We start from the raw sequence: 66,988 nt of genomic DNA on the forward strand, positions 1-66,988 counted from the left end.
ATGACACACATTTCTCTGAGCTGAACCAGATTCAGATAAGTCGCGTAACTGAATGATAGCGAGCAAAACCCTATAAATATTTAAAAGATGAGCATCAGAAAAAGCCCGCCCAAAGGCTATGGCTATGTGGGGAGAAGGCAAGGCTGTGAGGACCACACTTGGCTCCCCGGCCAGGCTCTCATCTCCTGCCATAAGTAGAGAGCTTTGGGGCTGGCTCCTGAAAATGCATCCTCTCGCTTGGGTCAAAACGCCCCATTCCTTGCCCTGAAACGTGGGGACCCTGGGAAATCTGATGAATAAGATATAAAATCCCTAGTTATTCACAGGGCTGAGGCAAGGATGCTCTGGAGTCCACCCACAGAGGGTTTGCAAGAAGCTCCAGCTTAAAAAGAAGTGTGAATTACCACTTTGATTAAGTATTTAAAAGTCATGTATATTAATACGCAGCTGCCCTCCGAAGCATCTCTGCATGCTCGGCAACTCTCTCCTGGCTGCGGTGGCTCCGGCGGCTTGGGGATGGTGCAGCCGGCAGGGCACGGCTTTCCTGTCCCGTGGGAGCAGAGCCGGCATTGATTTTCATGGGTGTTTGGAGGGTGTAATCAGGGGAGAGGAATTCACTCGATACGGAGCGGGCAGAGCGCAGGCAGCGCGGCGGTGGGAAAGGGCAGGCTGCCGATGAGTAACCGTGCTCGGGCTGTGGCATTTTCCCCCGACGGTGCCAAGCGAGGGAGGCTGAATTCGGTGGGGATCGAAACGTGAGAGTCGGGTGGTGCTGGGTCCCTTGTGATGGGAATCATCCAGAAAGCTGGATCTGGAGAAATTCAGCTTTGGCCAGGGCAGGAGGAGTGGGGGGCAGCCTGGTTCCAGCCTCCCTAGGCTTTCCGAACTGGTCAAGTCGGTCCCAGGGCTGTGGTCCCTGCGGCTCTTGCCTTCTTTTCCAGTAAGAGGATCTGTTCAACAAGCTGACATTCATCCTTTAGTCTGTTGAGCTCTTATGTCTCACGAGCAGCCTTTCCTTGTCTGCTTTCCACATGGCAGCCCTCAGGTGTCTGGAGAATCAAAAGGCCAGGACGAGAAACGCTTGGTAATTAGAAAGATAAGCTCCTTGCCTTAAATATTTTAGTTCAAGTTGTCTACGCCTTCGAGAAAGAGAGAGAAAATGCATTTAAAAAAAGCGCAGAGATGGAGTGCTTCAATACAGTGACCAGTCCTGCCTGTCCTTGCGGAACAGGGGGGACTGCAGCCACCTCTGATCCCCCAGGAAGGGACCTGTCCCCTCCTCAGATGCGTAGGAAAGAGCTCGCCCTTTCTCTGATGCCACCGTGGCCAGCAGAGCAGGTTTTCTGGCACATCCTTATTCCTTTGGGCCATTCAGTCTGATCCCAGACAGCTCTTTAATTATTGCAAAAAGGCATCCATGAGATCGTTGGCTGGAAGGGGAAGGTACATAAATCCAGACTACATTTTTAACGCGGAGAATAATTAACTCCTGGAAGGAGATGCAGCGCGGAAGGGGGATGCTTGGGAGCAGCCACAGTCCTGGCTACCCCTGACTGCTCTGAGCCACAACTGAATAAACTATTTAGAAAAGAAGGAAAGGGTCCTGCCAGCATCCTGCCTGGCCCCCAGGGTCGAGCAGCCCTGGCTTAGCCCTCTATAGGGGATTCCAGACGTATGTACCTGCTTCTATAGGGGCCTAAGCCCACAAAAGTGACCAACAGCGCAAACCTGCCCTGACACCCCCACATCCCTGCGGCATCGTCCGAAGGAAGGGGTGGCTCCTCTGCCCAGGGAAGGGATGTTTGAGGACTCACCAGCCTCCCCTGGCACGTGGCTTCTCCCCCCCAAAAACTGCGCTCTGGGTGGATGCTGACAGCCGAGCTGCCACCGGCAGCTCCATTTTCTCCCAGGTTTTAGCACAGAGCCAGCCTGTCCTCCCTGCCACGAGTTCAGGACCTGAACTCTACAATTTATCTGCAATAAAACCAGCCCAAAGAGGAGAAAGGGCATTTCCCTGGCTAATTAAGCATCTGGTGCAAGAGTAGAGGATGCTCTCGCTTGCCTTTCCCCTGCCTGGCATCTCCTGCCTGCAACAAGGCGGCGGAGCTGGAGAAACCACAATTTAATTAAAGCTTTTGTTGTTCTTTGGGTTTAAAAGGCAGAGCTGTGGCTTGAAAGCTCTTGGGGATGGAGGGGTGGGTACAGTGGCGTTCAGGAGCAGCACTGCTGCCACTGAAACCAGCCCCTAACCCCCACATCCCAGCAGTGCTGACCGCCCGTCTCCCAGTACAGTCCAGCATTGCCAGGGGTCCCGCTGGGTATTGCTGAAGTTGCGGTGGGCGAGTTCAAAGCTCGGCCGTATGAAACATTTCGCTCTGCTGCTGTGCGCGAAGGACTGCCTTAAAACACCCAAAACGCCCCTGCAACAGGCTGCGGCAGGGCGAGGGGACAGGACGGGGGCCACCGGCTGGGCAGGGTACACCCGTGGGTGCCCTGGGACCGTGGGCACTTGGGAGTGTGACCGCATGGAGCAGATCCGTGCTCTTCACCTCCAATTATCTAAATACAGAGATGCCTTTCCCTGGACTGGGATGAGCCCCGCAGCCCCTCTGAGACAGCTCCTCCAGAGCAGCAAATCTCCGGGACCAGCTCAATAGCCTTAGAGCCAGCAGCTCGAGGGGAACCCCATCTCCAGCGGACCGCCCTCCACCGCCTCAAAACAAGCACAGGCTTAAGAGCACCATCCCTTTGAGTGACAAAGGCTCTGCCAGCTCTTTGGGGACCCCAGCCTCGGAGCTGCGTGCTGCCGTTCACCCCTGAGCTGTTGCATGAAGCCCGGGAGCGCTGGATCGCAGGCGCTCCCTGACATTGGGGTACCGGGAGAGATGGATTTGACCGGACCATGCTCCCCCTGAGAACCCAGGAATGGCCAGCCTGATCCCAAACCGATGTGCTGGAGGTTTGGGGAAGTGCCATCCAACGGCTGCGGGTGCAGAGCATGGCTCTGTGAGCCCTCCCCGGCGCCGAACCTCTCCGGCAGAGATGGAGTTCCCCCGGCAGGGGTTGCCTGCGGGATTGGGGGGAGCTGGAGGGGGGGGGCTGCACCAGCGCAGCCGGCCTCCAAAGGGCAACCTGAGACCTTCAGGGGTCTGGGGGCTTCTCTTCACCAGAAGCAGGAGGTTTAGGGCTCTCGCTCCTCAGGGTCCCACACAAGAGACAAAAGCTGCAGAGGACGGTCGCTGGGGGGGGGTGGGGGGTGCCCCCAGTTGCAGACCTACAGTTCCAGCATCCCCATGCCACCGGTCGGGGCTCAGAGCTCTCCCAGGGGCTCCACTGGCCCCAAGAGGGGTCTCGCTGCCTGTGCCATGGTTGGGCATCTCCAGGACCGTGGTGTTGGACACAGGACACTGCAGCTTATTCTGCCCTGACACGAGTCAAATTCCCTTTGTTTCAGGGTCTGGCTACCATTTACCTCCTTCAATGTGGAGCCCTCAGACTGCAAAGTTGGGCTGGGGGGACACAAATATCTCCTCGCAGCAGGTAAATGCCATGTTACCTCTGTCCCTGCCCAGCTGCTGGGCACCCTAGGGTGGCAGGAGCATGGGTGCCCCACTCCGGTCCCACAAGTTCTCCTGCCAGGACCAGTTTGCAGCAGCTCCAGTCCCATTCCCATCCCCATCCCCATCCCACTGCCACCCCTTTGCCCGGCAAACGTGCCTCTCCGGTGACAACAGCTTTAATTAAAGCACAAGAGGATGCGAGCTGCTGGAAAACGAGGGTGAAAGCTTGCAGCAGCCGTCACCACCACCATGCCATCTCCTCACCCCACCATGACCATGTAGCTCCGGTGGTCCTGGGTGAAGGGGGGGGGGGGGGGCAGCTGCCTCTACCCTGGCTCCCCCCTGCCTCTGGCCAGGTGGGTGAGGGGCCGGGTCCTGGGGAGACCACCCACCAACCGGGGTCTGAAGGGGACCCCATCCCTGCTCCCCGGCGAGTGCCCGGATGGAGCCGTGCCGATGTCCTTGTCCCCTGGGGAGAGACAGACAGACAGACGGAGAGGAGACGTGGAGCAGGGTGAGAACAAGAGCAGAGCCTGCGGGGACCCGTGCCACCGACCGGCAGCTTGTCACCGGGAACGGGGACCGCAGAGCATCAGTCGGGCTTGCGGTGGGACAGTGAAGGGACACGTGTGGGTGTCACCTCTGTGCCAGTCCCTGGGGACCTTCTCACTCCGGGGGGGGGTGTGTGTGTCATCCAGCCCGAGCTGCTGCATCCCCTCCCCACCAAGCCCTATTCCGTACCAGGATCCGGCCTCCCCGCAGCCTCAGCATCCTCACGGTCCTGCTGCAGGGGGCCGGGGGTGGGCAGTGAGGGTGCAGAGGCATCCACCGCCCGGCGTCGCCGCTGCAGGATGGACTCCAGCTGCCTGTCCTTGCCCTTCAGGCTGCTTTGCCGCCCGCTGGGCCTCCTGCTCGCCCTCCTCATGGCACCCTAGGAAACCCCCCACACTGCCGAGATGCTGAGGGGGCCACATCCAGGCGCTGGGACCCCCGGGGGCCGGCCAGGACAGCCCCGATGCAGCCCCACGCAGGACGGCTGCAGCTGGGGATGATGGCATCCGTGTCCCCGCGCGATGGCCTGGCGTCACCCCCCCCTCCTTGGGACAGGGCTGCTCACCAGGATGCCCTGCAGCTCCAGCACCGCGCTCCTCCGCTTGCCGGCCGCCTCCGCCAGACCCTGCAGGAGAGGAGAGAGGAGATGTGGCCGCATCTTGCCAGCCCTGCAGCTCCCCGGGGCTGCCGGCTCTCCCCAAACCCATCCCGAGTCCCGGGGCTCCCCAGGGACATTCCCCCATGGGATGGGGGTGTCCGGCAGTGGCTGAGCCCGGGTCCCTGCCTACCTGCCCCAGGGGGTCCCGCTCCTTGGCAGGCCTCAGGACCACCCCGTGCTTTATCCGCTCCATCATCTCCTGCACGGCTCGAGCTTTAGCATCATCAGCTTCTGGCTTGCCTGCGCAGGGAGCACCGCGCTGAGACCCCACGCACTCGTGACAGGGCTCACTCCCTGCTGGGGTGGGGAGCTGCCACCTCCCTGGGACCCCCCCCTGCCCCATGCCCGGGATCCCTCTCAAGAGGCCAAACCCGGCCATGATCCAGGGCTGGGTGCCACCCTGGCAGAAGCTCATCTCCCAGCCATGCCAGGCAGGACAGGGGTGCTGGGGGGCCTGAGCACCCTCCTCTGGGGAGCGGGGGGCTGGCAGGTGCCCGTCACCCCACCACGGGACCTGGGACCGACACTTTCGGATGGATGGGAGGTGCCTGAACCGGTGCAGCATTGGCAAACCTCTGTCTCGGAGAAACCCCATCCTCCCCGTGCCCAGGGACTCTCCCATCCCTGTGGCACTGCCAGGGGACCCCCCACCCCCACCCCATGGCTCCAGAAGCCCCCCCAGGGTGCACTTACTGCGCTGCAGGTTTGCCAGCCCCTTCCTCTGCCTGATTGCCAAGAGCGGGCTGGAAGAGAGTAGGGAGGTGAAAGCCCTGCCCAGCTGCACCCCTCGTCCCCAAAAAGCCAGACGTGATACCCGGCGCGCCCACCGTCCCTCCAGCGATAAGCTGCCTTGGACCCCCACCCTGGCTCGGAGCCAGGACGATGCCCGGGCACGGCTTGGGGACAGCCTGGCACGGTGGGCGAGAGCGATGGGGTTTGGGGGGGGGGGGTGTCACTTACTCCACGGGGACAGTGGGCGCAGGCGGTGGCAGCGGTGGTGGCGGCGGTGGGGGCACGGGTGCAGCCGGCTCGGGGGTCCGGCTCTGTGGCGGTGGGTCCTGGCCCAGCTTCTCCTGCAGCGACTCCACTGCAATGGGGTACAGCTGGGGCTGGGGGGGGGGGCTGGTGCCCCTCGGAGCCTGAGCCCTGAGCATCCCTCTGGCACCGCTGCCGGCTCCTGCCCGCGTCAGGAAGGGGTGAAACCACCCACCTTCCTCCTCCAGCCCTGCCAGCCGCTTCTCAGCCTCCTGCAGCCGCTTTCTCAGCTGCAGCTTCTCATCTTCTGCCGCGGCCAGAGCAGCTCGGGCCAGATCCAGCTCCTCCGGCTCCGGCCGCCTCCCCAGCTGCTCCTCCAGCTCCTTCACCTGCGGGAACGGGAGGATGGGGGTAGCTGGGTGCAGCCCAGGAGCTGGGGACCCCCAGTGCCATCCCTGCCAGGGACGGGGATGCTCCACAGCCCTGCAACTTGGCCGCTTGCAAGGAACTTCAAGCTATTTATTGTTGGGGCAATTCTCGGCTGGGTGACGGCAGCCCGGTGGGCTGGAGGGGTGCTAGCCCAGCACAGGGGGGCTCCCACCGCCTCGTAGCCCAGTTGTGGGACCCTGTCCCTGGCACCTGAAACATCATAGCGGAAATTCATGGAAAAACAGCCTCTCTGGGCTTGGCACACAGTGCGGGATGGGCATGGAGAAGGCGATGGAGGGGTCTGATCCTGATCGCAGCTGGTTCCTGCGCCCAGGGGAAGCCACCACCAGCCCTGGAGCCATGCTGTGCCCCAGCCCTGCTCCCCCCAGCGTGTCACCCACCCTTGGGGACGGCTCCTCACCCGCTGCTGCTGCTCCTGCCTGGCCTCCTCCAGCGCCCGGGTCAGGCGTCCCACCTCCTGCAGGGCTGCCAGCAGCTGGGCGCTGGGCTCCGAGTTCTGCAGCAGGATCATGCTCTGCCTGTTCGCCTCCTTCTTTTGCACCAGCATCTGCCCGTGGGGACAGGGGTCAGGGATGGACTGAGCCCCCAGGCTTGCCCCGGCGAGAGAAAAAAACCCTTTCCAGAGAGGCTGAGAGCAAAACCTATCCGACCTCATCCCGGGGGACCGCGATGGGTGCCCAGGAGCATCCCCATCCTCTCGGGATCCAGGGCTAAGGCAGCAGTGGGCTGAGTATTGGGGTGTCTGCATCGAGGGACACCGACAGCAAGCAGCCCCCCCCGCTCTCCCACCTCCCGTGGGTGCCTGTCCCCCCCCAGCACCCATGGGCAGGGTGACCCGGGGCCCGGCCGCACCTCATGGGCGAAGACTTCGGCTTGCAGGCGCAGGTCCTGCTCCAGCTCCAGCTGCTGCACCGCCTCGCAGTAATCCTGGGTGACGATCTGGGACACTGCCGGGGGGAGCGGGGGCTCGGGGGGGGGCCGGCGCTGGCACGGGGAGTGCGTGCCACCGCAGGGGCCTCGGCACAGCCACCTCCCATGGACGGGGACGCCCACGTCCCGGCGATCCGGCTGCAGCTCCCAGTGCTCCACCATTGCCTTTGGCTTCACTGGTTCACCAGACTGGGCGGCGCTGGTGGCACTGGGAAGCTGCCAGCTGCTCCTTCGCCAGCTCGCTGGGGCGCAGCGAGATGAGGAGGGGACGTGGCCATGGGGACCCAGCACCCAACTCACCTTTCTTGAAGGACTTCAGTGCCCGCTGGCTGGTGCCCAGGGCTGCCCGCAGGCGCTGCCGCTCCCCCTGCCCCATCTCCAGCTGCAGCCGGACAAGCCCCCGCTCAGCCCCAGGCTCAGCCGGGGGGTCCCGCTGTGCCCAGCCCGCCCACCCCCGGGACATCAGGGAGACGGCGAGGGGCTGCGGAGGGGGGGTCTTTCCTCCCCAAAACCTGTCCTGAGCTCGGCAAGGAGCTACAAGGATGAGCAGGGGCCAGGGAAGGAGGGGAAGAAGGCGGGTGATGAAGAAGGACTCTGCCCGGGGGGGGGTCCCAGTGGGGGTCCCGGGAGGTACCTGGTTCTGCAGGTCCTGGTTCTGCCTCTGCAGCTCCTGCACCTGGATGGTGAGGTCCTTCCGCTGCGCCAGCAGCCAGGAGATCTTCTCCTGCAGATCTGGGAGCAAAGGTGGGAGCGAGGGGTGGGAAAGGGTCCCTGAGGACCAGGCTGGTGGGGCTACGGCCAACCCCCCCCTCCAGCTCACCCCACTCCTGTCAATGTCACCGGTGACCTTGTCGGAAGCTTGTTCTGGGATGTGACCCAGAGGGACATCAGGGTGGCAGTGGGGTGCAATAGCATCCCACGGGACACCAGGGGCCGGACTCGGCACCCTTCTCCCTGCCCAAAGCTGCCCCCGAGCATCCCCCAAGTGTCAGCCCACGGGCAAACTCACAGCATCACCTGAACGTGGTGGGTTGGCTGGAGTGGGGCATCCCCCCCAAGGTGTGCATCCCCCCCAGGGTGTGCATCCCCCAGACCCCTGCCCCGGTACTGTCAGGCAGATGAAGCACCAGGCTGCAAACACGGCCAAAATTGCAGCTCCGGGAAAACAGGATGGGAAAGGAGGAAGCGTGAGCAGCAGCACTTTCATTTCATCTTTTTTCTGTTTGATTTTGGTATCGCTTTCTTGTTGTTTACCCAGAACAAGGCCCAGGCACAACCTAAAACCACGGGGCCGGGCTGAGCCGGGCTTGGGGATCACTGGGATGGGGCAGCCGGACAGGGACTGGGACTTCGGCTCTGGCTTCACTCTTTCTGGCTGGGATTACACCGGGACCCCCCAGTCCGACTCACCCTCAAGCTGCTGCCCGTAGTGCTGGGCAGGGTCGGGGTCCTCCTCGGGGGGCACCTCCATGGGCAAGGCTGGGGGGGCCGTTGGCGCCAGGCTGAGCCGCTTCAGTTGCTTGTTCTCCTGCTTCACCTGAGGTGGGATGGAGATACCACCCCCCCCCCCCCAGCATTGGGGTTTCTACTGCACCCACCGAGCTGGGTGTGCTGGGGTGGGGGGATGCACCGGCACCCTTGCACCCACAGCGAGGGGCTGCAGGCACCAGGGTGCTGGGGGGGGGATGGCGGTGGGGGCACGCTGCCCGCCCCTACCTGGGCTGCGTAGGATTCGGCTCGCTGCCGGCACGTCCTCTCGATCTCAAACTCGGTCTCCAGCGCCGTGAGCTCGGCCAGCAGCGCCTGCGACGCTGGCAGCGGTGGGGGCCACATTCAGGTGCCCGCCCGGCCCTGGGTGTCGGGTGGGGGTCCCGGCTGGCACCCTGCCCTCCTCCCTGCCCGCAGCCACCCCCACCGAGCGGCCGGCAAAGCCGTGCCAGGTCACCCAGGACCGGGGATGGCACCTAGCGCTGCACCATGATGGGGATTTTCCCACTTGACCATCCCACTGAGACCATCACCGCCAGCTCCAGTGAGGGGCTGAAGCCACCCCCCGCGGCCCTGTACAGCACCGTGCCAGGATGTGACACCAGGGTGGGACGGGGCTCACCTTGCTCGAGCTCAGCCAGGCGCTCCTCCGCTTCGCCCACCTCCTGGCCAAGGGGCTGATGCTGCTGGAGGAGAGATGTTGCGTTGGCACGGCGCTGCTGGGTCTCGGTGAGCCCCGAGCCACCCACATGCTGCCAGCTGTGCTGGGGACGTTGTGACTGTGACCCCCCGGTGATCAGTGCCATGGCACACAGCCGCGGCTGGAGGGGAGGGCACAGGGGAACCAGCACTTCACCACCTCAGACGTACGTGGGCAGGAGGAAGAAATAAAACAGAAAAAGAGCCTATGAGTAATACCTGCACCATAGCTGCCTCTTCCTCCTCCTCCTCCTCCTCCTCACTGCTTTCTGACTCCAGGATGGCTGCAGAGGAACCAAAAGCGTGACAGGTCACCAGTGCAGGTGGAAACCCAGGAGGTGTTTCAACCCCTTTGCTTTTCTCAGCCTCGTGTTGCTCTGGGAGGAGAGGGGCTGAGCACCCCCCACCCCACAGGCTGGGGGGCCGGGCAATGCCTCTGCTGCTGCTGGAATCACATATCCTAAGGAAAACGGGAAAGTCCGTACAGCAGGGCAGCCTGGAGCAGGAGGAACAGCCTGCAAAAATCTGACCTGATAGCAACCAGCTCTTTAACAGCCTCAGCAAGGGAGTGGGGGGCACTGGGGTAAAGGGACTGCTCAGAGAAGGTGGGAGGACAGCTGGGAAAAATCCCAGGGAGTGATTCTGGGTGAGGGAAAAACCATCCCAGAGCATCCTGCTGCCCCAGCAAGCCCTTGGCTGCAGCTCGCCCAAGAGGCGCCACCGCAGAGCTGTGCCCTTGCTGGGCTTGGCTGGTGCCCGCGGAGGTGGGGGACACTGGGGTGACACCGGGGTCTGGACAGTCCCCAGCACCGCCGAACTTCCCCCATCGATCCAGCCCCTTTCACTGGGGTGACTGGTCTGGGGGATGTGAGACCCCACTGAGCGCACATGGGCACGTGCTGGGGAGCACGTCCCTGGGGGACAGTCGCTGGGGGGGCTGGTGGTCCCCAGCGCTCGGGACTGGGAGCTCTTTGGGGGCTGCACCCCAGCTGGATGGGGGGTCCCTTGTCCCCAGGGGTCCTCCTGTCCTTCCAGGGTGGGGGGCTTGGGGGGGTGGCCGCTTGCCCAGGGGCAGCTCCCAGCAGGGCTGTGGTGCGTCATGGCTGGGATCCCGCACCTGCCTCCGACCCTTCCCATCACAGACCTAATCCGGTGGGGAATGCAGCTCTGGAATCTAAATCCCCCTTCATTTGTAATCTAGCCTCCGCTGCTGGGACTTCAACACTGCCTGCAAGGCCGGGGGGTCCCCACGGGACCCACATGACAGGCGTGCTGCTGAGCAAACGCCCCAGGACCCTTCTCCGGGACCCCCATACTGAGACCCCCGCGCCAGCTGTGGGGCTCGGGCTGTGCAAATGGCGCTGCTCCCTCGTGGCCTCAGCTCTTGCAAGGTGAGGATGTACAATCGTGCAAATGCCAGAAAAAGCCCTAAACTGCAGCTGAGGCGGGCACCTCCCGCAGCCCAGAGCGGCAGAGGGACAGACAGACGGACAGGCGGGCAGATGTACGTCATGCCTGGGAGCTGGCAGTCCATCTAAATACATCCCACTGGTCACTGGCCCCTCTGCGACACATGGCTGAGCAGAGAAAATCCCTCTCCAGGCCCGGTTTTGGGCTGGTTTCACCCCCTGCAAACTGTCTTGTCCAGCCAGTGGCACCCAGAGGCCACGGTGATGGTCGCAAGGGGACAAAGCAACCCACCCTGCCACGAGGCGTGCGGGGATGCCCGGCCACGTGCAAGCCCACCGAGTCCATCGCGTTCCTTGAACGCGCGCGGGGAGACCTTACCTGCGAGCTGTCCAGCGCCTTCCCCAGCCCAGGCCATGGCGGTGGGGCTGGTGGTACCCAGCACCCTGAGCTCGGCAGGATGCCTGCCCCCCGCCCCGGCGCTCGTCTCGCCCTCCCCGCCTGCGGCAGGGAAGTGAAACCACGCCGTCTTCACCACCGCCGGCTACGACGGGGGCCGAGCACCCCGATCCCAACAGGGCTGGTCCTGCCACGGCAGCAACCGGGGCCTCGAGGGGGAACCGAAACCCCCTCTGCCCCAGCTGCGAGTCGCTTTGACTCGGGGAGATGCTCAGGTCCTTCCCTTGTGCAGCTCCGTAGCAAACACTCCCCCTCTCACGGCCTTTACACCTCCCAGGTCATCTTAAAATAAAAAAAAACCACCACGGTTTGAGGAGATGCCAGCTCTGTTGGAGCTTGGGCAGCTTCCCGCACCGCTGCTCTGGCAGGCGAGGAGCTCTGCCTGCATCGGGCAGCCTGCCTGGGCTGGGAGCGCTGCTGCCGCAGGGTGCGGGCAGGAGGATGGGAACGGATCGGGGTGGGAGGGAAACAGCCACGGTGGGAAGCGCAAGAGCAGGAAGGGGTTTTGGTGACCACGCTGGTTTTATTGAGCAAGGAGAAGAGGTTTCTCGCTGTTTTGGGATGCCGGTGCCGAGGACCCGCAGCCCTCTGTGTCCTCCCAGCACCTAACCCCAGCCAGCCTCACTGGAGGGACCTTTGGGTGGTCCATAGAGGTTTGGGGGAGGCGAGGCTGCTCCCCAAAGCTGACCGTCTCAGCCCAGAGCTGGGGGGGGTTAGAGGGCCGTGCTGGCCGGCCCCTGGCCCGGCACCTTGGCCTCGCGCGGGTAGTACTCGGCCAGGATGCTCTCGGGGATGCGCTTGAGCAGCTGCTTGGGGAAGATGCGCAGAAGCTGCCAGCCGATGTCCAGGGACTCAAAGATGCTCCGGTTCTCATAGGGACCTAGGAAAAGGTACAGGCAAGGGAGGTGCAGGAGCGGGGAGATGCTGGGGGTCCGGCCCCATCCCCAAACCCCCTCTGGGGTCCAGTCACCCGCCTCACCCTGGGTGATGAACTGCTTCTCAAACTTCTGCAGGAACTCCAGGTAGAGCAGGTCATCAGGCGAGAGTGCCTCTTCCCCCACCACCGCCTTCATCGCCTGCACATCCTTCCCGATGGCGTAGCAGGCGTACTGCGGGACAGAAGGGCGGCCGTCAGGACAGACGGACGCTCCGTGCAACCCGCCGGGCAGGCAGAGGAGGGGGAGCAGCGCAGGTTCCCCCTGCCCAGCTTCGGGAACGGCTCGGGGAAACGCCAGCCTTTGCTGTTTGCTGCCTGGTTGTGTCACGCTGCACAGCGGGGACAGCCCGAGCAGGGTCTGCATGCTTGGGCTCAGCCAGTTTGCAGGCAAAGCCCTCTGGTGTCCGCAGCATCCACAGTTATACTTATAGATAATTATGTTATATACAATAATATACGCTGCATGGAAAAAGTCTGGCTTGCTGTCAGCCTGGGATTCTTGCAGCAGGACAAGCTACGGCTCCGCCCTCGCTTTGAGGCTTTGCATCCCCTGGACTTTCCACTTCCCAGGGTAAAGAAAGCATCCCACTCCCTTACCCCAACTCCCCCTCACGTCAAGGAGGTGCCAAAAAATAAGTGCTCGAGTCCATCATGGCCAAGAGTGCCACGATCTCAGCCCCAAGCAGGGGGAGGAGGGCTTTGAAGGGATAAATGATCCCACTCCCACCCCCCTCCATCATCATCCCCCTCCTGCCCAGCCCTTACCAGCTGGTTGGAGACATCCCCGTGGTCCTTCCTGGTCATGCCCTCCCCGATGGCCGACTTCATCAGGCGGGAGAGGGAGGGCAGCACGTTGATGGGGGGGTAGATCTGCAGGGCGAGAGGGACCACCCCCGCATTCACCTGCTTGCCAGCCCTGCTGGACACCCCCGTGCAGGCAAGGGGACCGCTGCCCTCAATTTAAGCACCCCCCCTGCCCTCGGCACCCCCCATCCTGGTGCTCTCGGGTGGTTTCCAGCCCCAAGTGATGCCGCCGGACACAGCGGTGCCAGATCCACCCCCGATTCAACGCGGCACGGAGCTGGGAAGGGGCACGGGAACCAACCTGCCTGTTGTGGAGCTGCCGGTCGACGTAGATCTGCCCCTCGGTGATGAAACCCGTCAGGTCGGGGATGGGGTGGGTGATGTCTGGGGGAAAAACAGGGCGGCGTGAACCCCCAGAGCGGGTCTGGCTGGTCGGCCGGGCACGGGACATGGCCGTGTCCCATGCCAGGGGGTGACCGGAGCAGCACGGCCCCAGGGAAGCTGCACTGGCCTGCAGTTGCGAGCAAGAGCCCGTTCCCCCCATCACCAGACAGAGAACTGCCTGTTTTAGACTTGCCTGTGTGTGCACGCACCCGTGGGCACCCCCACACCCGTGCCTGCACAAGCCCCCCAAGTCTAAGTCCCCCCAACCACATCCTTTGGCTGAAACCCAGCACTCTGCTCCAGCTGGGGGTTGGCCAGAGGGACAACTTGGTGGGAAAAAAAAAATCCCTAAAGCATCCCTGCAAGCTTTGCTACCCCACGGATCCCAGGAACTCCCCCAAAACTTGTTAAAACAAAACAATTTGGCATTTCCCAGCCCTACGGTTTCCCGGTGTGGGCACGGCGGTGGCACCGCACGCCCCACAGGGACCCCCCCGTGTCCCCCAGGGCTGCTGACCGTCGTTGGGCATGGTCAGGATGGGGATCTGGGTGATGGAGCCGTTCCTGCCCTCCACGCGCCCGGCCCGCTCGTAGATGGTGGCCAGGTCGGTGTACATGTAGCCGGGGAAGCCGCGGCGGCCGGGCACCTCCTCCCTGGCTGCCGATACCTGCGGGATGGGGGGGCTGGCATTAGTGTGGGAGCGGGCTCAAGCATCCCAAGCACTCTTAGAGCATCCCAGGCATCCCAAGTGCCCAAGTAACCTGGGCACCCCAAGCACCCCGGGAACCCCAGGCATCCTGGGCACCCCAACAGGGCCATCCTTATCCCCTGCCACATGGGGAGGACACGGGGGACCAGGGCAGATCCCGGGGGACAGGCACTGACCTCCCGCAGGGCCTCGGCATAGGAGCTCATGTCCGTCAGGATCACCAGCACGTGCTTCTCGCACTGGTAGGCGAGGAACTCGGCGGTGGTCAGGGCCAGGCGGGGGGTTACGATCCGCTCGATCCTACGAGGGGGACAGGGTGGGCACCCCCAGATCCTAATTCCATTCCCCCTCCCTGCCACTGCAGAACAGCCCTGGAACTCGGCCTGTGGCCTCCCTATACAGCAGGACCCTAATGACCCCAATGACTCCCAGCTGCACCCAGCACCAGCCCCTGCACCTTGATCCACCCAAGGCACATCGGGTCCTCATCAGGGGGAGAAGAGAAAGAAGGAGGAGAAGAAGAAGAAGGAGAAGAAGAAGGAGAAGAAGAAGGAGGAGGAGGTGGTGGTGGTGGTGGTGGTGGTGGTGGTGGTGGTGGAGGAGGAGGAGGTGGAGGAGGTGGAGAGCTGCATGCTGGAGCCAACTCACGTGGGGTCATTGGCCAGGTTGAGGAAGAGGCACACATTCTCCATGGAGCCGTTCTCCTCGAAGTCCGACTTGAAGAAGCGAGCTGTCTCCATGTTCACCTGCCCACGTGGGAGGAGAGGCCGGTCAGCAGGAGCAGGGCGGCTTCACGCATGGGGAAACTGAGGCAGGAGAGGGACGAGGCAGAGCAGGGAGGTGGCAGCAAGGCTGCCTGCACGTCCTGTGCTGTTTGGGCTCCCCACCGGCAGGCTTTGCCGAGGTCGGCTGGGCTGTCCTGTCCCAGCACCGACTCACCCCCATGGCAGCAAAGACGATGGCGAAGTTGTCCTCGTGATAGTCCACCACGTCCTTGGACTTCTTCACCAGACCGGCCTGCCGGCAGATCTGCGCGGCAATCTGCAGCGGGACAGGGACAGGCGGGCAGCACGGTTCCAGTGCTCGCGGTCAATTCCGCCCCCCCCCAGAGCGGCCACAACCCTCCTGGGACCAGGATACGGCCCCCACGGCAGCAAGGGGCAGGGGTTGCAGGGGATGGAGGTAGGACAAATAGGAATTGGCAACGGAGAGAGCATCCCAGGATGGGCCCCAGCACCCCCAGCTGCCCGCCCAGCCTGCAGGTGGGTACCCAGCCCCATGGGTTGAGGGGGGGGAGCGGGGTCTCCCCCCGCCACAGCCAGCCGTGCCCCCTTGCCGTAGCACAGCGCCCGTCGTGCCGGGCCCTGACTTGACCGTGGTCACCCTCCTCTGTCGCTCCCGATCTGTCAGGGCCGGTTTTCCGTCCCATCGCATCACCGTCTGTGCCGGGGTGGGGGGGGGACAGCGCTGCCCATCCACCATGCCAGTGTGCCCGTGGATCAGGCTGGTATTTCCAGCGCCTGCTGCTCTGCCCTCCTGGCATGGCCCCGCGCTCATGGCGCTCACAGGGTGGTCTGCGGCCACCCACCCCATGGGCTCAGGCACCCCACATCAGCCCAGATCACCTCTCCCTCCCCAGCGTTGCTCTTGGCATACCAGGGTTTGCTTTATCCCTCGCTGTGCAGATGGGGAAACTGAGGCACGAGGTAACACGAGCTTCCCTTCCCCTGCATGCACCAGCCCATCACCCTGTGTGGCTGGGGCAGGGGGGGGTGGTCGGAGAACACAACAGGCACCCCAAAAGGTGGATCTGGCCCATCACAGTGAGCAGAGCCAAGCAGGGAGAGGAGAGATGCAGGAGATGGGCTCCAGCCCTCGCAAATCCCCTCGTGCTGCCTCCTCCATCCTCCTCCGCCTGTTGCTGGGGCTGCAGAGGGGGCTCGGCCCCCCCGCAGGGACCCACCTCATTGTGGGGGAGACCGGCAGCGGAGAAGATGGGGATCTTCTGGCCCCGGGCGATGCTGTTCATCACGTCGATGGGCGAGATCCCAGTCTGGATCATCTCCTCGGGGTAGATGCGGCTGTGGGGGTTGATGGGCTGGCCTGGAGCAGGAAAGGGAAATGAGGCACCCCAAAATGGAGGAATCGCCTCGGCTAGTGCCAAGAATTAGACACAAGCTTCTGGAGCTAAGGAAGAAGTACATTCTTGGACCAGTGCAGCCACCCAGCACCAGCCCTGGGGTGGGATGGGGTCACCAGCCACCAGCCCTGCACCTGTACCCCCACCCGGGGCACCCCAGTGGGGACGGATGAACCCCCCCAGGGATCTGGGGTGGGGGCAGCACCGCGGGGCTGCTCCGGCCGTCAGGGCACAGCTTTATCCCCAGATGCCGAGCTGCCCCGGAGACCCTCCGGCATCACCCGCAGCTGGTGAAAGGAGCCGGCAAAGCAACGCCGTGCCCAGAGCCGTCACCGTTGATGTCCAGGAAATCCTCGGCCATCACCGGGGGACCGCTGTCGATGGGTTTGGCGGAGCCGTTGAAGACCCGACCTGCAAGGAAAGCGAGAGCCGCCGGTCCCTTGCTGAACGCACCAGCCGGGGAGGACGAACCAGCCTGGTGCAGAGCCCACGGAGCAGGCAGCTGCCTGCACCACGGCCACCGGGCAGGGTTTCCATCTGCTCCCGGTCCCCACGGCGTGTGGGGGCATTTGGGGGCTACCCTGCCCCTTGGGCAACGGCTTTCTCCTGAGTACAGCCCTGCTGTGGGGAAACCTGGGAAATGGAGAGCACCCATGGGTGCTGCAGGACATCCCAGCTGCCTGGGGTGCCCCAGAGGGGACGTGGGTACCAGTGCTTGGGTGTCTGTGGGTGAGGAGCAGAGGACTTTGCAAGCGGGGTGGCTCTTGGCACCCACAGACCCCTGTGCCGGGGGACAAGGTGTTCCCATGTCACTGCATGGGACGGGCAGGCAGCGTGTCACCCACGGGCTGGGTGACACCACGGCCCCCGGGGCAGGACGATGCCCCAGAGACCTCCCCATGCTGAAGATGCCAGCACACACGGGACCAGGTCCCCAGAGACCTCCCCATGCCATCCAAGCCATCCTCCATCACCTCCCCCTTGGGGTCCCCAGCTCCCGTGCAGGTGGGGGTGACACCGAGACCCCCCCCTCAATACCAGCCCCGAGGAGGGGGGTACAAGGATCCCAGAGAGCTGCCGCATCACCGTTCACACTCAGCCTCATCGACCGGCTCCGAGCCACGGGATCGATAGCGGCAAAGCCGGCATGCCAGCCACGCCATCCCCCCCCCCGGCACCCCCCGCATGCCGCTGCCGCCCCTATGGGACTTTCTTCTGGTCCCCGACGGGGCCGGGGAAGCATCACCGTTGTCAGAGCAGATCAAGCTGACGGCGGGGCCGGGGCTCGGGAGCACGGAGCATGAAAGGTCAGTAACCTTGGCGCTCGCTGGGCACCCACGTCTCGCTGGCGCGCAGCCGCTTTAATTCAGCGCCGTGGCACAAAGAGCGGCGGAGGGGAGGAAAGGGGCGATGGGGCTGAACACCTGGGGGACCCCAGCCCAATTTGAGGGGGGGAGGAAGGGGACCCCCCACCACCACCTCCCCGAGATGGGACAGGGAGGCTTGGGGAGAGCAGCGGGGACAGCCTGGGTTGGACTCTGCGCACCCCTGCTCGGCCCTTGTCCCTTCCCGGGGGATTCATGCCTGGACCCTGCACGGGGAGAGGGGGGACCCCGCCTGGGAAAGGAGCGGGGGGCTCCCTCCCCGCTGCCGGGGAGCCGGGATCTGTCCGGCCGTCACCGCACGCTGCCGTACCGCGCTCGACACTTGCCCCCTCCCAGCCAGGCTGCCCTTTACCGCTGCCCTTTGCAGGTAGGGCTCTGGCCGGGTTTCACGCTGCCGGCAGAGACGGGAAAGAGATTGCAGGAGACACTCGGCCCCCGACCGTGGAGCGATACCGTGCGTCAGCCGAGGTCCCTCCGCCGGGACCCCGAGCAACCTTCGTCCCCCTCGCTGTGACCCCTGCGAGCCCCCCGGGGCTGGTTCGGGGGCTGTAGGACCCTCAGGAGCTGGGATGGGGGCCAAGGGGCCGGGACTGAGCTTGAACGGCCTCAGGGGAAGCTGCTCGGGGCCATGGGGGTCTGCCAGCACCCAGTTCTGCCCGGGTGGGTGTCCCCTTTTCGTGCCCATGCCTGGCCATGTCTCAGGGCTTAGCGCAGATGATGAAGATGCTGGGCAGCCCCCAGCTCTCCGAAGGTCGAGGTAATGAGAGTGCTAACGGCACGACCACAGGCTGGAGTTTGCCTGTCCTGACGCGGGAAACCTTCTCCCAGTCCAGGCCAGGCTTCTTCTCCTGGGATAACTGGGCAGAGTGGGCCCAAGGGGACATATTAGCCCTGTACGAGGGTGACTGTCACCATCTCTCCGTGCTGGATGTGACTCTCCTGGCACTGGAGAGCATGCCCAGGGATGTGCTCAGTCCCTGGGCAGCAGCAGAGCTAAACCCCAAGACCCCAACACCCCCAAACTGCCTGTCCCCCAACTCCAGCTGCTTACACCTGGGTTAGCCCACCATACATGCACCGAGATGTGTCGGGGCTCAGCAGCGGGCTGGGCTTACCCAGCATGTCCTCAGAAACTGGGGTCCGGAGGATGTCCCCGGTAAACTCGCAGGAGGTCTTCTTGGCATCAATCCCAGATGTTCCTTCAAATACCTGCGGAGACCCCGGGGCAAGAGGCGGGTGGGCGGCAATTAGCAGGGATTAGCAGGTGCAGAGGGCCGGGGGGGCTTGGGGGGGCAGCCAGGCTCTCCGTGGGGAGGTGACGTGATCTGTGTTCACCCAAAAATCTTGTCAGGGAGAGGTGATAAAGGAGGGGGAGAGACCCCGGGGTTAAGAAAACTCCCTTCTGAGGGGCTTTGGCCTGGGGGAGGGGACAGCAGGGGAGGGGGGACCACGCTCTCGTTAATGCAACGAGCACGGCAGAAGGGCCTCGGGCAGGGCAGGGAAACCAAAGGCATTTTGATCGGTATAATATTTGACACCATTTGTATTAATTAACCTCCAGATCGCTGCTTTAACTAGAGCCGTGTGGCCCCTGGGAGAAGAACCGGCCTTGGGAAAGCCAGGAGCACCCGCTGGCGGGGATGCCGGCAGGCACGAGGGCAGGTGATGGCCGCAGCACCCGGGTGCGTGCAGGTGCAGGCAGGTCAGCCCCCGACAAAGCTGTTTGTGCAAAAGGCTCCTTTTTTTCCTTTTATTTCCCCCCCCTTTTTTTTTTTTTCTCCCGAGGCTGACTCCCTAATAGGATTAAAAGGGCGCTACAGAGGTCCGAGCAGCATTAGAGGAGCGAGGTTTGGCGGCTCGCCAGCCAAAACCCGGTCAGGTCGGCTGTGCGGCCACCCCGAGCCCTGGGCTGGCTGACTGGTGGGGGGGACCTGGGCAGAAGGGGACCCAGGCTAACTGGGCAGGACAGCCCCAAATGGCTCCGGTGCTCGTGGGTGAAACCCCACTCCTTGGCTGCCCTGGTTTGGGGGGGCAGGCAGCGGGTTCCCGGGGTGCCCAGAGTGGGCAGGCTGTCCCCCATCCCAGCCCCGCAGAGGGCTGGTGGCCGTCGGGTGATGGCATGAAGGTCCTAAGTTTTCCTGCCGGGATGGAGGGGGAGGCAGCCCAGGGAGATCAGGGGGGATGACGTGGGGATGAGGGGTCCCGAAGGGATGGGGGGTCCCGAGGAAGCTGTGGCATCATCCAGCTGGGCTCTCCCCAGCGGGGACACGGGCAAGGGGAGGACGAGCACAGCAGGACAGAGACCCTGCCCAGGGTCGTGCCCACGTCCAGCCCCCTGCGCCCTGCCGAAGCTGCGCAGATATCGTCATTCCGACTTTGGCACCCAGATGCTCCTGCCCTAAGCAGGTACCAGCTCCATCCCCACCGGTGCCGCATCGCCAGCCCTGGCACAGCTCCCCATGCTCCAGCTGAAGGGCCGTGGGCCAGCGAGGAGCCCCATCCCAGGACACTGCCTGTCCCAGGACACTGCCTGTCCCAGGACACCGGTCCTACAGCCCGGGAGAGCCGGGACAAGAGCCTGGCAGGGCTCTGCTGGCCGTGACAGCCACCGCTGGAGGGGGACAGAGCCCCGGGACAGAGCCCCAGGCCATGCAGCGCCTGCCTGTGTGTGTCCCCCCTCCCCGTCCCGCCATGTCCCCACCACGGTGGGCTCACCTGAACGATGGCTTTGGAGCCCATCACCTCCAGGACCTGCCCGCTGCGGCTGGTGCCGTTGGGCAGCATGAAGTTCACGATCTCAGCGTACTGGGCAAACTGGAGGGACAGGATCAGGGTGAGAAGGATGGGGCTGGGGGGCTCCTCTCCACCCCCCAGAACGCCCCTTGAAGTCCCTGCCTGCACGGGCCTGTCTGCCAGCGCTGCCTCAGTTTCCCCTCCTGCGGTCGGGGGTTTCACGCTCTCTGCAGCCACCGAACACCAAGCGGGGGGGGCATTCAGCAGCTGATGCCAACAGGCAGCACCTGCCACGCCAGGCAGATACAGGCAGAACCGCCAGCCCAGGCAGGAGGAGGCATCAGGGGGATGGTGCTGCCTGCCCCTGCCCCATCCCAGAGCCTGCTCCAGGCTGTGGCACTGCTCCGTGCCTCAGTTTCCCCAACATTGCAGGGTGCCCCCCTCACCCCAAGGGTGCTCTCAGACACACCGGGCTCCCAAGAGCCTGACAACCAACAAATTCAAACCCCTTTCCCTACCAGAAGCAGACAGACCCATCACCTGCATAAAGCAGCATCTCAGAGCCTGCCAAAGCGCATCCACAGCCCTGGATAAACCCCACCGGGGATGGTGGCATCTCTTGGGGACTCCTTGGGGAACCCCCTATTGCCAGACACAGCAGGACAGAGCAGCCCAGGCTGCCAGTGCTGCTCGAGACCCCAGGGAACCACCAGATCCCCTGTAATCCCCCGAGCCGTGAAAGGTTACGTCGGGGATCACGCTGCTACCACCTCACACCACCGACATCCCTGGCCCCCCACCCAGCCGGGACCCCCGGGGCGGATGGAGGGGACTTTTCCACAGCCCCTTGGCTGAGGGACATGTCCTGCTCCGGGGACAACGTCCAAGGGGGTTCGCTCCACGAGCACGCCTGCCCACCCTGCCTGCCCAGCACACTCTGTGCTTTTTTCCACCTCCTCCTCCTCCTCCTCCGCGCTCCCAGCCACCGGGGCTGGCTCCGGCACTGTGAACTTTGGACTTTAATTCTTCTGTAAAGACCTTTGCATAAAGGACAACAAAGCGAAGGAAACACCCGCCACGGTCCGGCTCTTTAATTGAGCTTATTAATTTCCATCCTGCCGGGCTGGGTGTGAAAGGGGCTATAGAAACAAGCCACCAGCCAACAAAACCCCTCGGAGGGTCCCAGCTAGCCGGGCCACGTGGGGATGAGCCCACCCGAGTGAACCCAGCCCCTGCTCCAGGAGCAGGGACAGGCAAGGGGTGCCACCAAAATGCCACCCGGTGCCGGGGGGACGGGCCGAGCTGGGGTTTCGTGCTGTGGTCTCGCTCAAAACGGGCTCAGGGCTGGAGGCGAGTGTGGGCAGGGATGCACGGGACAGGAGCTGGAGCTCCGAGAGGGACACAGGGGACAGCAAGTGCCTGGGTGCGGGAGGGGGGACACAGGGCGAGCGGAGGGTCCCCAGGCAGCATGCACACACAGCCGCCCGTGACACGCACGCTTGCTGGCCCACACGCGTGTGCACGCTGGCACACGGGCTCTGCTGCCAGCCGTCTCCAGGGGAGGGAGCTCGGAGCTGGCTGAGGGACCCTGGAGAGGAGGGGACAGCCCAGGGGACAGGGGATGTAGGACAGGGGACATGTTCCCCCATTGCACCCTCCCCACCCGGGAACCCCAGGGCCAGGCAAGGGACAGCACGGTGGTCCCCGCGCAGCCCAAAGTCACACCGTCGAGCGGTCCCCGTGTCACCTGCCGGCAGACAGGCTCCCACCTTCACATTGTCCAGCACAACCAGGGGTCCGTTGACACCGCACACCGTCTTGTAGGCTGGGGGGGGGGGGAAAGACACACTGTTAGCCCCCAGAGCCGGGGATGGATGCTCCCACCCCGCTCCCGGCATCGCCACCCCCAAACCGCAGGCACCAGGGAGCAGCAGCTTCGGCAGGGCAGGATCCGTCCCACCCCAGCGCCATCCTTTCCTGCTATCCCGTTCCTTATCCTAGCTACAGAGGGAGCGACTGGCGGCTGCTGACCTGGAGACCCAGAACATCCATCCTGCAGGAAATGTTGCTTTTACTTACATTAATTTCATTTCAGTTCATATAAAACATTTAAATAGAAAAAAACATGCAGCAAGGAAGGAGATTCAAAGCCAGGAGTGTGGCAACCTGCCCTGGCCAGCAAACTGAAAGACTTTCTGCAAGTCAATATTTTCCCCTTTCCAAGCACAGTTTTTCATTACACCAAGATTTTGCTTTAAAAAAAAATAAGCAACCCCAAACCCATAAAAAAAGATTTTGTAGAAAAAAAACAGATTAACAAGGCACAAGAGCCACATCCCACCCAAGCAGAGCGGGGCTCGGGGCCATGAGCAGCGCAGATGTAGGGCAGCAGTTTCCACCCAAAAATGGGCCGTCACCCCCCGCCTTCTCCCACTGCGGGACCCCACCACCACCCAGGGACACCCTAGTGCCTCCTTCGTCCCCATCCAGACTGTGAGGGACACCGGTTCGCACCTCCCCCCCCGCCACCGTCCCCCACCAAATGCTGCCTGCAGAGCCACTGAGGCAGGATTAGGTCCATGTCCCCCCTCCCTACTGCCGTGGCGTGGCTCTGCGCCGGCCCGGGGGATGCTTCGCCATCCCTCGGTGCCCCCAAGCGCTGGGCAGGGATGCCACCACAGCCGGCAGTTTTTGGACCCAGGATGAGCAATGTCCCCCCCGTCCACCCAGCTCTCCCTGGCCCCGAGCTGCACCAGGAGAGCATCCCAGTCTTGGGCAACCCCATCCCGGTGACACAGCTGCCCCGGCAAAGTGGCACCACAGCCCAGTGACCTGCTGGCCGCTCCAGTAGCTTCTGCAGGTCCCAGTTCCCTTCCCAGCAAGGCATCCCCATCTCACCAGGCTTTTCCCCGTCTACCCCACAGCAGATCCTCCACCATCCCAGCCCCGCCATTACAGAGCTGTCTGCACGCCCTGCCCGCAGCCCGGGGACAGACAGCTCACCCTCCGAAAACCACGGCCACGGGCAGAGACAGCAGCCCAGGCGCCCTGCGATGGGCACAGCCGTGCCATCTCCCGCTGCCCTTCTGCCTTCAGCCAGCAGCACGTCAGCGGAGCTGCCATCGCACCACGGCAGCCCAGGAGGTCACGTCTTGACCCCTGGGAAGACTCCGGGATGGACAACCCCAGCTGGATGCTGTTGAGCAGGAGGATGAGCTTTCAGGGCGACCACCATCACCAAGGTGAGGTCCGAGCACCCTGCTTGGTCCTGCCTGCAGCGTGGCACTGCCCAGCTGCCATGGGGTGCTGGCTTGGGACCCCACAGTTCAGGATGAGACCCCAGGGTGCCGGGGACTCGCACGGCACTGCATTTGGGCGAGGTAATGAGGGTGCTGGGGATGCGATTCCTCCAAAGCAACTACGAAGACCGCGGGGAGGCACCTGGGATGTTAAGCACAAGGATGACAAATGGGGATCAACCGGTGTAGGAGCCCAGCGAGACGAAGCAGGTCCCCGAGGCCAGGGAGAGCGAGGGTCGGGAGCAGCTTCCCAGGCGAGTGCAGGTGCTGGGGAACTGATCCGGCTCTAAGCCGGACCTTGATCATTTTACCAATGTGTCAAACGCCGTAACGCCTGCCATGGCAGGGCCTGGCTTTGCTGACCCCACCGGCCCCTTTCATCCCTCTGCCCTCTCTTCTCGCACCAGGTTCTCTGATTTACTCATGATCCTAATAGGATTGGAGAGGCCAGGCCAGCTGGCGAGCTCGCTGGCCTCCCTCCCGCCGGCTGCAGGGATGGGTGGTCCACACCACGGCAGTGGGATGCGGGTCCCTGCACCGCAGCATCCCGGTCGCCCTTCTGGTGATGCCGACGCAGGCTGGCGGGTGCAGGAGCCCTGCTCAGCAGCCCAGCCGGACCAGCTCCAGGAACTTCATTTCTGGGGGACGGGTCCCATTTGCCCTTCACGGGCCACATTCCATGTTGGGAGCACCCAGCCTTGGCCACCCCACAGCCCAGCACGGCATCACCCCCCACAGCACAACCGGGCCCCCAACATCCACCTTCCCTCACCCAGCCCGTGCCCCAGCACAGACGTTGGCGGTACCAGTAATCCCTGCCATTTTTGCAATTAGCCTTCCCTCCGTTACCCAATTACGCCCAGTTCCTGCTGGTCGCCCATTCAGCAGCCTGGGGGGCTGGCACGCCGGGAGCCGGCTCTCCACCGCCAACCTCCCTCCCTTTTGTCTCCTTTATTCCCAAAGTGACCATTCTGCCTTTTATTTCCCTTTCCAACTCCTTCACAAATACCCGCAGCCGCCTCGCCTGCTTCCCTTCCCAGGAAGGTTTTGTTGGGCTCTTTTCTTCTCTCCCCACTTCTCCTCCGCAGCCCCAGCTGTCGGGGAGCCACCCACGTGGGACAGGGCCACAGGGCTCATCCCTCAGCTCCCAGCATGGTGGTCTCCAGCCCAGCCCCGATGGCTGCCGGCCCCCTTGGAACCCTCCTGGCTTCTCTTCTACTGCACCAGGCTGTCTTCTCCCACTGAGGGCATCAGACCTTCAGGCAGCACCGCTTGATGCCCTGTGGCTGTGACACTGGATCATCGGCCAAGCAATCTGCCTATCCATCCATCTACCCACCCATCCATCCACCCACCCATCCACTTCTGCAGCCTCCCATCCTTCCATCCATCCATCACTCTGTGCATCCATCCATCCATCCTCCCATCCATTCAGCTCTGCATCCATCCATCCTTCTGTCCAACCAACCATCTACCTATCTTTAAATAACATGTTGTCCTCCGGCCATCGCTCAGGGAGGGAAGCACTATTCCTCTCATTTCCTCATGGGGAAACTGAGGCAGGGAAGGCTCCCCGGCCCAGACCCATGGGGGTCCCTGGCAGAGCCAAGTCTCAGTCCTGGCTTTCCCTTATGCTCCTCTCCAACCAAACCAGTCTGTTTGCAGAGGAGCTGCCCTCTGCTGTCACCACATCCCCTTCTTCCCCCGTCATGACTTTGTTTTGGGGACAGGTTGGCAACACCGCCACCACCTCCAGGACAGAGGCAGAATGTAACCCAAGGGTCTGGGCTTGGCCCCACAGCCCTGCAACATCACCTCCAACACCGGTGACGATGATCCAAGGCTTGCTCTCAGTGTCACGGCACGGTGGAGGTGGGCAGAGACCTCTGGAGATCTTCTGGTCCAAGCCCTGCTCAAGCAAGGTCCCCTGGAGCTGCTCCCAGGGCCCCATCTGGGGAGGGGGGGTCGAAGATCTCCAGAGATGGAGGGTCCACAGCTCCGACAGCCTGGCCCGGCACTCGGCCACCTTCCCAGCGAGAAAAGGAGTTTTGGAGACTGGGCCTCCAGAGGATGGACAGACGGACAGCCAGACTTGGTCATGGAGAAATTAATAAAAGGGGGGTGATAAAAAATGTTGCTCCACAGCTCCCTGTTCGTCACTGTTTGCACTGAAAAGCCCATTACAAAAGTCACAAGGGCTTTGCCTCGCCAGCCATCCCGGAGGATTCTCTTTGGCTTTGGCTTGCCTTTCCGTGCCGAAGCAAAACAACGCCCTGGCCGAAGCTATGAAAAAAATTAATGTCACGCAAGGGATTTTTCTGCAAAAATTTCTTGTTTTCTACAAAGGAACCTGCAGCTCCCGCCTTCGCAAACGGGGGAGCCCCAGGGGTTCACCCCCCAGCCCCTGCCTGCCCCAAACCCGGCCAGCCCCAGCCACTGCGGCAAAGCCGGAGCCGGTGCCGGAGCCACCCTGCCCGGCATTTGGTGCATCGCTCCAGCCCCCTCATCCACGCCCATCTCCGCGGTGCAAAGGGCTCTATCGTGACAGAGAAGGAAATCGCGACAGGAACACCAAGTGACAGCCCACCAAAGGGGTGCGAGGCTGGGGGGGACCAAGGAGGGGAAAGAGGAGGAGAGGGACGGGGAAGGACGGGGAGCCCCTGCTACCGGAAAGCACTAATTCAGATAATTAAGACGTTGAGCTGTTATGAACAAGCGGGGGGGAGGAGCGGCGGGGTGGGTGGGCTGCGGTGGCCGGTCGGGCCGGGAGGCTGCCGGGGGGCAAGGCCAGGGAATGGGGGGGGGGGGGGGGGGGGGGGCACAGGAGGCAGGGGGAGAGGGGCCAAGAGAAAAGAAAAGTCTTTCAACCTGGCCTTTCCACACCCCCAGCCCCAAATTCACAGCTCCTGTCAGATGCAATCTCCATTAGCCCTGACACTCACGCACTACTAACCACCGCGGCGGCCGGAGGGGGGGGAAAGGGCCCCCGGTGACAAAGAGGACCCGACCCAACTACACCCGCTGCTAATTGCTCCCACTCACCCGTCCTGCCCTCCCCAGCCCCCTGCCCCTGCCCGGGCATCTCCGCCGGCTTCCCCGACCTGACACACGCCAAGGGCTCTGCTCCAAAGTGCTCCGGGGGCTCGCTCCCGACCTCCGGAAGGGCCGGTGGTCCCAGGACCCGTCATCCATGGCGGCGAGAGGACGGATGCGACACCGGTCCCATCCTCCTCCAGCCCCGGTCACAGCGTGGAAGCTGGCAAAAACCTGCCGAGGGGATCACCTTCTCCGCGGAAGCGATGGAGGCTCATTTTGGATAGATTTGTCGCCTCGATCGCGACGGTTGCCTCGGCCTTTAGGACGGGGCGTGCAGCGAGCGATGCTCATCCCCGCTCGCCATCTGAGGGGCTTTGCACATCCCTTATCCCAAACTACAGACCCGGGGTTTGCATGCAGCTGTCGGAGCCTCCGACGCCCTCTCCCACCTTCAGCCCCACGCACGGACTGAAGCACGGGATGGAGCGGGCTGAAGGGGAACCGAGCTGGAGCAAAGATAGGAAACGGGACTGATAAATAGCTCCCAAATCCCCCAAACCCTCTCCCTCTAGCTCAGAGTAAGGACAGGGATGACAAGGTGTCTCAGCAGGTCCGGAGCCGGTCCTGAGCCACCCTGGCGCACCAGGATGGGTGTCCAGTGCCCCCCAGCTCACACCTGGCAGGCGTGGGGTGGGGGTCCCACTGTGCTGCCCCACGCCTGGCACCCCATGGCGATGGGCAGCGGACACCCCGTGGGGCAGAGGGGTCTGGGTGTGCTGAGCACCAGGCGCAGGGTAGCCATGAGCTGCTCCGGACAGGGCTGGATGTGTCCCGCATCCCCCCGCCCCAGATGCCATTCACCGTTTCATCACATACGTGCCTAGTTTTTACCCAAAATGCTGGGCCACGCCGACTCTTGAGGTGCCACAGCCCAGCTTCCACGCTGGGGCACGAATCCGGCCGCGACGGCGACTTTGAGCTCAAAATCCCACTCAGCCCTGCCCATCCCCATCCCCACGGTGGTGACCCATCCTCCGGGCACGGCAGGATCCATATGGATGTCCCTCCTCGAGTCCCCCCACCACACCAAGAGCCAGCATCGCCCAGCGGCCTCATCCTGCACCGGACGGCGAGCGCGGCAGCCCGTGGCCATCCTGGGATTTTTCCGACAGTCCCTAAGTGACCGCTTTCCCCCTCCGCAACCTGCCCATTGTGCCATGTGTCACTTTGTGCCGCGCTGTCAAACCCACCGGCCTGTCCCAGCCCGGCAGAGCCGGTGAAAAGCCCGGCGGGGGGTCACACTCTATGCCACTAATTAGGGCCTGGCGGCCGAGGGTTCCCATACACACCTGCACGTCATGTGAGGAAAGGCAAAGAATGGCAGGACCAGCCAAGCGTGAACCAAACAAGCCAACCCAAGGAAAAAAAAAAATTAAAAAAAAAAAAAATTGCTGGGCTTGCTGTCGCATTTTCTATCAGACAAAACAGGGCTGGAGAGGCGGAGGGGGGAGGCAGGCGGCGAGGAGCGGGGCTGCCGGACCCCAGCCCCGGGGTGGGCGATGCAGGCACCAGCTGGGCTGAGGGTTTTTGAGAGGCTGAGGGGAGGAGATGGCCCCGAGAGGAAAGAAGTGATGGAGAGCGGAGCTGTGGGGCTGGGGGATCCTGCCATGCCATGGGACAGAGGATCCCACCCTGGCGGGACGGACCATGGGGTGCTGGGGATGCTGCCGTTGGGGTGGGAGGATGGACGGCTCCCGCAGCCAGGGGCTGGAGCACGGGGAAGAGCCACAGCCAGCCTGCCCGGGCTCGGCCAGCCGCAGGACGTGGGCACGCAACGGCCGCAGCCCCCGGGAACCCGCCAGCCCCTTCGCCATCCCCACGAACCCACGGCGGCCTCCATCTCCTATAGTCACGCCGAGGACAAGCCCAGCTCTGCTTCCAAGTGGTCTGGCAGCTCCAGCGCAGGGGCCAAGGGGGTCCCGGTGTCTTCTCCGGGTCATCCACGACCCTCTCATCTGCCCCGCCGGGATGCTGCGGCACTGGCAGAGCTGGTTAGTTGTGAGATGGGAAAAGGGCCGTGGGAGCAGCAAGCCCAGCTCTCCATCACCAGCAAACTCCTTCTGCCGAGGCACAGGCAGCCCGTGTGCGTATATACACGAAAAAATCCAATTTCACCTAGGAAATGGGAGTAAGGAGCTCACACCTTCCGCAGGCTCCTCCACCTGAAACCGAATTCAAGTTGCTGGGCAAGGCAGGGAATATTAAGGGCAGAGAAACCAAAGAGACCATACAATTTAATGCTCCTCCATCCTGTGACACGATGCTGAGCCCCACAAGCCCCTCGCTCCTGCCCAAGCACCCCACGGCTCCCGCACAGAGGCTGGGGGGACCTGGGCTGAGGACACAGCCCGACACGGCCCCGCAAGGCTCAGCACCCATCCCCTGCCCACCAGCAGCCCCCAAGGAGAGACGTGTCGGGGTGCCCAGGGCTTGGGGATCTCCCTGGTTCCTCTCCTCCTGCTTCCCGTGTCCCCAGCGAGCAATTCCCTGTCCTAAACCCCACCAGCCAGGGGCTCCCAAAGGCACCGTCCCCCACCTGGGGCCAGCCCAGCACCGGCACCATGCCCGGACCCAGCGCACGGTCCCAGCAGGATACGAGCATCACGGCTAACAGAGCAGGTCGGGATATGGCAGAGAAGCAGAGACCTGCCCCACAAACTCCCCTTGCTGGGCTACGATCGCATGGGCTTGTGGCCAGCGACCTCCTGCTTTCTCCATCCTCCCATCCATGCATCCCAGCCCTCCAGCCGCTCCCAGGCTGTGCTTGCACCGTGGGGCCGTGTCGGGCCGTGGGGTACCCCACTCAGCCCGAGCAGCCGCCAAGCCCACGTGCGGGCAGCGGCATCGTTCGCTGGGTTGTTTTTCGTAAAGATGGGTCAAGCCAAAGGCCAGGAGGTGATAAGTGCTTCTTCCACTCACTTGTGCTAATGGATTCGCAGCGCTGGGAAGCAGCTGCTAATACCTCTCCCGCCTCTCAGGAGAGCCAGCCCCAGCAGAGCAGTGCAGGCAGCGCTCTGCCTGCTCCTGCCAGCCAACCCTGCCTGTCCCCAGCTCTGCTCGGCCCCCCCCGGTTTCCCCCAGCTCCAGGCGCTGGGCTGCAGCTGGGAATTGCGTAGGTGCTCCTGTGCCCAGTGCCATGCTGGGACCCCACGGGGCCGGGCACCCAGCCGTGGGGCTGGTGAGAGGCTGTGGCATCACCGGGGTGGGAAGCCAACGCCATGGCACGCACCAGAGACCTCCCCGGTGCAGGGACAGTGCCCGGCTCAGCCTGGCATCCCCGGCAATACCCACGGCATGCAGACACCCGTCTCACCCAGACCTGCCACGCTGCGCCCACGTGGCACGACACCGTCCAGAAGCTCAGCACCCCTCAGCCCCACACTGCCTCTTCCCCCATGCTGGGTGGGGGGGTTCCATATACCGCCCCCACACCCCTCCAAATGTCACCCCCAGGTACAACTCCCAGCTCTCCCACGTTGCTGAAGTCCATCCTCCAAGCTCCCACCCTCACCTTCACCCTGCTGCACATTTTTGGGGCAGTCCCAAGGGTTCCGTCCCACTCCAGGACCCACCTCTCCCACCCCTCCAGCTCCCCCCAGCACGTTGGGCTACAGAGCATCGGCTTGTTACGGTCCTGTGCTCCTCACACACACCTCTCCCACCACTTTCCGACATACGGGACACCCGGGACAGGACTTTGTCCCAGCCTGGATGTGGCTGCTGGGGGTTTGGCTTTGCAGAGCCAGCCTGGCAAAACTGGCGCTGCCCCTGCAACTCCTGGTGCCAAGCGATGCGGGGGGGACAAAGCATGGCTTCCTCTAAAATAAAAGTACTTTGCTGTGGTCATGGCAGGCAGGAAGAAACTTGAAAACGGGTATTTTTTGCCTTGAAAAGCCAGGAAGAGCGCAGGAGCCAGGTGCCAGGATGCTGGATCAAGATGGATCCAGCTGAGAGCTCCAGGGAGGGGAAAAAGCCCATGGAGACCCCACAGGAGCTTGGCTGAACCTGGGGAGGACAACCCACCACCGCGTGGGTGCCAGCCAGGGTCCCTGCCCCGTCCCCTCCCGGCTGGGACAGAGAGGCTGCGCAGAGGCTCACTGGGGGCTGCTCTGGGGGGCACCCCTCGAAGCCGGGACCCTCCGGGCAGACGACGGGGGCAGCTGCTCTCCCAGCCCAGCAAACCGTCTCCCATGGGTGCCCAAAGAAGCAGCCACAGCAGCGAGATCCTGTGCCTGCAGGATCTGGCCAGGGAGCCCAAGGGAAGGGTAGGACCAGAAACAGCCTTGGCTCCCTGTCACCCCGTGCCACTCCTCGGACCAAGGGCTGGCTCTCGCCCGGTATGAACTGGGAAGAAGTCACCCACGGGTGGCTCTGCTCCTGCCTCCCTGTTGACAGCAAACACGGGCAGGTGGCCGGGCAGAGCCGGCTGCGCTCAGCTGTGCCGGGAGGGTGCAGCCGGGACTGTGCCGGCCCGGAGCTACCCGGTTCAGGATGAGGAAGGTGACGGCAAAGCTCCCTCCAGCCATCCTGACCAGGGAGCGAAGGCACAAAGGTGACAGCAAACGTCCTTGATGCCTCCGAGCCTGCCGTGCTGGGGGCCGGGGTGCTGCTGGGGGGGGGTCACAGCCCACCCGTAGATGCAGGGCTGGCGCGATGCCTGGCTCCCCAAGGTCAGGGTGGGATGCGGGTGCCAGCGTCGAGCCAACAGCCGGGTGCTGGCCGCAGATCCCACCGGCTGCTGGGAGCAGGGTGCGCGGGGAAGGACAGAGCTGCCGGCACCCGTGGGAGACCCGCAGGGCGCAGCACACCGTCCTGGCAGTACGGACAAACAGACGTCCCCTCGACGGACACGGCCGTCCTCGTAGGCTCCGGCACACGAGCGTGCCGGGAGAAGCCATGAGGAATACCACGTTTGGCAAACACCTTCCCGGCAAGTCCCGAGTCCCCGTTCCTCGGGGACATGGGGCATGGAGCCGGGAGCATGGCTGCAAGCCCAGGCTGCAGCCCCAGCCCCCCCATATGCATCGCTGACCCCAGGGACACCCTGGCCGGGCCCCCACCCGCACACAGGACTGCTGCCCCGTTTTGGGGCTGGAGAGAGGGTCACGCTGGGGCAGCGGACCTCGTATTGACTCGATTTGCCCCCCCCCCAGCCCCTGCGGTGGGTCAGGAGGGGCTCCAGGAGCACTGCTGTAAGACTGGCCGCAGCCCAGCGCCCACCCCACAGTCCTTAGGGTGAGGGGGGAGGACCCTGACACCTTCCCCAGCCCCTGCAGCCCCCCAGAAGGGGGGTGTGACAGACCCCCAGCCCCCCCCCCCCCCATTGACCAGGGCCCTCCCCGAGAGCCCCCACCCCCTGCGCCCCCTCCGAGGGTCTCAGCAGCGAAGGCAGACCCCTCTGCCCGCAAAGAAGGGAGGGGGGGCACGGAGGGGTGGTGGGCCACCGGACCCTGCATCCCTGCCTGCCCACTGCCACCCCGGGGTGCCCCCCCAAAACCCCCTCCCCACTTACTCAGCCTGGGGCTGCTGCTGTAGTCACGGCTGACAGCCAGGGCCTGCTCCCGGGCCGCTGCCTGCGCCTTGGTAGCGGCCATGGTCGGGGCTGGGACCGGGGCAGGGCCCCCGGGGTTTTATACCGTGTCCCCCCCCCCCCGCCCCGGCCCCGGTCCCGGTCCCGGTCCCGGTCCCAGCCGGTCCCGGCCCGCCGGGGCCGCCCCTCCCGCAGCGCCGGCAGCGGCTCCGTGTTGGCTGCGAGGTGGTTCCCCCCCCACACACACACACCCCCCCGTGCAGAGGCAGGGCAGGGGCGGGGGGGTCTCATGTGGGGTGTGATGGGTGGTTGTAGGGCTGGGGGGCTGTGGCCAGGGCAGCCCCGTGTCTGCGGGGGGGGGGGAGTGAAGGTATCTCGGAGTGTGCGTGCTCCGGAGGGGGGGGGGGGGGTCTCTGAGGATGCACGGGGGGAGCAGGCAACGGTGGGCTTCAAAATACCCCCCCCCCGGTAAAGCCAGCCCAGTAAAGGCTGCTGGTACTGGGAGAGCGGTGGGGAGAGCGGCTCAGCCAGAGTTCCCGCAGGTGGTGGAGGAGGAGGAGGAGGAGGCAGGAGGCAGGACGTGACTTTTATTAACCATTAGAAACCATAAGAAACCACATTATTCGTTAAAGTTTTACATCCAGTACTTTTTTTTTTTTTCCCAATGGCCGGAGGCGAGCGGAGCGGGGCAGGCTGGGACCAGCCGGTTTCCCCACGGGACCTTCCTAACCCCCCTCATCCCCCGGGACGGCTTCGCTGGGGCTGTTTCCTTTGGGAGAAGAGACTTTGGAGAAGCAGCAGCTTTGGATCAGATTCGGGGGCCTGTGTGAAAGCAGCATTTGGGTTTAAATCTGCGGAAAGAGCTTGCCGTTTCGCTGCAGGGCAGCCCGCGGCCTCCCTGCCTCGCTTTCCACCTCTCCCTCTGCCCGCTGAGCAGCGGGAGGATGATGCAGGAGACACACAAGGATGCCCCGAGCTGGGCAAACACACCGGGGACCCCCCCCAAAACTCCCAGGTTTTGGAGGGCTACTTTGAAAATAAAACTGGACCTTGCTTTCTCTGAAATGGCCCAAAACCTCCTCCACCCGTGAAGGTGCGAGGGGGTCGCTTCTCCATCAAAGCGGACCAAGTTTCCTCCCAGTGAGCCCAGGGTGGGAGGAACCGGGGTCCGATAACCTTGGGAAATTCAGCTGCTCCCAGGGAGAAGAGGGAAAACCAAAGCAAAACAAGTCCCGGGGGAGGATTGCAGGCAGGATTGCCCCATCTTGGCGTAGCCTGGCCGGCATGGCTTCCCCGCCTCGGCTCGCTGTCTTTAAATACATTTGCAGATGGGGGAAGGATGAAGAACGGCGATATAAATATAAATTAAGTGACGAGGGGAAGGGAGAAGATCGTTGTCCTGTCGAAATCCAAAACCTCATTCAAACACGGCATCGGGCTGTCGGGGTTTGAGCATCCCGGGGCACCAGGAGGATCCGGCAAATACCACATTTAGGGAGAGGTATGGAGGTGTTGGCAGCGAGCTGTGGTCTGAGCCGGGCGGGAGAGGGGAGCTCATCACTGTGAACCAAACTCTGTCCCTGCTTTCTGCATCCCTGGGCAAACCCTGCCTCAGTTTCCCCACCTGCGGCTGGGGGGTGCCAACCTCTCCTGAGCTCCACAGAGCAGCGCGAGACCTACGGGCTCACTCCCATAAAGTGCTCCAGACGTGAGGTGAACAATAAATACTATTTCATAGAAACGCTTGATTTAAAGGAAAAATAAAAATCACCAAAACCTTTTCATAAAATCATTTATTTTAAATATTTCCCTGCAAAATCCTGGGAACACGTGGGCTAGCGGCTGTGTCCCCCTTAGAGACCGGTCCCTACAGAGCAGCAGCCTGGGCTGGGGGGGCTGCAGCCCACGCACGATGCTCAGCCCGGGCCAGGCTGGGGGGGTTAGCTCAGTGGCAAAAATCATTATACATTAAACCGCAGCAGGAGGACGCAGGAGCCCCTTGGTTTGGGGGTGTGCAGGGTGGGGGGATGAGCAGCTCCTGGGCACTGGGAGGGGGCTCAGGGCATCATCCCACTCCTGCCACAGCGGGGTCCCTGCAGGGTGTCCTGCCACGGTGATGCCACCGCAGAGCATCCTGCCACGGCGATGCTCACACCACAGAAGGGCCAGACTCTGCCCAGCGTAGACCTCCCTCAGCCCATGCCAGGGGGGCCACGCTGCCCCTTTCCCCAAGGGCCACCTCATGAAATTCCCATCTTGTTTTTGCCCCTGGTGGAGCTCCAAGCCCACCATTAACCCTCTGGAACTCGTTCCCACCGCAACATTCCCAAGCCATGCCCTGCCCAAGAACGGCCCTGGCACCGCACACCTGAGGCCGAATCCTGCTCCACGGGAAGCCGTCGTCACCCTCTGGGATCAGGGTGCTGAGGTGGGAAGAGCAGCCGAGGCTGCCCGAGGGCCAGGGCAGGGCACTGCCTTCGCAGGCAGTGGGTGCTCAGCACCTCTCAGGACTGGACCCTGGTTCTGCTGGGTGATGGGAGCAAGAGGGGGGGACTGCTGCTGGGCCAGTGCTCAGGATGGGGCTCACTGCAGTGCCAGCACTGAGCACCCAGCACCCCAGGATGGGGCTGGGGGTACTTCGGGCTCCCACTGATGGCAAAGACCCCTCCGTGGCCCGGCCCGACCCCACCCAGGGGGGCAGATCCCAGCATCGCAAGTGCCCACGTGTCCGCGTCCTCCTCGGTGGGTTTTCCTTGGTGGGGGGCAGGATGGTGGCCTGGCCCCAGCTCTCCGCAACCCCCTCAGGGAGGTCGGAGGCTCCTCCAGCATCCCTGGGGGTTGCCGGGGTGGGACAGCACCAAAACAGGGTCTGGGATGGTGGTTTGGCTCTGCATGAGCAGGCACAGAGGAGCCTGGGGTTGTCTCACGAGTCAGGGCGGCCGCTGGCTCCTGAGAGCAGGGACCACTGGTGCGGGGGGCTGGGGACATCACCGGCACCATCGGTCCCCCACAGACCCCCCACCTGCCCTGGCCCCGGGCTGGGGGGCCAAGCATCTCATGGGGGCAGTGCTCCCTGCTGGAAGAGGGGACCGGGACCACCAGAGCCACCGGGATGCTCCCAGACAACCTCAGCCAGAACACAAAACCCTTTGCAGGTGGGGAAACTGAGGCCCAAGGCTCACCCAAGGACACCACGGCCGGGCAGAGACAGAGCCCGGCACTGCCCTGCGCTCTCCCTTTCGGGGTGCCCTCCCGCTCCCCAGGGCTTCGGCAGTGACCCCAACACCGCGGGCCCCGGGGTGACAGTCCAGAGGGACCGGGGCTCTGTGGTCCCACCCGTAAGAGGCACTGAAAGACCACGGGGCATCAGCAACCCCCCAAATCCCCCCCCCAGAGCTGCTCCTCTCCCAGCCCGCGCAGCACAGACCACAGCATCGTCTTCCAGACCCTGAACGGGCGATACCTGGAGGGGAGGAACGTGGCCCTGGCAGATCCAGCGGTGTCAGCGAAGGACGGGACAGCACCGGTGACACGGGACACCCAGGGACCCCCCTCCACCTTGGCATGACTGGGTTCAGCATCAGCCCCCCAGGGGCGAGGAGTTGCAGGGTGTCATCCACGGCTGTATTGGTGTGTCTGGGACGGGGGCCAGGCGTGCACGCTCACACACGTGTGCGCACACTCGCACGCACCCCAGGACGGGCGGTAAACAGTCTTCCACATCCCGTTTGCCAAATGGAACCCCGGTGCGGGGCGTGGGGTGCGTGGGGGCACGGGGGATGGCGGGGGGGAGGCCTTTTGACACTCATTTTGATTTAAGGGCTTGGCTTCTTGCTGGGTATAGAATTGTCTTTCCTTTCCAGCCGCGTGTAAGGCTCAAAAGCAGAAGTGCCCAGTCCGTAAGCGCCCGGGAGGTCGTGCAGGCTGCCCAGGAGCGGCCCCCCAAAACACAGCGGGGTGGCCGGCAGCCTGGGCGAGGAGGAGGAGGAGGAGGAAGAGGCGAGGGAAGGGACCTGTAGGCTGAAGGCTCCCGGCCCCGGCGGGCTGCTCCTGCCGCCGAGCCCTGGCGAGGTCGTTCCCGGGGTGGCCAAGCTGGATCCGTTGCCCGTAGGACTGCCGATGGGGTTGGAGGTGGGAGAGAGGAGGCTGGGGGGGGCCGGGACGGAGAGGAGCCGGCCTTGCTCCAGCAGCCGGAGGATGTTGCAGGTGGCGAAGGACTCGGAGGTGGCGGTGGAGCGTTTCTCAGAGTCCCTGCTCTGGTCCTTCTTCTGCTTGGTGCGTCGGTTCTGGAACCAGACCTTGACCTGAGGGGGGGAGCGGGGGACGGGGGCGGACGGGGCAGGGGGACAGAAAGGCACGGACGGAAAGAGAGCGCGGGGGGGCCAGGGAAAGAGAGGCGAGAACCAGGAAAGAGTGAGAGATACGAGAGAGAGAGAGAGAGAGAGAGACGTATTAAAATAAATGCCCAAGCGAGATCCATTCCCCGCCACAGGGACTGCGGAAAAGTCGCTCCCGCCTGCCGCTTCCATGGAAATGGCAAATTCCTGCAGGTGCCAGGAGGGAGTGGGACAGGATCCTGGAAGCAGGAGCCTGGGCATGGGAACCCAAGGATGGGAGCCCAAGGATGGGAGCCCAGGGATGGGAGCCCAGGGATGGGAGCTTGGGGACAGGAGCCTAGGAGTGGGAGCCCAGGGGTGGGAGCCCGGGGCCGAGCCACCCCACCGCTGCCCAGCTCTGCCCTGTGCTGGCTCTCCCGGGGATCCTGAGCTATGGGACGTGCTGGATTCTCCTCCGTGATGGTCATCAAACCCAAGTTTGTTTCCCCAAGGGGCAGGGTGGAGTGTCCCTGGCCTTGCTACAGCGGAGGGGAACACGTTAGGGGACAGGATGGCTTCTGGTGGCCCTGGATCTCTGGGCACAGACCCGTTTCTGTGCCCGAACCCAGCTGGGGACATCCCCACCCCAACCTGCCCCCGGCCAAAGCAAGGAGCGAGTCCAGGCTGAGGCCCCATGGGACCCCCCTGCCCCAAAACGGCACCTGACTCCCCCGGTGGGACGTGGACCCGGTCCCCAGCCCGCAGCTCCCGTCCCCCTGCGGCTGCCCCCGCACCCCCTAACCTCTCCCCTGGGAGGGCAGCCCCCCGCTTCTGTCCCTCCCTGGCAGAGCAGAGGGGTAGGAGAGGCAGAGAGAGAGAGAGAGAGAGAGGCGTGAGGGACAGACAGACGGACGGAGATGGAGGTGAGGGAAGGAGACGGATGGGAAGACACTCGGATTAGAGCATGGCGGACAGGAGCAGACGAGTCGGGCGCTGGCTGGGACCCCGGGAGCAAACCCCAGCCCATCGGCACAGGCTTCGTCCCCGTCTGCTGCGGGGCCAGCGGGTCTCAAACTCATCCGAGTCATCGGAAACTCATCGGGGCAGGACAGTCGCTCACTGACACGGCCCTCGCGCATCCCCTGGCACAATAGACCCACAGTACAGAGCTAATGGAGCGTGGGGGTAGAGGAGGTCTCAGCCCCCCGGCCCCTTTCCAGGGACAGAACAGTGGAGCTGATGTCTTGGCGAAGCCGGCCGGAGGCTGGGGATGCTCGGGGAGGAGCGGAGGGAGGTGTCACCTGGAGATGGGGGGGACACCAGGACCATGGGCCTGAGCTAAATATCCCACAGCTGAAATGTCCTGGGACCACAGGCCGCTGACAGCCCACGTCCTACCCCCCTTACCCGCGGGGTCCCACGCGAAAGCTCTCTGCCCATTCCCTGCCCGTGCACACCTCGGCTTAGCACAGGGACCCTGGATCCCTCATTGCCACCGGGACTACTGGGCTCATGTCACAGCCCAGCCGGGTCCCCAGGGCTGACGTCCCCTCCCCACCATCCCCATCTGTCCCTCCATGCCGGCAAGCGGGACAGGTTTGGGCAGGGCTGTGTGCTCCCACAGCCCTGTGTCCCGGGACACAGCGTCCTGACGCAGAATTAACAGCCCCCCAGCTTTTCTGGTGGGGACCTCCTCAAGCTGCCGAATTCTGGGGAGCGCAGAGCCCCAAAGCGCAGGCAGAGGGGCCGAACGGGACTCACACAGCCCCGCAATCCCTTGTCATTACTGATGTCTTAATGAAGGTCCGATGCAAGGCCATACAGAAATGCCCCAGCCCCAGCGCTCTCCGCTCAAAGCATCCCCCAGCCAGCCAACTCTGGAAGAGCAAGAGCTCAGGAAAACCCTCGAGGATGCTGATGGATCTGAGAACCTCTCCAGCTGCACACAGGTTTCAGTGCAAAGGGAAACTGAGGCACAGACAGCCCCTGCAAAGCTTTCTGCATTGCAAAGCATTCAGAATCACAGCTTCTGACACGGCAGAAGGCTGCAGGACACAGAATCATAGACTCATAGAGTAGTTTGGGTTGGAAGGGACCTTTAAAGGTCACCTAGTCCAATCCCCCTGCAACGAGCAGGGACATTTTCAACTAGATCAGGTTGCTCAGAGCCCTGTCCAACCTGACCTGGAATGTTTCCAGGGTTGGGGCATCGACCACCTCTCTGGGCAACCTGGTCCAGTGTTTCACCACCCACATCTTAAAAAATTTCTTCCTTATATCTCATCTGACATCATGCCGATCAGCACTAGCCAGGGCAGGGTGTCAGTCAATCAGTTACCACTCTTCCTGACTTCGGAGCAAGCTATCTGAGCAGAGGCACAGCCCCGTCACCGCACGTCAGAGAAGGGCAAGCAGAGACATCAGAGCATCCTGCAGAAGGAAGGACCAAGCCCCACGGGAAGGGGCAGGCGCAGCGGGCTCTCACTCTGCAGCATCGCAGGTGATACAGGCAAGGGGACCAGCCACGGGGAGTCAGGGGTTTTGCTAACACAAGGACTAGGAGGCATCAGGCGTGGTCACCAGGTAGTGGCTGGAAACCTGAGTGAGGAAGGAGGCAGAGCCCCTTTGCGCAGCACAGAGTGTGTTAGTCCCTGCCTCAGGGCGTCCTGGAAGCCAAAATGCAAGTGGGCTGAAGAAGGGAATCGGAAAAATTGCGGGAGAAGAGATCCATCAAGATTTAACATGAAGATGTGGGTAGCTCCTCATGGTGAGCGCTCCCTAAGACGCCAGCGGCTGGAAAGACATGGCAAGGACAGGACCGCTTTACACCCTGACTATTGTTTTCTCTACTCATCCCCCACCAGCCACCAGTAGAGACATGCTCCTCAGCCCTGGTGTCCCCTAAGGCCAGCTCTTACATTCTGGTGTCTTCTGCAGGTTGTGAAAAAGAAACAGAGCTCAGTAAAAGCCAAGGGCCCTTGTCAGGGTCTCCAGAGGTCTGTTCGATTCCTCCTCCACCTCCAACTTCCCATGGGAGCTCATTTTTCCCAGGTGTTTTGGCTTTTGTTCTGTGCTGGCTCTGTGCTGCTGCTTCTCCTGGGAGCTCTTCTTGGTCAGCTGGGGAGGAAATTTCCAGGGGCAGCAGTCATCTGTTTGGGTATGATGCTGAATACCAACAATTAATAGCAATAGAGCTGGGCAAGTCCAATAAATAGATCAATATAAATAGAGGTGGATATTGATGTGAGTGAATTTCTGGTGCCAAAACCCAGTTCCACACCACTTATGAGGACATAAGGGGAAACACTAAAGGACAGGAAGGAGAAAGGGTGGAGGTGACAACCGTCTCAAAAGTCCGGACATGGGGTTCAGCTGGGGAAGGGTGGCAATGTGCTCCTCAGGGGAAGAGGACCCATTGGGTTCCTCTTTCCCAGTGCTGCTGCTGGGAGACAGTCCCAGCACCTCCTCACTCCCAGCCTGGATATCCTCTGCTCTCACTCCTTCGCTAGGGCTGGCTGATGCCCTTGGTGATGACTGCACCTCCATCTATAGGTACAGAGAGAAGTTTTCTGTAGCCCTCCCTGCCCTCATTCTACGTCTGGTCCCCTCGCAGGAGGTTCTCCCGTCCTTGACACACCTCTGCAGTTCCTCTCTGCCCCCATCACCCTTGAACACCCTGACCCAAGCTGAACGTGCTATGCTGAATATGGTTTCCTCATGCCTCGTAGACTGACGTGAGCTCTTCCCCATCTGCACTGGTGACATATCAGACGAGCAGGATCACATTTGCCTTCATGGCTGAAGTTCATATATGGCTTCTCGTTAATTAGTAGATCCATGTCCTTTTCATCCTCCATTATGATCAAGCCCCGAGTTCCTATCACTGGAGATGTAAATAAGCTTAGCCAGATGCAGTCCTTGACAAGTCCTGAGTAATTTCCCTCCAGCCTCGATCCTTCGTCTTTCAGCAATGTCCTCCACCGTCTCCCATTACAGTTTCTCTTCCACACTGCAAGTTCACTACTCAACTTTTGCTCTGGTTTCATTCACAACTCCCCATCAGCCACCCTAGCGAGTGCTTTGCCAATGTCTGCTTCATTTTCTTCTCTAAAAAAGCAGCTTTCTTCCTCATCCAAGTTACTGGGTGAACTGGTGCGTGCCTGTGACATGGTGATGACACCCTTCCCAGCCTGGCCTGGAGGAAGAGCAGGGAGGACGGTGCTGGCACATCCCTAGTGGGCACCACATCTCCATATCTCTGGAGGAGGTAATGTAGCCCTGCATGCGATGTTTTGTTTCTCAGTTACCAACCCGGTGAGCTACGGTGGATAACTGAAGGGCTGTCGGAGGAAACCAACCACCTCCAGCTCTCCTGCCAGACTGGTGGGGAAGAAGAAAGTGAGACCAAGGACACCCTTTCCCTAGGAATGGAGAGAAAGGCCAGTTTCCCGATGGGTCACGCTGGGGGACAGCCAGGACAGCTGGCTGGGGAGGACACGGGCAGTGGGGGAGAAGCCTTCTCCTGCTCCGGAGGAGTCCCAGGAAGAGCCCACGGCTCCCGGCGGCTGCAAGTCCCCTGCCTGGGGCTGTGGGATCCAGGACCACAAGTGACAGACCAGTCAGGTCAAGCCTGGATGCAGACAAATAGACAACAAGACGCACTTGGATGTGACTGAAGAGCAGGACGTGAGAGGTCATGCGTTCACCAGAAAAGGAAGGTGACTCTCAGAGGACAGCGAGGAGGCAAGCCGTATAGAGGAGATGACTCTGAAAGCCCTAGGAGACGTGGCATGCAAGAAAAAGCATGATGCTGAAGGTATGAGGATAAGCACGACCTGCAGATTTATAAGTCTACGTGAATGTTTGGAGAAGGAGTCCTGGCACTGGATATCCAATCAATTACTGTGGCCTGATCTACTGTCCACCTTCCCATAGGGTGAGTGAGTGGCTGGAGGGATCTCGGGATGAAACCCCTCATGTTTCTGGATCTGGAAATTCTGCTTTGCTCGGTCTCTGCAGCAGGAGAGAGACTGGTAAGAGCAGTGGACTTCTTGTCAGAGTGGGCAGAGGTAGGATGTGATCGCTGGGCTGAAGCAAGGCAGACTCAAATGGCAGAGACAACAACCAGCAGAAAGGGAAGGAGATAACCCCAGATCTGCCCAGTCTGTCCCAGACTGACAGTCACCCAACGCCTTCAGGACTCATTACAGTAGTCCTCAGCGTACAATAAAACACCACCACCATCCCACTGACCCACCCATAGCTGCGGGTCCCAGATCCCCTTTTCCTGTCCCCCACGCAAGATTTTCTTTCCACCCACTCTTTTCACCGCATCAGAAGCTGAAGATACCTATTGCTGGGAGCAAGGTCAACCCTCCCCTTGCTGGTGGAGAGGCTGGACATGGTGTCCAACTAGCAAGGACTAAGAGTATGAGACCTCGAGTGCATATTGGGTGGAAAAGCAATTTGGAAGGTTGAAACCTGCTGCCTGATCATTTCAGGAGGTGCTTCCTAGTGCGTGGTGTGAAAACCAGCTGGTAGCCCTGCCCGCGGCACCACGGAGCCTCTCGCCCCGTCCCCCTCTCCTCCTCTCCTCGCAAGTCCTGCTGTCACCCAGCAGCACCCGAGAGGGCTCAACTCAACCCCCCGAGGACCTCAGGTTGTAAGTTCAACCATCACAGGCTACGTGACTCCCATCACATTCCCATTTACTGGGAGTAAGGCAGAAGAAACCGCAACAAACAAATCCCAAACTGCCGGGAGAAGGGTCTCAGGGGAGCTGGCAGCATGGTGCAGCAGCTCTGGAGCAGGGATATAAAGGCTGAAAATATTTTTTTTCTATTTTTATATATATATAAAAACATACATATTATATATTATCATATAAATATTTATATTTTTCCTTCTTTCCCAAAAAAGCTTTCCCCTGGCCCATTCCCCTGCTGCTCACATAAGAGCAGCACCAAAGGTAATGCTGCCCAAACATGGAGCGAGCCTTCCAAGGAGAAGAGCAAGGAAAGTGCAGAAACAGCGCTGATTGCCGCCGGGAAAGCAATATTGCAATTCCCTCCGCTCCCAAGCAGCTTTTACTGCAGTGAGAGTGTCCACAGGGCCACCGGGCGGCTTGGAAAATGCATGCCTGCGAGTGGGAAGCAGAGCCGGCTTGGAAAACATCTGCCTAGGAGTGGGAAGCGGAGCTGGCTCGGAAAATGCGTGCCTCGGAGTGGGAAGTGGAGACCTCAGAGATCCCAGCTGGATGTCCCCGCATCCCCCCCAGGCCGTGATGCCTCCAGGTCCCAGGTCTGTCTGACTCGGGCAGCTAGGGGTTTATTTTATGTTATTTTATTTTATTTTTATTTTATTTTATCCTATTTTACTCTGGTTTATTTTATTTTATTCTATTCTATTTTATTTTGTTATGTTCTATTCTATTTTATTTTGTTATGTTCTATTCTATTTTATTTTGTTCTATTCTATTCTATTATTTTTTATTTTTAAAATTTTATTTTATTTTGTATTGTTTTATTTTATTTTAAATGCACACACCCCCCTAGTGCCTACTACGCAACTGAATGACCCGCTGAGGGTCACAGAGTCGTACCCACAGATTTCTCCACCCACTGGGGTTTTTTCTCTGCCTGCGGTTTCCCTCCCTGAGGAAGGATTCATCCTCCAGGAACCGGCTCCAGGAGCCCGCTGGAACCTCCGCCCTGCGGCCCAGCCTCTCCCCGTCCTTCCCCACGCGCCGTGGAGCAACACCGCTGCTCCCCGCCTGGGAGGAAAGCAGGAGAGCTTCGGTGTCACCTGCTCCCCTCGCGAAGGGAGAGCGATTCAAAATGTCACCGAGCATCTGAACTTCTCGGGGCGCCGCCGCGGGGCCGTTCGGCAAAGGCACCGTCTGTCCGTCTGTCTGCCCGCCAAGCAGCAGGATGGACGCGCAGGCGGCCGAGCCCCCCCTCTCCCCTCCGCTCGAGACCTCCGCCGGCGCGCCCCATCCCGCGCCGAGGGGTCTCCACCATTGCCCCCCGTCGCGGGCGCTGCACGCCGCGTGCCTGCGCACACCCCGCTCCGCGCACGCTCCCGCTCACACGCGTGTGCTCGCACGTGCCCCGCCAACGTGCGTGCACGCACCGGAGTGCCCGTACGCGCGCACAGACACCCACGGCCCCCCCAGAAAAACTGGAGCATCTGCGTGGGGTCACGTCTCCCTGCAGTTGTCCGAGCTGCCGGAGAGGGTCTCGCCCAGCATCCCGGTTCCCCGGTCAGGCAGGGGCAGGGTGAGGGCAGCAGTGCAGGCAGGGCTCCGGGGACGGGAATAAACGCAGGCAGCGGGGTCACGGCATCTTCCCACCCACCGGAGCAGCGGCCGCAGCCCGTGGCATCAGCTCCGGGCAGGCTCCCAGCTCCAGGCGCGGTGCGGCCGGCGGCACGCAGCACCCGTGCCGTGGCACGGCGGGAGCAGGCAGCTCCGCTCACGGCTCCGGCAGGGTCACGAGCAGCCGTGGGGATGTCTGTGTGCCACGAGCGTGGCTTTCCACGGCTATCGGCAGTGCGGCGGCACCGGGATCGAGCACACGAGGGGTTTGGTGCCCGGTGGTCTCTGCCGCAAACTTGGGGAGCGCCTGAGCCTGGGCTTCGCCTCCCCCAGCCCCTTCGCCGGTGGCTGAGCCTGCCCTGAAGACGCTGGGAGCTGGGATGCTGCTCTGATCCCTGCCCTCCATCTAACACCTCTGAGCTACAAAACAAATTATTTCCGAGCGGTTAATCCCAATGGAGACCCCTCGCCGGCAGGCCGAGCTCCCCGTGCACTCCGGGGATGGAAAGGTGCAGGGTGGGGAAGCCCATCGCCCCACGGCGCTCGGGGATCCGGGGATCTGGCCGAGTGTTTCGGTCCAGTAACTGCCTTGCACTGTGCCTGCTCCGCTCATCCATCCCAGCACGCTGCCCAAAGCGCTCCCCTCCCCGCTCCGGTCCCTGCAGAGCAGGATACGGCCACAGGGAGCGAGCAGTGCCCTTCCCTCTCTACGTCTTAGTTTTTTATATCATCTGGCACCTAACCGATGCATTTTTGCCGGCTCGTGGCTGAGCAGCGGCGGGACGTCGCTCCTCAGCGATCACGGTTTGCCGATGGGAACCCGAAGCCCCCGTCCCTCTGCCCACCCCGGTCCCAGGCAGCGGGCACATCATACCTGCTCAATAAACCCTGCTCACGCCGGTGCACACGCTCCCGCACGCCAGCATCCCCCACTGCCCCCCAAAACTCCCAAGCCCTTCAGCCTCTCCGTGCTTGGTGGCTGGCCGGGACGGTGCCCGTGTTCCCGTGGGACACCCATGGGCATCGCCCGGACCCCAACACCCGCACGGGCAGGGCTGGGGGATATGCTATTGTTTTTTAAGGGTGTTTATTTTTTGGTAGCCCTGCCCCGGGGCTGACTCCAGCGCCGTCACGCGTCCCACGCCGTGCGCGCCTCCGGCACGCCGGCCATCCGGGACTATTCATAGCTGCCGGACGAGGCCATTTTCCTCACCGGGATTAGCTTCCCACCGCCATCAGCCGATGCCCGCCGCGGCACGGGGAGAAGGTGGAACCCAGCGTGCTGCACCACCGTCTCCCCACGGCACCCTGGCCACCCTTCCTCCTCCTCCTCCTCCCCCCATCCCGAGTGGGGCCGTGGGCTCACGGAGCCATCGAGGCCGGGGCGGGCGGATGCTCGGCACAGGCTCGGGCCCCCAGCATTGCATAAGCCAGCAGGCTCGCTGCCCAGAGCTGCCTCGGCCAGAGGTTTCATAACGGCACGGCGGCTGCGTGACCCGGCTGCCTCTCCCCGGCCACGATGGGAACAGGGAGCCGGCGCTGAGCAGCGATGGATTCATCCCTCAGCTTCTCCTCCAACCCTTCTGTGCCCCGGCAGCACCTGGGGTCACTTCAGCTGGGCCACCCGCCCCAAATCCCGTGCCGCAGCCCAGGACAGACATGGCTGGGGCCATGCTTCCAGCCAGACGGAGCTCCAGCCTGCGGCCAGGCAGCGTGCTGGGGACAGCCGAGGTGGGAACCATCCCTGACTGAGCCCTCGGCCAGGTGCCTGTCCCCAGAGCAGCCTGTTGCCTCAGTGCTGATCCAAAACTCCAGCCAGAAGCATCCCCTCCACCTGCTTTTGCTCTGAAATTCAGCATATTTTCTGCTTCACAGAAGGGGAACCTCCCGGGTCCTCCCGCACGGAGCAGGGAGAGACGGGGCTGGGGCTCTGCAGGCAGGTCTGGTGGGGGACAAGTGTCCTCCACCATCCAGCCTGGTGACTCCAAAGCGAGGTGTCCCGGAGGGAGCATCCTCCAACACACCGGTATCAGGTAGAGATAACCCCCGTCTCCTCAGAGGTGCCGGCAAAAGCTGGCGGAGGATTTCCCCCATTTATTGGGGTTTTGGAAAGTGCAGCCTGGGATGGATGGGAGACACCTCCCGGCACCGGCCATCCCTCCCCAGCAGGGACATTCTCTACACAGCCCCAGCCCCGGGGTCCGATACCCAGCGGGATTTTCCCAGAACCGGCTGCGGTGGAAGTGTGCGGGGTGGTGTCACCCACGGCAGAGTCCCTCCTTGGCCTTTTGGCCACTGGCACCCAGTTTCGGGGGGATGGGGGGGTGGTTGGCAGGTGGGACAGCAGGGCTGTCCCCACAGTCACGTCTCCTCCCGCAACACCAGGATCCAGCGGAAAGTATCCACGCAGATGTGGTGTTTCTTCCCATTTTCCACGCACAGAGCAAACCGGTACGTTTTTTTCCCAGTGGAAAACAAAATATAGCTGGGGGGGTGGGAGCATCCAGCCAGAGGGTGCGGGTGAGCGGTGGGACCCCGGGCAGTGGCTGGGGTTCCGGCCATTGCATTTGGGGTTCCTGCCCCAGCATCGGAGCTGGATCCAAAACTGTCACCAAAACTGATGTCCACTGGAAACTGTCATTTTTTAGGAAACAATTTTCCTTAGGGAGTACGCTGAGAAAGCCTTGGAGATCTCTCTGGAAACACCCAGCCGTCTTGCAACATTTAGAACTGAAATTTTCAATCACAAATTCTGAAATTGTTTTTCACCGTGCAGGCATTTTTGATTGAAAATGCTTAATGATAAAAATCTCAGTTAATTATCTCACATTTATTTACACTAGCTATTTTGCCTAGTGCCAGCTGAGCTTGGGGAGGTACCCAGATATTTTGGGTTATCTAATTCATCACAGGAGCAGCAGTCCTGTAGAAGAGCCCTATTTCCAGACGGTCCCCTCGTTCTCCTCTGAGGAGAGCTGCTCCTCTCCTCTCTTTAGAAATGTTTTCCAATCCCCCACCAAGAAGCCGGTGCTCATCGCCCAAACCCTCTTCCCCAGCTCCCTGATGTGCTTTGGGAACCAAAATGCCAACAAGGTGAATTTTGGAGGAACCCGAGGGGCTGGGGCTGGGCAGGCGGAGGCAGCGGCCGGGCTGTGCCAGCCTGGTCCTGCCGCTACGTGGTACCTGGTTATACCACAGATTTATTGCCACCAGCCCAGGGCCCCGTGGCTGCAGGGTAAACCCCACCACGTGCCCCCGCCGCGGGGAGGGGATGGGATTAGCTCGTCCATGTGAGCAGGTTTACTCCCCAAGCATGTTCTGACACGGGCTGGCATGTGGGAAGGGGACCCAGAAGCTATTGGAGATGCCCAGGTGCTGGGCATCTCCAGAGGCCACCTCCTGCAACGCGACCCAGGATCCCCCTCCCTTCCAGGCCAGTGGGAGATGGACATCTTCAGCACCCGGACCCGACCCAGGAGTCATTAAATATGGGGTCACTCAGGCTGGCATCCCCCCATTGCCACCCACTCGCTTCGGAACAGACTCGGTACCCAAGGTTTTAGCAGCAGGAGCCGGCTGCAGCCTACCGCGGTTGGACGTGATGCTTTCCCCAGGTACCTGCCTCCCCATCCCCCGGTCCCCATGTCCCCCCGGCCAGCCCCGGAGCATCCCAGGGCCCTCGACGAGGTGGGTCAGACCCAGTCTGGCAGAGAACTGCTCCAGGCAAACAGGGCACCCTTCTGCTGGGTTGGTAAGTTCAACCCATCCAGAAAAAGCTCCACCAGAAGTGGCTCAGGGGGACTGACAGGAGCACCCAGATGGGAGCAGCACTGGTGGGGTGGGGTGCGAGCAGCACCCCTCAAACCAGGCTGCATTAGGATGGGGCACCCCGACCCGCAGCACAATGCCAGCTTCCCCAAGCCAAGGGGAGAAAACATTCCCCGTTGGGCAATTACCCACGGGAGAACGGTCAGTGTAAGCACCTGCGGCACGAAACAGCGATGCTACGGAAGCAGCTGGGTGGAAGCAACACGAACCACAGAAGACGTTAGAGACTATTTTCCTATGCACCATGATGGATGGTGGGTGGATGGGTGGAAGGAAGGATGGATGGGTGGTTGGAGGGATGGAGGGATGGATGGATGCCTCCTCAGAAAAGAATATACTTGGCTATGACACCTATTTCCTGCACAGTCTAGAAAAGGGATTTCCAACAAAGCTTTGGAACCTCAGCCCATACCCTCCAAGGACGAGGAGTGCGTTGCTTTGCAGCAAGCAGGCCAGCATTACGGTCCTACCTGCCTCTTGCGCCTTGGGGAAGCCCCAGCCCACAGCTCCCATCGCCAAGCTCTGGATGACTCTCACCTCCTCCAGACCACAGCTTTCCTGCGGTTCTCCCCGTGAGAGGACAACTTGTGCTGGCACCAACCATTGTTTCATTGTTCTCTCGCTGCAGGGACTGATAGTTGTTAATGACTTGAGGTGTGATTAATTTTTAACGGCATCAACTTAATTGCTGGGCTATAAATAGACCTTCCCGCCCCTTCTCTGGCTCAGCTGCTTTCTCATGTACGTTTTGCTCCATGTTGGGGGGATCACAGTCCTGAAAACTCTGTGCTGCGAGTACCTTCCCCATGCTCCGCGGGATGCTCGGGGGTACTGGTTCCCCCGCAGTGACGGAGCTGTAGGAGCCCAGTCTCTGCCAAGGACGGCCCGGGAATTTGTCCCGAGGAAGTTCTGCCAGACCAGCTGTGATGGAGCCCGTCGCAGCGAGGGAAACACCAGGGGATCCACGGACTTCCCAGGAGCCAGGCAGGCAAGAATTGTGATGCTAAGACCTCTCTCCACTCTGTGCCCCACCATCCCTCTACAAAGGGTCTTCAGCTGCTGCACAGGAGCCGAGGAGCCCAAAAGCTCACCAGTATCGTCCAGGAGGTGCGTGGGTCCAAGAGCCGCCAGCAGCGCTCCTGAGGACAGGAGAACGGTCCTGTCCTTTGGGAAGGGGTGAGCTACCTCTCGGCAGAGGGACAAGGCTCGGAGCTGGGTGCTGCGTGGAGAACATCTGATACAACCAGCCCGGCCCTCAAAAGGGGCCCTTGTTCGACATGAGTGTCACTTCTCCGTCCTTGCTGTAATGAGGGCAGGAAGAGCTGGCAAATACCCCAGGTCACTTGAACCTGAGCCTGGCATTGAACTCCTGACCCAGAAAGCAAAGCCTCCTGGCCCAGGCAAATCCCCTCGGCCAGCCCATCCCGCCTCTCCTCCTGCTGGGGGATTTGTGGGAATTATCCTCCCTCCGCCGTCCCCCCGGGGTCCTTCTGCCTCGCAGCCTCCTCTCTGCCTTGCATGTTCTATCCCTTAATGACACTAAGAAGGGGCACTTTTCCCCTAATGCCTCGGGATGTGTTGCTTGGAGAAAGCTGGACGCAAGGATATGGGCTACTCTGTGCTCGGAGCACGGGCTGGATTCTGGATGGATTGTGCTGGGGTGGGCTTGGGCGGCCCCTCCGCAGCTCTCCGTGCCGGGGACGCGAGAGCTCACCTGGGATGCAGCAGCCGGCACATCCGCATCTCCAGGCTGCTGCTTGACATGTTAATGAAAATATTCTACGGCTAATTAAAGTCATTTAACACTAACCGTGTCCATGGATTAATTAGAAAAAAGCAGAAATGGCATCAGGCTGGAGCCCGAGCAGCTCCCAGTGAGGCAGAGCAGGCACATGGCTCCCTGGAGGGATGAGGCGAATTCCCCGGGCTGGAGAGAGCCGGGGCAGGTAGAAGCACCCTCCTCATCCTCGCCTGAGCATGGGTGGCTCTGAAATTCCCCCCGTGTCCTTTCAGCGCAGCAGGTCTGGCTGAGCAGGCACAGGGACGAGGTGCGGGGCTCACTCCGGAGGGATGGCAAGGTGACCGGGAGCACGGCGGGATGCTGGTGGGCGGCTCTGTGACCACCAAGGGGAGGACACGCTCATCCACAGTGGCTGCCGATGGGCAGCAGCTTCTTCAGCTGCTGCTCCGGGCCGGGGCTGTCCTGCTTCTCCCTGCCTGAGCCTGGGCGAGCCCCCCCTCTCCCCTGGGCAATCCCCCATTTATCCTGGGTGATCCCCCCTCCCTGGGGCAGGGGCCAGAGGCAGGAAAGCAAGAAGATCTCTACTCCCCAGCATGGAGGTGGGCCATTCTGGCTTCACTGCAAGAGGCAGCAATAGCCTCCTGTCTCCAAGACTGCCGAAAACCAGGATCAGATGCTGGGAAAGTAACGTAAGAGCCTAAAAGAGGCTTTTTTTGCTCCGGCAGGATTTCTCAGGGGCGCAGCCTGATCAGCGGACCCACTTATGGGGACGCTTGGCTGCAGCTCTCCAGCTGTGATGACATCGTGTCTCTTCCTATCTCATCACGCTGTTTGCACCACTCTCTTCTCGCAGAGGAGCGGAGATGAATCATTCTTCCCCCCTGAACATTTACAGGCACAAAAAACCCTTCCTCGGCGGCCCCTTCCTTCGTGCCCCCGCTTTGCTCTCCCCTCCTGTGGTGGGCTCCCATCACGTCCAGGGGTCCTGGCAGAGAGCAAAGTTGGGAGCAGCTGGCAGGGCAAGGCTTCCTAATCTCGAAACCGAGATATAATCCAGTGAAGGGATGGAAAGGATCCATTCTGCTGTCCCAGCCACCAACACAACACAAATGTCAACCAAGAAAGAGTGACAAGATGCTGCTGGTTGGGAATCCACCAACAAAACATTAGATGGAGCAATTAGACCATGAACTGCCCTAAGTCCCAGGAGCTGCTCCTGGATAACGCTGCGGGGAAAAACACCCAAAAGTACCCAAAATGCTCTGATTGTTGCAAATATTGGATTTGTCTCTGCCTGAGCTGATGGACACAGAGGACCCTGGTGGGACAGGAGTGGCTGGTGGTGACAATCCAGTCTCCAGGCCACATCCAGGTCGGACCAGCATGCTGCAAGGAGCCATGCAATACCCTCCAGATCTAAGGGGTCTTGTAAAACCCTGCGGTCGCCCAGCTCTTGCAACGACCGAGGAAACCTCCCAGCCATGAACGGCAAGGGGCCGGGGTGGGGGGTGATGCCTGAGTGTGCAGAGAGCCTGAAATCCTGACCCAAGGGGACCTGCACCCCGCTAATGAGAGGAGGAAGCCGGGCACCGAGCCTGGCACTGCCATCCCCGGGCACGGTGGTGGCTGGGGAGGGACGGGTGGCGGGGGGGAGCCGGGAAGGTACAACTGGGAGTTTGCTGCAGGGAAGGAAATGCTGTGAAAAGCACAGAAAGGGATTAAAAAAGACAGAGATGAAGGAGAGAGATGGAAAAAAAAGGATGCAGGAAGGAGAAGAGAAGAGGAGAAGAGACAGCCATGGCCTACAGGGTGTGAATTTTCTCACTGAGTGTTGAAGGCAGCAATGAGGCACCAAACAAGCAGTAAATAAGCGAACATTAGTCCCTACGGAGAGGCTGCGCCCTCCCGGCCCTGGGCTACGGCAGCCAGCACCCCGCTCAGCACAGCCCTCTGCCCCGTGCCACCGCCAGACGCACCGGCTGCCCGTCCCTTCCCACGCCTGCCGGGGAGCTGAAGCTCTTCCTACAGCACGGCACAGCCAAGCCCACCCGTGTCCCTCCCAGCTCTGTGGAGGTGACACTGGGACCAGGGCTTTGGCTGAGACCCCAAGAAGACGGACCCCCATGCAGCACCCAGTTCACCGGGGTGCTTCGCTCCTAACCGCGGCACAGCCGTGCCAGCCGCCAGCACCTCCTTGCACGTATCCCATAGCCAGAAACATGCTTCTTACTAAAAAAAACCCTGCTCTGCCACCAAAAGAGACAAAACGACTATTTTTTGTGCTCTGCTCCCCCCTTGCAGGACCGTGCAGCGGCCGCACAGCGAGTGCCAAAGCACCACCGAGCAACAGGGTCTCCCCAAAATCAGGCCCTCTCGGCACGCGAGGGGAGCTTGGAGCCGGGGGCCTGGCTGCTGACAGCTGGGACAGGTTTGTTCCACAAGAGGTTTGGAAAAACTGAAATAATTTCCTATCTGAAGCAATGAAGCCACATAGCTGTCTCCAAATGTGCCTTTTACTGGCCAGAGAAGGGGAAGAATGGGCTGGCGGAGTCATTTCTGTAGGTCCCAGCTGTGCTGCTTTGCACTGCGTTCTTTATTAATTTTATTATTATTACTATTCCTGTATAAATTTTTTAAGCCGAAACCATCGCAACCCCGGCAGATGCACTTTTTGCTTAGCAGACATCAACACCAACTTCCCAGTAACATGCAACCTCTCCCACCTCTGCTCGCCCAGGCTGTGCCGTGCCGCCCAGCTCTCCCTGCACCGGGCAAACCTCGGCAGAGGAGAACCGGGAAAATCCCTCCCCGCCAGTGAAGCTCCGCGCAGGGGTGATGGAAAAATCCAGGAAAAACCATCCCACATGGTGATGCAGAAGAAATGCCCAGGCCATGCCGCAGCCCAGGGGTCCCCCGGTCTGCAGGGACAGTCCCCAGTGGTATCCCCACCCCACTGGGAGCGGGGGACCGAAGCCACGGAGGCTGCGGGGGGGGGGGGGACACAGCAGGGTGCAGGATCCGTGGAGGATCCATCCAGCTCATACACAGCCGAACGCCTGATCCCAACAGCACCCACGATGACGCCCGACCCCGCTTGCCCATCCTACGCTGTGGGTGCTGCCGTAAGCACCTCGGGTCCCCGCTGACACCCTCCTGCTCTTTTCTCTTCCCCGCTTTGCCGGACCCTCCCGGGGGAGCTGGGGGACCCTGCCCACGGGGAGCAGCACGGCGGCCGGGGTGGGGTCCCTGCGGACCCCGCTCAGGGCTGCCCCTCGCCCCCCCCATAACCCTAAACTGACCGCTCCTTTGGCTCAAGAGGAAGGGGTGGAGGAGAGCCATTGCCCGCAGCACCACGCACGCTTGCCCCCCGGCCGCGCTCAGCCCCGGCTCCCGACCGAAACACCGGCCAGCACCCCTCCGTCCCGGCAAGCGCCGAGCCCCTCCACCCGGGTTTGGGACCGTGGGCTCGGCTGAGCCCCAGCTTTCCCCCGGGAGAGCTCTCGCCCACCCCAACCCCACTTTCTGCCCACTCTGCCTCCCACCACCACCCTCACCACGCCGGCGGCCGGCACGCCTGTCCCCGTGCGGCCGTGCCACGGGGATGTCCCCGCCACGGAGAAGCCACCACGACCCTTACCTGGGTCTCGGAGAGGTTGAGCTGCCGGGCTAGCTCCGTCCTCTCCCTGCCCACCACGTACTGGCAGCGCTGGAACTCCAGCTCCAGGCGATAGAGCTGCTCCGCCGTGAAGGACGTCCGTGTCCGCTTGGGCCGGTCCAGGTCCAGGCCCTTGGGAAGCACGATCTCCCGGATCGTCCCTTTGGCATCTGGGAGGGAAGCGGGGAGAAGGGCAGTCAGGAAAAAAGCTGGGCTGGGGAGGAAAGGGACTGGGGAAACTGGTTCCAAATAGACCTTACTGGGGGAGTGAAAGCTGAATTAAACACCGGCTGCACCATCGAGCGACAGGGCTCGCTGCAGAAGGAACTGTGAAAATCCCCCAGGCTGTGGCTAAAAGAGGCGACATCCCATAGTTTGGTTGTCCCCTCTGGCCCCAAATGCTGCAATTGTATAAACCTCCAGGGAACAGTAACAAAGTCTTCCTAATTTTTTTCTTTTTAAGTGATAAATAGAAACCAAAAAGTCTTTAAGGAAAACAGAGCGTTTAATCACAGAAATCATAGTTTCTGAAAGCCAGAACAGAAGACAGTTCTACACCAAGAAAGAGTTCAAATTAAAGATTATTTAATTAAAAATATATTTTGTTTTTTTCATTCCTGTCCTTCCTTGGGAATACTAGAAAAATTTTATCTCTATCACAATTCTTTTTTTTCCAGAATTATTCTCACTGAAGGAATATTCTCTTGAAAAGCAGCAGCTCCTACTTTGAGGCAATTCTCTATTAAAGGACAAGTTTTGGAAGTGCCGCGTGCCCCAAACTGCTCATGGCAGATTTTACGAGGCCGGGGCTACCGCTGCCCACGGCAGCAGATTTTACGAGGCCGGGGCTATCACTGCCCACGGCCTGACTCCGGGAAACAAAAGCCAGAGGGTTCAGCTCCCGCATTAGCCCCGCACAGCCCCTTCCATGCCGTGGGATGCCGCTTGCAGCCCTTCCAAAGGAGCCACGGCTTTACTTTCCACTGACAAAGGACGAGCTCTCCCAGAAAAATCCACGGAGCCCCGAGGTGCCAGGAAGCCTGTCCCAGCTCCACAGGCTGGGATGTGCCCGATGGGCTCTGTGTGCCCGGGGTGCACCAGGTATTAAAAAATGAGCCTTGGAAATTTCCCACTGGGTTCCTGCCAGACCCCAAACCCGTCGTGCCCCTTGTCCCGCGGTGCTGGCTTTCCCTAAGCACCAGTAACACCAGTGGAGAGCCCGGTTTGGGTAAGCCCTGGCTGCAGAGCTCCCTGTTTCTGCGCAGCGGCTTTCTTGCAGGTTAAAAACCAGCCACAAAAGCCACACCGGGCAAGCAGCCCCAAGCCCGGAGGGACCCAAGGTCCCCAGCAGCCCTGGCTGGAGGTAAATTGCTTTCTCTCTTTCTGGCTGACTCAGGCATGAAAGGATTATAAAATCGGTGGGGCAGGAAGGGGGAAAATAGTGCGGAGCAGCCTGGGAAGGGGTGATGGAGCTGGCATGGGGACAGCGGAGCTGGCATGGGGACGGCGGGAGTGGGGAGCAAGCACAGACTCGGGAAAGGGACTCCAATCCTGAAGCTAGTTTCCCACCGCTATGTTGTGGTACGTGTGTGATGGCAGAGGTGCCGTCCCGGCACAGCCAGCCTGCTCCGGGCTGGAGCACGGCACTGCAAGGAGGCACCGGGGCCACAGAGGGCTTGGGGAGGGCCAGGGTGGGAGGGGGTCCGGTGGGACCATGAGCATGGGCTCTGATCCGCACCCCCAAACTCCACGGGTGGGCTGTCGGAAAGGAAAGGGGTTGTAAGTGGATTGGAGGTATCTCTGGTGGGATCGGGATGCCAGCCTGGGAACCATTTTGTGAAGGAAAGAGCATTTGCAGAGATGATGCCCGGACCACGTCCGCACTCCCGCGTCCACGCTGCGGTCCCCCGACACAACAACAGCCGGGGCTGCCAGCAAGGAGCAGCTAACAGAGACGCTCATGCTTTCCAGCCGCAGCTGCGAGTATCTGCCCCTCCGCCCTCGCCGCTCTGCACAGCGCTGCCGGCATTATTACGGGTATTATTTATTGTTATTTCCCCCCGGCAGCTGGGGCACGGGGTGGGGGGAGTGAGCCGGGCACAGCTCCGGAGGGAAGGGAAGGGGGCACAGCCCGTGGTGCCAGCTCGGCAGAGGAGAGGCAAAGCCCCTCTCCCTAGCCCCTCGCCCCCCCCACGGCACAGCAGCCCTATTGCGCACCGCAGACCTTCCCTGCTGCCCGTCCGTGCAGGTTTTGGGGGGACCACAGCCATCCCCCCATGCCAGGAAGGGCACACCACCATCCTGCCTGAGGAACCCCCTCCTGAGAGCCTTCCCCCACCAGCTGCTGGATCCCAGACCCCCAACACCCTCCAGGTCCTGCTGTGGCTTCCCAGGGTTTTCCAGCAGCCCCCAGCCTCTCTGGCAGGGCTGTGGTGACAAGTTCCATTCTTGGGGACCGGGCTACACCTGATGGCACCACAGCCATGACAAGGTCTGGGACTGAAATCCCCCCGAAAGAGTTCTGGTGCCATAGGGATCAACCTCTCCTCTGCCCTAGCAGCTAAATATGACGAGGCAAGGACAGGCAGACACGGTCGGGGAGCAGGAGGGAAGGCGAGCGGGCAGCAGCACTGGGGCACCGACCCCCCGAGCTTGTAAATAGTGATTTTACAGCCCTGCAGTGCAGCACAGCAGGCCAGGAGGGACGCATCCTGCACACCAACACACGCAGCGGAGTCAGGCACACGCAGACGCCCCCGTACACCCAGGGACGCACCGTGCACACCCGTGTGCACGAAGGACACCTCTTCCCTGCACAGGGACACACCGCGCACACCGTGTACACGGGGGTTTCTGCACCCACACGGCTGCCAGGACATTTCTAGGGCGCACACCCGCCCGGCCAGCCCCGAACACGTACACCCACCCCTCTCCGTGCCAGGGGCTCGCGTGGCCACGGTCGCACACACACATCGGGGAACACTTGGGGGGGGCACAGGAGCCCGCAGCCCTTCTCAGTGCACCCCAAACAGCACCAGGATGTCCCTATCCAGAGCTCCCCGCATCCGTCTGCGTCCCCCCGGGCACAGAGCTGGGGCAGCCCCCGGGAGGGACCAGCTCCCGAGCGGCCCGGCTTGGCTTCTCCGGCGAGTCCTCGTCCCGTCAATCCCCGCTAAGGACCGGCCCGCTGCCGGCCCGCACCCCGCGGCCGTGCCCGCGTCCGACGGCACCCGCCAGCCCTGCCGCCTCGACGAGACGGGGATGGGCGGGCGGGCAGGGCCGCCTCCGTGGGCAAAGCCCCCGCGTCCCCGCGCCCCGTCGCTGCGGCTGGAGGCTCCGTCCCGCACCATCGGTCCCCGGTACCGTACCGGTGAGCGGACTGAGCCCGGCCGAGCCCCCGGGAGAGCCCCGGACCGGGCAACCCCCTCCTCCTCCTCCTCCGCTCCGGGCGGTCCCAGCGCACGGAGGACCACCGCCGCTTCCCAACCGGCTCCCGCCGACGGGAGGAGGCTCCTGCACCCCCCCGAGAGCCCCGCTCCCACCAAAGGCACCGCGGGCGAGTCCCGGGCATGGGCCGGAGCTGAAGGCAGCCCCGGGACCGGGGAGAAGAGCGGCGTCCCCGGGGCAGGCATGGGGATGGGGGAGAGCGGTCCCTGCGGCACCGGCTGCCGGTTCACCCCGCGCCTGGAGGGGTGTGGGGGGTTACAAATAGGTAAAAATATATTCATTGAGAAAAATTAAAATTTAAACCCACCGCCACCACCACTTTGCAGGGAAACCAACCTGGAGGCTCGCTTGGCACCGGCCCCTTCCCGGGGAGCGGGCCCTCGGCCGGGGGAGGGCTGGGAGCCCGGCGGGCCCGTGGCCCCGCAGACCGGCTCTCCCCCCCACCCCCCGCATCTCCCCGTGTCCCCCCCACCCGCTCTATTTCGGTTCCGTTCCCGTTTATTTCCTCCGTTTCTCCCCGCCACCATTTTGTCCGCGCCGTGGCGGCTGCGGCAAGATGGTGAGACCGGCCGCCGCCGGGCGAGGGTCCCCGGGGCCGGCAGAAGCGGGGACCCTGGCCCGGGGTTGGGGATCGAGAAACCCACCCCCCCTCCCCAGTCCCGCTCCCAGCCCCGGGACCGTCGGGGCGGCCCCGGTAAGACCGAGGCCGGGCGGAGGAGAGGCCTGACCCCGGCCTGACCCCGGCGGGGGCTGCGGCCTCGGCGACCACCGAGGAGGACCCGGGGGCAATCCCGGGGGTACCGCTGCCCAGCGCTGCCCGTTCCCCCGCCGAGGTGCCCGGGGAAAGGCTCGGGCTGCGACGGTTGGGCTGTCGGCGACAGGCGCCTATCGCGACAGCCGGGAAAGAGGCTTGGGCCGGCGGCGGGGGGCATCTTTGCAACCCGGCCGGCAATCGCTCCGCAGCCTCCGGGCGAGCCGGGATGCCCGAGCCGAGCTCGAACGGTACCAGGCCCAGCTCGCGGCGAACGAGCAGGGACCGGGATCGGGCCCCGCCGCCCCCGGGGCAGCGGGCAGGGACGACACGGCCGAGCCGGGGCCGAGGCTCCGGTCCCCACCGCCCTGGCCTGCCCGAACGCGGGGCTCGAGGCCGGGCAGCCGCGGAGCTTCTCCGGGCTCCGGTTTGGCGGACGGGGCGGGGGGGACACACCGGCTGAGCATCCCCAGGCGCGGCCCCGGGATGGAGCCGCGCCGCCGCCCCCGGCGCCCCGACCCGGGGAGCGCTCGGCACCTCCCCGCCTGCCGCATCCCCGCCGAGATTCCCCCCCTCCCCGAACTTTTCGGGGTTTGCCATAAAACACACGCTGGTCCCAGCGAGCCCCGGGGCCGGCGGTGGGCTGAACGCGATCGCATCCCGAGGCTCCGGGTCCCGCCGTTCCCCGGGCCGGGCCCGCCGCGTACCCCGACCCCCCCCCCCCCCCCAGCCCCGGCCGAGCGAGTGATATTATAAACAAGGGGAGAAAAAAACCCAAAACCAACAACAAACACCAAACCACAACCAAATAGCCCCTAACTCGCCGCCGCTCCATGACGCTTTTCTCCTGCGACAACGCTTTAAAAGCAGAGCTGATGCTTTCCCCCCTCTCCCGCTGCCTGCGCGTCCCCCCGGCGGGGCTCGGCCGGCCCGGGGGAGGACGGGGGGCGGCGGGTGGTATCGTTCCGTGACCCCGCCGTTGCTCCCCGGGACCCCCCGCTCGGCCCGCTGCCCCCGGCCGAGCCCCGGCCCTTCGGCCGCAAACCGAGGCGGGCACGCACGGCCAGCCCGGCCCCGCTCCCGGGAACCGCACGGCTTGAGCGGGCTGGGGGGAACCGGGCCCGGGCCCCGCCGCACGGAGGGCAACCGCGAAAAACCGCGGTGGCGGAGCGGGGAGTAGACCGGGGGACCGGGAGGCCGGAGCCCGCAGCCCGGGAGCGGCCGGGGATGCGCCGGGAGCGGTGCCGGGGCGGCGGCGGCGGCGGCGGGAGGGCGATTGCGGGGAGCGGTGCCCCATCCCGCTGCCACCCGGTCCCGGGGCGAGGAGCGGGGACCCGGCCGGCGGGGACCAAGTGCCCGCCGCGGTGGGGGAAACGGAGAAGGGAGGGGGGGGGGGGCCGGGGCCCGGGGACCCTGCCCGTACCTCGCACCAGGATGCGGCGGCAGTAGTCCGCCTCGCCGGTTCCCGACGGGCTCTCGCTGTCCGGGGCGCACTCCTTGGAGGAACCGGGGCTGACCGCCGACGTTCCCGGGATGTCCTTGAAGCCACCGCCGCCTCCACCGCCACCTCCTCCTCCTCCTCCTCCTCCGCCGCCGCCGCCGCCGCGCAGAGCGCTCTCCAGCTCCGCCCGGGTCGGCGCCTTCTCCCGGGCCCTCCCGGTGGCCCCGGGCTCGGCCAGCAGCACGGGGCTCCTGCCAGGCTCGGCCCCTCCATCGCTCATCCCTGCGGGCGCCGCGGCGGGATCAAACACCGGGAGGGAGAGAGAGAGACAGAGACAGAGAGAGGGAGAGAGGAGGCAAGACTAGGCGGGGGGAGGAGGGGAGCCCCCCCCACCTTCCCCAGACCCCCGCCCCTCCCCGGCCCCCCCCACCCCACCCCACCCCCCCGGGGGGCTCAGCGCCCTGGCAGAGCCGGGGGCACCGCGCCCCAGCTCACCCCCATGGCCGGAGACCGCCGGGGGCCGTCGTTCTCCCGCCTCTCCGCGGCGGAGCCGGCCCTCTCCCACCCGGGGGGCTGGCATTTAAAGCGCGCACACACACCCCCACCCCCCCACCCCCCCACCCATCCACCCACCCTTTCCCCGCTCCACCGACCGGGGGTGGTGCGGGGGGGGGGGGGGGGCGGGATGTGGGGTGGCGGCGGCACCCATCGGGGCGTCCCGAGAGGGTGCGGGGGGGGGGTAAAAAAAGAGTTAAAAACTTTGACAGGCGGCTGAAGCCCCCCCCGTACCTCCCCCCCCCCCCAACTCCACCTCCCGCAGCACCTCGCTCCGGGCAAACTTGAGGCGCTCCGGCCGCAGCCCCTGCCCTTCCATGGAGAGCCGGTCCCGGTCCCGGTCCCGGTCCCGGTCGGGAAGAACGGGCGAAGGAACGGCCGGTGCCCGGGCTCGCCGCGCTGCGCTGGGATTCGCGTGCGGGGAAATCAATATGGGAATAAGGGGAGTGGGTGGGTGAATATGATGATTTTTTTTTTTTTTTTTTTTTGGGGGGGGGGGAGGAGGGCGGAGGGGAAGGGGAGGCCGAGGGGAGGGAGCTGCGGAGGAAGCAGCCGGGGGTGGGACCGGGGAAGAAGCCGGGGGCCCGTATTCCTGCGGCCCGGCCCTCCCCCGCTCCGCCGCGCTCCTCTGCGCATCCACCGGCCGCCGGCGGGGCCGGGAGCCGGTGACCGGGAGCCGGCGATCGCAGCCGCCGTGGCGGCGGGGAGCGGGTCGGGAAGGTGGAGGGGGGGGGGGGGGGTGGTGAGGAAAAGAGGGATTTTTAAATTAACGGCCCGGTAGAGACGCAATTTCCTGCTCTCCCGGTCCGTGATACCGATTGGTAAACAAAGAATCCCGCGGCGGCGGCTGCCCGGCCCCGGGAGTGCGGCCAGGGCATGGGGGGGCGGCGGTCCCCGCTCCCGCGGCGGGGGTGCCCTCTCCTCGGGGGGCTTCACCCGCGGGGACCCCCGCCTCGGCGGAGAAGGGCCAGCCGAGAAGGAAACGAATAAAGAAATAACCCGGCCCCGGTCCCCGCCCGGCTCTGCTTACCCCCCCCCCTCGCCGCCTCCCGCACCCCTCCGGACCGGGCGGGGGGGCTCCGGCCCCTCTCCCCCACGTTGCCCCGCAGCCCGGTAGTCCGAGGGTCTCCGGTGCTACCGGAGTTACCTCACCGTCTCCCCAGGACCGGGCAGCGGGGGACCCCCGAAACCCCCCCAACCCCGCGCCGGCACAGCCGCTCCCGGCAGCCGCTGCCCCCCCGCCCCGGGCCGGCACCGGCTCCGGTACCGAGGCGAGGGGCTCCCCGTGCCCAGCCGGGGCGGACGGGCGGCCTCCCAGGCCGGGGGTCCCGGGCAGCCCCCCCCCCACTCCCCTCGCCGCACGGTGGGCTCCGTTCCGCCGCTCTCTACAACGGGGCAAAACCCGGCGGAGAAGCGGCGGCGACGCTTCAGGTGGGGGGAGCGGGCGGGGGCGGCGGCACCCCTCTTCCTCTCGCCCTGAATCCCCTCAAATCGAAGCGGTTGGAATGACGGTGGATTAAAAAGAAATAAATTAACTGTTAATCCAATTGCCGAGAGCCCAGCATCCCCGAGAGCTCGATCCCCAGCGACCGGGACACACCGGGGCTCCAAACCCCCCGACACCCACCCGGGCTCGGCCGCTCCCGGGCCCGATGCTGTCCCGGAGGGGTCTCGGTCCGGCCCGGTTCCCCGGAGGGAGAGAGAACGCGGCCGAGGCAGGAGACGCCCGGCTCGGGGACGAGGAGTTCAAGGCCTCCAAATTTGTCCTTGGGCTGGGGTGGGCCCCGAGTGTCGGTGTCTGCGGCAGCCTGTGCCCGTCCCTGAATTAACCGAAAGAGCGCGGAGCAAATAAAAATAGATTAAGGAAAAAAACCCAACAAAACAAGACAATAAAAGAAAAGGAAAAAAAGAAAAGGGGGAAGTGAAGGGTAAAAAAGGAGAGGAAGAAAAGAAAAGGGAGAAAGGGGAAAAAAGGCAAAAAGGCAAAAAGAAAAGGAAAAAAAGAAGAGGAAAGGGAAAAATAAAAGGGAAAAATAAAAGAAGAGGAAAAAAGGGAAAGAAAAAGATAAAAGAGAAGGGAAAATAAAAGAAAAGAGGAAAATAGAAGAGAAGAGAAAATAAAGCAAACGAAAAAGGCAGAGCAGGGCGAGAGCGGGGAGCCGGGACGCGGAGCAAAGGCCGAGCCGGCTCGGCGGAGGGCCGGTGCCCCCCGGCCCGCACCCTCGGCTCTGGGGGGGGCCCGGAGGGGCGAGCGGGGCCCGGCGGCGGGATGGAGCCGCCGGTTCGGGGTAGGAGCTGGCGACGGTAACCGGTTCCCCGCTCCGGGAGCTGCGGTAAGGCCGGGCCGGGGCCGAGCAGCCCGTCTCCGTTCTCCCCCGCTACCGGACCCGGTTTAAGTCGTGACATTGGCAAATAAAAAAAAAAAAAAAAAATCACAACGAACACCGAGAAAAACAATCCCGACCCAAACCCGCCTTCCTCCCTCCCTCCCTGCGGAGGCGATGGCCGGCGGAAGGGCTCCGGGCCGGTCTCCAGCCGGGAAGGCGGAGGGCAGCCGCCGCCCGGGAGCTGCTGTAACGAACCCCCCCCCCCGTCCGCCGAGCACCGGCACCGGGCGGCGGCCCGGGCCCCGGTACAACCGGGCGAGGAGCGGCCCCGCAGCCCGGTCAGCCCCCAAACCCCGCCGCCCTCCCCCCCCCCCCCCCCCCCGGCTCCTTATTCCCATTTTTCTCTTTATTATAGATCCCTATTCCATTTTTCTCTTTGTTATACATCTCTAGTCCCGTTTCTCTCGTGACTATCCACCTCTATTCCCGTTTTTCTCCTTATCGCTACGGTTAGCACTAGTAACCACGGTCCGAGGTTTACTCCGAGGTTTACTCCGGGTGGGTCTGAGCTTGCGGGGGGAGCAGAGGAAGGATCCGCGCTCCTCCGCGGGCCGCGCAGGGTGGAGCGGAGCCACGGCAGCCTCTGCCTGCCCTGCCGTATCCTGATAAATAATAATAACAGCAGCAACAAAACAAATTATGCTGCTTTTTCTTGTTATGTCGCTATTGTTGTTGCTGTTACTATTATTATTGGTATTTTTGCTATTTCTTCCCTCTCTCTGGGGCCGTGCGGAGCCGGACCCACCCGGGGCAGCCCGGCCCGGGGTGGGGGGGCCGCGCTCGCCCGCATCAGCCCCCCGTGTTCGGCGGCCCCTCGCTGGCTCCCGACACCGCCGCTCGCCCGCTGCCACCCCCGCCGAGCCCCCCCCCCGAGCCGCTCCCCCACCCCTTTTATATGCCCCCCCAATATTCCTTCATTTTGCCGTTTTCTACCCTGGCGAAGGGGCCCGATGGGCCGCCCGGAGCGCCCCGGCACCCCCGGCTCGCTGGAGATGAAGGGAACGGAGGGCCGGCCGGGTGCCCCCCCGCGACCACCCACCCCCCCGGTTCGGCAGGGTTCAGCTCGGCTGAGCTGGGCTGGGCTCGGCTCCGTGCGGCCGCGTTTCTCCGGGCCCACGCCGGCCGCCTGCAGGCCCGTGGGCCCCGGCTGCGGTGAGGGGCGGGGGGGGAAATACGGGGCGGGGGGGACACGGACACGGGTGAGTGTGCAGGGACACGGGGGGAGTGTACACGGACACGGGGGGAGTGTGCAGGGACACGAGTAAGTGTGCGGGGACATCGGTAAGCGTGCGGGGACGCGGGGGGAGTGTGCGGGGACACAAGTGTGCACGGACACGGGGGGAGTGTGCAGAGACACGGGGGGGTGTGCACGGACACAGGTAAGCATGCACGGACACGGGGGGAGTGTGCAGAGACACGGGGGGTGTGCACGGACACAAGTAAGCATGCACGGACACGGGGGGAGTGTGCAGAGACACGGGGGGGTGTGCACGGACACAAGTAAACATGCACTGACACGGGGGGAGTGTGCAGAGAGACGGGGGGGTGCACGGACACAGGTAAGCATGCACTGACACGGGGGGAGTGTGCAGAGACACGGGGGGAGTGTGCGGAGACACGTGTAAGCGTGTAGGGACACGGGGAGTGTGCACGAGCACGGGGAGCCATGTGAAAACACGGGGGGAGTGTGCAGGGACATGGGTAACTGTGCACGGCCACGAGGGAACTGTGCACGGCCACGGGGGAGCCGTGGGTGAACAGGGGAGAAACGGGCGTGGATATCGTGTAACTGTGTGGGGACAGCGTAGGTGTGCACGGACCCGGTGTGAGTGTGCACGGACACGCCGTAACGGTGCGCAGACACGGGTGGGTGTGCACGGGCTCATTGTAACCGTGCACGGACACGGGTGGGTGTGCGTGGACGCAGCGTAACCGTGCCTGGACACGGGTGGGTGTGCACGGGCACATGGTAACGATGCACGGACACGGGTGGGTGTGCACGGACACGGGTGGGTGTGCATGGGCGCAGCGTCACCGCCAGCAGATGAAGGCGTAGGCGTGCAGGGTGCCCTGCCGGGGTGCACAGCCCGCAGGGTCCCCGCACCTCAGGGTGCACCCCTCCGCAGCGCCGCGTTTTGCCACGGCCGGGGGTGGGTCGCTGCCCCCGGGACCCCCCCCGGAATTCCTCCCCCCGACGCCGAACCCGGCCGGGCCCCGCGGCTGCTCGCCGGGGCAAGCGGGCACCGGGCGGCCTCGGCGGCTGCGCCCGCCCCGGGGCTGCGGGGACCCCGCCGAGGGCGGAGGAGCGTTGGGGGTCCCAGGGGCACCCCCTCGTCCCGGGGCCCTCCCGGGGGTGACCAGCCCCGACGTGCTCCCCCCCCCCGGGCCCCCGGCAGCGCTGATTTCGTTAGCGGAGCCGGCTGTCCCGGGGAGTCCAGGGTGGCCCCGGGACCGGGCGGGCGGGGGACACCCTTCCGCGGGTGGGGGACACCCCTCCGCGGGCAGCGGCCACCCCCACGCCCCGCCGGGCTCCCCCGCGGGTGGATGCGCTCCCCCCGGCCCGGCCCGCCCGGCCCCACCGCGCCCGGTCGGATAAAACGAAATCGAACGAAATCAAACGAAATCAGGGCGGGCCGGTACCGCAGCCCCCCCGGCAGGGCTGCTCCGACACCCCTCCAGTGAGCGAGCCCGCCGGGAGCCGGGGGGGGCCCTCCGGTACCCCGGCCCGGTCGTCAGCACCTCCTCCCCGGGGGCTCCCCAGCCCAAACGAGTCCGCAGCGGCGGAGCCACATCCACAGGGGGAACGGTGGGGTCTGGGGACCCCAGACCCTTCCCCGCTCCTGGGACCCCGCTCCCGGGATCGTCTCCCCCAGCATCCCACTTTCTGGGATCCCCTCTCCCACCCCACCTCCGCCATCCCGGCTTCTGGGGTGCCCACTTCAGGGATCCCAGCTCCAGGGGACCCTGTTCCTGGGATCCCTGCCCCAGGATCCCTGCTCCCAGCATCCCTGCTCCAGGCAGCCCCACTTTCAGCACGGTGGTGCGGTGGTCCGGACAGAGGCCTGGCCCCGGAAAGCCCCCCAGCCCAGCACTGCCCGGTCCCAGCCCCAAGCACTGTGCCAAGCTCCAGCTCTGGGTAATTAAAAAAATTAATTACTGGGGAGGGGGGCAAGTGAAGAGCTCAGACACGAGGCAGAGTGGGGAGTGAAAGAAATAGTGCTAGCACCCGCACCACCAGCCTCCCCAGGTCCCCAGGGGCAGGGTGGACCCCCCAGAACAGGGCTTGGGGGAGGGGGGTGAGATGCCTTGGCTGCATCCCCCAGCACCCCCAGCTCCATCGCAGACAGAGGCTGTGTTATCGGTGCCTCAGTTTACCCTCTCCAGGTGTGCACAGGACCCATGGGAAAGGTGGCATGGCTGCAGCCCCCCCCCCCAGCTCCAGCTGCGTCCCACTGCTGGGGACCCTGGCACAGCCAGTGCCATCCCCTCCACGAAGGCTGGATGCACACAGGTGTCCACAGACCAGTGTCTTCACTGGAAACGTCCACAGCAGAGCCCAGACCAACAAGGGACACGGAGCCACAAGCTGTGAAGAGCCACCTGGGCACCAGGATGGCTCTCAAAAGGGAAGGGGAGGTGGAAGAGGGCCAACACACCTCGGGGCTCGGCTGCTCCGAAGGGCAGTCACAGGTTATTCTGCACCACGAGATGTTGCTCAGCCTTCGCAGGCTGTGATTTCTGGTTTGCGTGCAGCCCTGCACATCACTCCCTGCCCTCCGGCTGCTCCCAGCCTGGGGGTCTCGCCTGCCCGGCCGAGGCAGGCACATAGCAAGGGTGAGTGGGGCTGACGGGACACGTGGGTGACAAGGTGTTGACGCTGTCGGCACGCCGCGTGCCACCAGGTGCGTGGAGGAGGGTGTGATCACAGCCTCGGGGACCTGCTACCATGTTTTGATAACCTTGACCCTTCCAGTTTCCCCAGTTCCTGCTCTGCTGGAAACCTCCTTCCCCCCAGACTCCACCAGAACACTCACTGTGGGTCCCCCAGGACACCCACCTGGGGCCCTGCAGCCACTGTGTGTCCCCTGGGCCAGTTGCTTCCCGGGGGGGGGAATCGGGTCCAAACCGTGTTTCATCCCCCAGGCACCCATCACCACCACACACAGGCAATTCCACTTAATGAGCTTTAAATTAACATAGTTGGGGGCCTTGTCGCACCTCGTCCGTGGAGCCCCGGGGTGCTCCTGGGGGTGCAGGTTCCTGCAGTGGCCCCAGCTGAGATGATGATCCCAACAGCCAAGGGGTGCCCCAAGGGACCCCGATAAACCTCCGCTGCTGTCAGCGCTGTGGCTCTGGGCTGGGGCTGGGGATGCTCAGGTGGCCTCCGTGGGACAGACACCCCCAGACTCCCATGGGTTTGTGGGGTGATGAGACCCTGGGCAGAGAAGAAGGGAGGGGGGTCCTGGGGGGCTGGGCAGGACCCAGCTGACCCGCATAGCCACGGGAGGGCAGAGATCAGCCCTTCCTCCTGGTTCCCATGGCACGTGGGTGTTTGGTGTGGGTTAAGAGGGCTGCAGAGGGTCTGTGGGGCTCAGCGAGGCTGGGGCCAGGGACCCCCATCCCCTCCACCCCACGGGTCCCAGCCAGGAGGTGCAGCCATGTGTGGGGAACCGGGCATGTGTGACACAAGGATAAGGGGGGGGTTGTCTGGTCACGCAGCCACCCCTGCCCGTGTCCATCACTGCTGACTTGGGCCCAAACGGCAGCCCCGTGTGGCGTCCCATCGTAGCCACCAATCCTTGCCACCGCCAGCCCGCAGCTAGCGGCGACCTCCAGATAATTGATGACGATGAAGAAGCAGGATGGAATTAGCAGATGTTACGGAGAGCGCTAAACCTCAGGGAGGGAGGACGTGAGAAGCATCAGCGCTGGGATGGAGGAGAGGTGGCCCTGGCTGGGGACACCCTCGGGGCAGGCTGGGGAGGATGTCCACTTGGATTTGGGAGATTTGGCAGCCAACGGTTTGGGGTTCGGGGTAAACCCTGGGAAGTGCAGAGGCACAAGAAGGTGGGCAGCACGGTGTTGCCCCACATCTCTTGTTGTGGCATAGTGGTGGCACCCCCTCATTCCACGCCACCGGGACTGACCCACCGGGCTGGCGTTGTTCAGAGCCGATCCCACTGGCAGGCACCGGCGTCCAGGGCAGGGGTGATGGCCACATCTGCACAGGGACATCACGCCACTGCTCGCACGGTGCGGGTGGGCTCGTTTCCCAACCAAACGGGGACTTTGAGCCCGGCAGGCCAGCAATAATCATCTCAAGAGCCATCAGCATCGCTGACGTGCTGAGGCCGGC

The 66,988-nt window shown here is 63.1% G+C and overlaps 3 protein-coding genes across 8 annotated transcripts; all 3 read right to left on the reverse strand.

Annotated features, from left to right (window-relative positions):
• Positions 1-551: 551 nt before the first annotated feature.
• On the reverse strand, positions 552-11,416 carry LOC126051507 (shootin-1-like). 4 transcript variants are annotated; one of them, XM_049830837.1, is made up of 16 exons: positions 11,101-11,415; positions 9,532-9,596; positions 9,236-9,299; positions 8,842-8,936; positions 8,536-8,662; positions 7,760-7,857; positions 7,426-7,507; positions 7,048-7,142; positions 6,596-6,742; positions 5,981-6,134; positions 5,731-5,857; positions 5,464-5,513; positions 4,901-5,010; positions 4,678-4,737; positions 4,302-4,491; positions 552-1,139 (listed from the first exon to the last, which is right to left on the reverse strand). In XM_049830837.1, the coding sequence occupies exons 1-16, from the start codon at positions 11,135-11,137 to the stop codon at positions 1,120-1,122; spliced, it is 1,521 nt and encodes a 506-aa protein (XP_049686794.1). In that variant the 5' UTR covers positions 11,138-11,415; the 3' UTR covers positions 552-1,119. The 4 variants fall into 4 exon arrangements, with proteins under 4 accessions (XP_049686794.1, XP_049686803.1, XP_049686786.1 ...); XM_049830846.1 differs by having other exon boundaries at positions 553-1,049; XM_049830829.1 differs by lacking the exon at positions 552-1,139 and adding an exon at positions 3,746-4,029 and having other exon boundaries at positions 9,236-9,296; positions 11,101-11,416.
• A 401-nt stretch (positions 11,417-11,817) lies between these two features.
• ATP6V1B1 (ATPase H+ transporting V1 subunit B1) lies at positions 11,818-20,352 on the reverse strand. Its single transcript, XM_049830927.1, has 12 exons — positions 20,254-20,352; positions 18,654-18,747; positions 16,487-16,564; positions 15,977-16,116; positions 14,953-15,054; positions 14,662-14,759; positions 14,190-14,313; positions 13,821-13,971; positions 13,221-13,303; positions 12,881-12,985; positions 12,158-12,287; positions 11,818-12,058 (listed from the first exon to the last, which is right to left on the reverse strand). Exons 1-12 carry the CDS (start codon positions 20,320-20,322, stop codon positions 11,892-11,894), a joined length of 1,341 nt encoding a protein of 446 aa, XP_049686884.1. The 5' UTR covers positions 20,323-20,352; the 3' UTR covers positions 11,818-11,891.
• Positions 20,353-32,822: 12,470 nt separating this feature from the next.
• On the reverse strand, positions 32,823-59,695 carry VAX2 (ventral anterior homeobox 2). 3 transcript variants are annotated; one of them, XM_049830906.1, is made up of 4 exons: positions 59,186-59,286; positions 58,673-58,972; positions 53,095-53,221; positions 32,823-36,500 (listed from the first exon to the last, which is right to left on the reverse strand). In XM_049830906.1, exons 1-4 carry the CDS (start codon positions 59,268-59,270, stop codon positions 36,002-36,004), a joined length of 1,011 nt encoding a protein of 336 aa, XP_049686863.1. In that variant the 5' UTR covers positions 59,271-59,286; the 3' UTR covers positions 32,823-36,001. The 3 variants fall into 3 exon arrangements, with proteins under 3 accessions (XP_049686863.1, XP_049686871.1, XP_049686853.1); XM_049830914.1 differs by lacking the exon at positions 59,186-59,286 and adding an exon at positions 59,514-59,695 and having other exon boundaries at positions 32,826-36,500; positions 53,034-53,221; XM_049830896.1 differs by having other exon boundaries at positions 32,826-36,500; positions 53,034-53,221.
• Between the last annotated feature and the right edge of the window lie 7,293 nt (positions 59,696-66,988).

The sequence above is a fragment of the Accipiter gentilis genome, chromosome 3 (assembly GCF_929443795.1).
Source record: "Accipiter gentilis chromosome 3, bAccGen1.1, whole genome shotgun sequence".
In the NCBI taxonomy this organism is placed as follows: domain Eukaryota; kingdom Metazoa; phylum Chordata; class Aves; order Accipitriformes; family Accipitridae; genus Astur; species Astur gentilis.

Excerpts from the sequence above, each read along its gene's own strand:
- ATP6V1B1 (XM_049830927.1), bottom strand. The coding sequence starts at position 20,322 with ATGCTGCCCAACGGCACCAGCCGCAGCGGGCAGGTCCTGGAGGTGATG. Across the intron at positions 12,288-12,880 it reads GGGATGTCTCCAACCAGCTG|TACGCCTGCTACGCCATCGG; the intron begins GTAAGGGCTGGG and ends TCTGTCCCGCAG. Across the intron at positions 12,059-12,157 it reads GAAGCAGTTCATCACCCAGG|GTCCCTATGAGAACCGGAGC; the intron begins GTGAGGCGGGTG and ends ACCTTTTCCTAG.
- VAX2 (XM_049830896.1), bottom strand. The coding sequence starts at position 59,270 with ATGCCAGCCCCCCGGGTGGGAGAGGGCCGGCTCCGCCGCGGAGAGGCG. Across the intron at positions 58,973-59,185 it reads GGCGGTCTCCGGCCATGGGG|GGATGAGCGATGGAGGGGCC; the intron begins GTGAGCTGGGGC and ends CGGCGCCCGCAG. Across the intron at positions 53,222-58,672 it reads CCGCCGCATCCTGGTGCGAG|ATGCCAAAGGGACGATCCGG; the intron begins GTACGGGCAGGG and ends CTTCCCTCCCAG.
- LOC126051507 (XM_049830820.1), bottom strand. The coding sequence starts at position 11,137 with ATGGCCTGGGCTGGGGAAGGCGCTGGACAGCTCGCAG. Across the intron at positions 9,597-11,100 it reads AGGCGCTGGACAGCTCGCAG|CCATCCTGGAGTCAGAAAGC; the intron begins GTAAGGTCTCCC and ends GTTCCTCTGCAG. Across the intron at positions 8,663-8,841 it reads CCGAATCCTACGCAGCCCAG|GTGAAGCAGGAGAACAAGCA; the intron begins GTAGGGGCGGGC and ends ATCCCACCTCAG.